This window comes from Lactuca serriola, chromosome 1 (genome assembly GCF_051521515.1).
Source record: "Lactuca serriola cultivar US96UC23 chromosome 1, Lser_US96UC23_V15, whole genome shotgun sequence".
Classification (NCBI taxonomy): domain Eukaryota; kingdom Viridiplantae; phylum Streptophyta; class Magnoliopsida; order Asterales; family Asteraceae; genus Lactuca; species Lactuca serriola.
This window is the reverse complement of record NC_136408.1, coordinates 237,809,697-237,881,785: the sequence shown is the minus strand read 5'-3', so window position 1 is coordinate 237,881,785 and position 72,089 is coordinate 237,809,697. Positions and strand designations below refer to the sequence as shown.

General features: G+C 39.9%; 1 protein-coding gene across 1 annotated transcript; it reads right to left on the bottom strand.

Annotated features, from left to right (window-relative positions):
• Nucleotides 1-47,270: 47,270 nt before the first annotated feature.
• On the bottom strand, nucleotides 47,271-48,526 carry LOC145050018 (antimicrobial ginkbilobin-2-like protein). The gene is made up of 2 exons (XM_078998338.1): nucleotides 47,689-48,526; nucleotides 47,271-47,579 (listed from the first exon to the last, which is right to left on the bottom strand). The coding sequence occupies exons 1-2, from the start codon at nucleotides 48,455-48,457 to the stop codon at nucleotides 47,473-47,475; spliced, it is 876 nt and encodes a 291-aa protein (XP_078854464.1). The 5' UTR covers nucleotides 48,458-48,526; the 3' UTR covers nucleotides 47,271-47,472.
• Between the last annotated feature and the right edge of the window lie 23,563 nt (nucleotides 48,527-72,089).

Here is a 72,089-nt window from a genome sequence, read left to right as displayed (position 1 = left end):
GGATACTAAGTGAATTAGCATGGTTATTCACACCTTGTTTTGTGATCCTCGGCATCCCAGTCACAAAACTTGAAGGGCACAATCGAGATTGAAACATGCCATTGAAAAGTTCAATGAGTCATAAAAGAATCTAGGAATTTCAAATCCAATTAAAAACCTAATAATTCATTTTGTTTTTCATGGTGTAAATTGGTGAATCGTCATTCACCTACCTTTCAAATATATTATTACTTAGATTACGGCATCCCTCTTCTAAGTATAATATATTGTGATTGGGTCCTAGCCTTAATATTACATTTGGGTGTCTTATTAAGGATTCTATATATCTAATCTAAACTTGCTTTCTTCCTTCAGATGTCTTCCAACACTAATGCTTCAGGCTCTAACCCAACTGGTTCTTTCTCTCTCATGAATCTTTGTGGGAGGGTCATCTTTGATGGTTCCAACTTCATGGATTGGATTAGGAACATCAGGATGGTTCTTGTTATGAGGACACATAATATGTCCTCGATAAGGAGTTAAAAGAACTTGATGAGTCTACTGCTACTCCTAAGGAGATCGCTGAATTCAGGACACATGAGAGAGATGCTACTAAGGTGGCATGTATCATGATGGCCACGATGACAGCCGAGCTCCAAAAGTCATATGAAGATTTCTACCCTTTTGAGATGCACCAAGACCTGATGGAAAGGTACCATCAGAGTGCTCGTCAGGAGCGGTATCAAATAATCTCCTCCATAATAACTACCCGCATGAAGGACGGTGAATCCGTCACGGCTCACATGCAAAAGATGCAAAGGTATGTGGACCGTTTGCTGAAGCTGAATGTGAACATCCCTGAGGAGTTGGCAATTGACATCATTTTTCACTCCTTACCTTCTTGTTATGACCATTTTCGTATGACATATCATATGAACAAGGAGGAAGTTACCCTCAGCAAGCTTCAAGGACTCTTGATGATCGCGGAAACCGGTCTTAAGGGCAAGGCGGTTATTACCTCTCCTACTCCTACTCCAACATCTACCCCTGTTTTAGCTATTGGGCAAGGCAAAGGGAAAAAGAGGAAGCACCCTTCGAAGGGTACCAAGGGAAAGTCTCTTGAAGGCTCCTCATCGAAGACCAAGAGCGGTTATGTCACTCCTTCTGCCATTCCCAAGGATGCTGAATGCTTTTATTGTCATGAAAAGGCACACTGAAAGCGAAACTGCCCTAAGTACTTGCAGGATCTAAAGGATGGGAAAGTGAAACCCACCCATGCAGGTATTTACACAATATTGTCTAATTACTCATCATATTCTAACTCTTGGGTGCTTGATACAGGATGTGGTATTCACATATGTTCTGATATGCAGGGCCTAAGAAGAAGTGAGGATGTGGAGCACAGGAAGATAAACTTGATCATGGAAAATAGGAAGGCTTCACCTGTTTCCAAGATTGGAGTTTATACTTTGTTGCTTAATAATGGGTTAAAATTAGATTTGAATAAATGTGTGTACTCGTCTGAAATGGCGAAAATATTATTTCTTTTCATGCTTTGTACAAACAAGGTTTTACCTTTTTGTTTGATAATGAATGTGGTGGTATTAATGCTTTCTATAAAAATGTGTTTTATTTTAAAGCGTTACCTTGTGATGGTGTGTATGAAACTGTGTCGATTGTAGACAACTTAGGAAATAATGTGTTGTATATTGATTCGTCTACTAGCCTAGATAAAGCATCGTTGTGGCATTGTCATCTTGGACATGTAAGCAAGAAACGCATAGGCCAACTCCAAAAGAGTGGAGTCTTGGAATCATTCGACCTTAAATCGGATGATAGTTGTGAATCTTGTCTACTTGGAAAGATGACAAAATTACCCTTCACTGGAACTTGTGAAAGGGGTGAGGGTTTGTTGGACCTGATACATACTGATGTATGTGGGCCATTCAAAACCGCCACAAGGGATGCTAATCGGTATTATGTGACTTTTATTGATGATTTTAGTAGATATGGATATGTCTACTTAATCAAACATAAGTCAGAAACCTTTTAAAGGTTTAAGGAATTCAAACAGGAAGTAGAAAATCAATTGGGCAGGAACATTAAGATGCTTCGATCCGATCGAGGTGGTGAGTATCTTAGTACCGAGTTCCTTGACTATCTTAAGGAGTGTGGGATTGTCTCACAATTGACTCCTCCCAGGACACCACAGCTGAATGGTGTAGCTGAGAGGCGTAATCGAACCTTGTTGGACATGGTTCGCTCTATGATGTGTCGAGTTTCGTTACCAATCTCTTTTTGGGGGTATGCCTTAGAGACTTCCGCCCATATCCTTAATCTAGTCCCTACAAAGAAGGTTACCAAAACACCTCATGAGATGTGGACTGGGAAGGTTCCCAGTTTGAGGCACATCAAGATTTGGGGTTGCGAGGCTTTCGTGAGGCGTGACATTCATGATAAGCTCGAACCCCGAAGTGAAAGGTGTATTTTCATCGGCTACCCACAGAAATCCTTCGGTTACCTCTTCTACAGACCTAGTTAGAATGTGGTCTTTGTAGCAAGAAGAGGGGTCTTTCATGAGAGAGAATTTATAAGCCAAGGAGACAGTGGGAGGCAAATTGATCTTGAAGAAATTCAAGAAGCAATTGGTGAAGGAGCCTCAGACACTAGCAATCAACCTGAGGAGGAAACTCCTGTTGAGCAAGCTGACATCTCTATACCTCCAAGGCGTTCCACACGGGTTAGGAACACACCTTCATTTTATTATGGCTTTCATATTACTACGGAAGGTGATACGTTTATCAGTGATAGTACACTGGTAAATTTGGATGAACCTAGCAGTGTTAAGGAAGCCATGGTAGGCCCGGAGTCTGCTAAATGGAAGGAGGCTATGGACAGCGAGATACAGTCCATGTATGACAATCAAGTTTGGAGCTTGGTTGATAATGTACCAAGCCGTAAAACAGTCGGGTGCAAATGGATCTTCAAGAAGAACACTGACATGGAAGGAAAAGTGCATACTTATAAGGCTCGACTAGTTGCGAAGGGTTTTACTTAGACTCAGGGTATTGATTATGATGAAACCTTCTCGCTGGTAGCAAAGATTAAGTCTATTAGGGTTATGCTAGCCATTGCAGCATTTCATGATTATGAAATATGGCAAATGGATGTCAAAACCGCTTTCATTAACGGAAAGTTGGCTGAGGATGTGTACATGAATCAGCCAGAGGGTTTTGTCAGTGCAGAGTACCCTAATAGAGTATGCAAGCTTGAGAAATCTATTTATGGATTAAAACAAGCATCTCGTAGCTGGAATCTTTGTTTTGATGAGAAGGTAAAAGAGTTTGGCTTCTCGAGAAGTGAAGATGAGTCTTGCGTGTATGTCAGAGCTAGTGGGAGTATAGTTAGCTTCTTGGTACTGTATGTGGATGACATACTACTTATAGGAAATGACATCCCAACCTTGCAGGAGGTTAAGTCCTGGCTTAGGAAGTGCTTTGCTATGAAGGACCTAGGGGAGGCTACCTATATCCTAGGGATAAGGATATTAAGAGAAAGGAGTAAAAGACTAATTGGACTTAGTAAGAGTACTTACTTGGATAAGGTGTTGAATAGGTTCAACATGCAGAATTCCAAGAGAGGAGATTTACCGATCCAAAGCAATGTCAAACTAAGTAAGTCTCAGAGTCTGAGTACAGAGGCAGAGATAGCTAAGATGAGCCAACTACCGTATGCTTCCGCTGTTGGCTCGATCATGTATGCTATGACTTGTACCCGCCCTGATGTGGCATTTGCTTTGAGCATGGTCAGCAGGTATCAGGGGAACCTTGGCAAGGCTCATTGGACCGAGGTAAAGAACATTCTCAAGTATCTGCGGATGACTAAGGATTGGATCCTTACCCTTGGTGGGAGTGATGACTTGAGAGTATTAGGGTATAGTGATGCTGGTTTTCAGACTGATAGGGATAACTTCCGCTCTCAGTCGGGCTGAATCTTTACCTTAAATGGAGGGGCAATTTCTTGGAAGAGTTCCAAGCAGGAGACGGTGGCTGATTCGACTTGTGAATCAGAGTATATAGCAGCGAGTGAAGCAGCAAAGGAGGCGATATGGCTAAAGAACTTCATCGGAGACCTTGGAGTTCTACCAGCTATTAAAGAACCTATGGAGATTTTCTGTGACAACAATAGTGCGGTTGCCTTAGCCAAGGAACGAAGAGATCATGGCAGATCCCGACACATTGACAGAAAATATCACTTCATAAGACACAAGATTGAAGAAGGACTCCTCGTGGCAAGGAGGATATCGTCGGATGAGAATCCTGCAGATCCCCTTACGAAGGGACTGACGAGGGATATGCATTTTCAGCATGCGAGGCGCATTGGGCTGAGGGACGATATTAGTTTTACAGATTAAATAGATTTCCTGAAACTTGTAAAATGTAATCGACGTTTGATGATGAATAAAATTTGTGATTTATTTATGAGTAAAGTGTTACTATCATTGTCAATTATTTACTATTGTTTCAGTTTTGCATGTTTTGACTTCCAGAATAATTAATTTATTCAAACCTCCACAATCGGTCATACGTCGGAAGTAGGTATGAATGAAGATTGTCATGAATTGGGTTTGTAGATGGATAAAGGTGTTTCGACATGGCAATGGTTGCTGCAACATTCATGAGTACTCATAAGTTATGAGTATTGGTATAAACCCACGCTCACTTGTATCACTTCATGGAATTTATCTCGAGTGATCGTGAGACGATAATATCATATAAGTCTTCAAACCTAGAGATATGATTTGTTACCTATGAGTTGGTTGTGCATTGATTGCATGAAACCGCATCAGTAACTTGATGTTGTAAAACGTTCCTTTGTGTACAATTCAACAAGTAGTAGAACAAGCATATGAGTCGAAGTTTATATGTTCCTTCTAGAAATACAAGCGATATCTGGGCCCCTCGATGATTTTGTGTTGACCCATGTACCGGGCCCGGTCAGAACTAAACTGATGTGTTCAGTGAAGTGCTTAGTCAAACAAATCGAAAATCGAGAAACAACTGCCAGACAATAAGCAAGACATAGTTCCATGTGTTTGTCCGGCTGATATCAAGAGAACAGAGGATTATATGATAACTTTTCTTAAAATGGCGCTTCATAGTTCGACAGAGTTTTCGAGAGCTATGATTGCTGGTTGGTTCCTGAAGTTATATAGGCAAATACAGTTATTAGACTTATCCAAGTGGGAGTCTCATCCAAATTATATGATAAGGTGTCTAAGTCCATAACTTATTTGGTATATACTTGACCCGACCGACATGGTCCATTTGGGTTGCATCTCATCCAAACTATTTATGGATAATTTTATGAGAGTTATACACATATGTTTATTAATATATTATAAGTTATAATATATTAATATGAAGTTATGTTATTTAATTAGTATTAGTCTTAAATTAATTATGAATTAATTTAGAGATTAAAAGGAAGACTAATTAGACTATGGGCTATTGGTTTTATATGGTATGGGCTAACACTCATTTGTTAATGGGCTAGGCTTTGATGGAAGTCCATGGATGATCCATGGAGCTTTTAACCCATGGATCCTTGGAAAGGAAAAGTCATGGGTTATTAGGGTTTCACCCTAAGCATGTACACTATATAAGCATGCTTATGGTGCATGAAAAGTGAACTAGTGAACTAGTGTGTGTGTGCTTGTGTGTGGCCGAAAATATACAAGTGTGTATACTCTCTCAAAGTTTTCCAAGAGTTTGTGGTGTTTTGTGATTCCATTTGAGGCATTCACACTATTGGTGCTTGGCCCTCAAACTCCTCAAGAACCAAACTCATCAAAAATGTGTGTAATCTCTTCTAACTTTTTATGTTGAAATGTTCCCCATGCCATGTTAGATAGGTTATAAACCTTGGAAAATTATTATTTTGCATGTATTTAGACAAACATAGATCCAAGGTTTATTAGGGTTGCATGCACACTTAGGAAGTGTTAGATTGCTCAAAACCCAACAATAAGGACATGGCCCCAAAACATACATTTGACTTCCTTGAGCTGGAAAACCACGTAAATTCGCCAACTTTACATTTATGCATGTCTAAATGAAGCTCTTAAGCTTAAAATGGACTTCATAATTGACTTAATGGATGTATGACACCAAAATCCTCATATAGTTTGCACCTTTAAGCTCAAGGGTACCAAAACCAACTCAAATCTAAAAGAACAAACCCCTTAAATGACTTCATTCCATAATCATCCCAAGAAGATGCCAAAACACAACAAAACCCAAAATGAGGAGATCTAACAAACTACAAATCAAGGTATGAACTTGATACGTTAAAGTGACTGCAAGAAATGGAAAGATTATGGATCCAAGACTTCCTTCTCCAACGTTGAAACTTCAAGATCTTCTAACTCCTTCACAATGGACAAAATTGACATCAAACTTCCTTCCAAGGCTCAAAAACTTGACAATGGAGGCTACAACTCGTTTTAGGGTTTTGATAACAATGAAGATTGATAAGGAGGACAGAAAAAGGACTTAAGGCATTTAAATAGGGTGCAACTCCCTAAAAAATAAGGTTTCCTTCCCACACACCTGAACTCATCGTGTTGGCTTATTTAATCCCACTAATCTTCTATCATAAACGTGCCGAGTTCAACTCAAATAAAGTTTATTCTTAACAATTTCTCTTCAACATTTCGGGCATATATATATATATATATATATATATATATATATATATATATATATATATATATAAGGAAACTTGAACATGACCGTCATATCACGACCCTTGAGAGTCGATTCGCAAGCGAAGTTTGACAATAATAAATAGAAAAATAAATCGGGTTATAGTGAATGAAGAATAACTGCCAATGTAAACAAACAATAACACTAATATGAGTTTTCAGTTTTGGTTGTAAACAACTAAAATACCATTTCTAAAATAGTCTTAAAAAATTATGCAAAAGAATTTACCTACAATGTAACTGAACTAATTTTACAATTACTAATAACTAAAACCAACCAATAGCTGATATGATCCTATATCACAAAAAGTTTTACATGCATAAATTCAACTAATGGGGAAAGATGAGTAAGAAATCATAGCTAAAGAATCTATTTGAAATTTAAGACACCTAAAAGTAAAGAACAAATGAGGTAAAGCTTGAAGTAAATGACTGTGCATATGTGAGCGGCCTAAAATAAATAGAATAAATAAGATAGATGTTATAAAAAGAATAAATCTAGATTGCAATAAAACCCTTTGTACTTCAATTTTGTCTACCTAATTATAACAATATTGTCTAATTACAAACCATGTTTGAATGTTATAATTGGGTCATTTTCCAAAGAACAATGTCTTGATAAGAAAAAATTAAAATATAAATCTTTAATAGAAATATTTAGAAGTAAGATGTTGTAATAAAAAAATTAATGTAGCTCTATTTTTTTAAAAACTTTAGCCCTTTAAAACATAGAAGACAACAAGGGTTGTCTGCTACTCTGCTTTGTGGCACTTGTAATCTGTCAAAATATTGGGACACCTAGTTGGAACTTGTTAATGGATGTGGAATGGAATTGTAACAATCTCTTGTAAAATTTTGTTTGATTTGTAAATCTATAGAAGGATTTAGAATGTATATAGGTAAATGACAAAACTACATCCAAGGAACACTCTAAGAGTTACAATCAATGTTCATGCTAATGAACACATTAAAGCTCAAAAGGTTTGGAAATGAAAGTTGAGGCATGCATGTTTCAGTAGTCTACCAAATTATGCTTTGGCAATTTCTCATTTTTGTACAAAAAGATTCCCCTTAATATAGACAAGAATTCCAAATAAGGAATATAAGGAACTACATAAAAAAACAAAGAACAACTTACAAACAAATAATTGAAGGGTTAAATGTAAAAAACAACAATGTACTTTCAATGATTTGCTTATTATCGCATCCTACTTTTCATTTTTTCCTATTATTGTATTTTACTTTGAAACTTCAAAATACATTGTGCTAATAAGAAAAAGTTGAAATTCGAATGCCTTAAATGTTTGATTTTTTAAAGTACAATGCCTTAAGAAAGAAAAGGCATAAAAAATACAATGCTACAATAGAATGAAATGGAAGTAGGATGATATAACAAAAAAAAAATGAAGAACGTAGTTATTCCTTTGTTTACCTTGAATATTTGCACCTCTTCTTTATAGCTCAGGAGTTGCAAAGTTTTCAAAAGCTTTCTTAATTACAATTATAACTTTCTAGCCACAACCAAGTTAACCATCAGGCTTCCATAAGTATTATGATTTGAACTCTAAAGATGAAATTCATCGTTTATATATTTCTAACACCAATCAAGCTTTAACAACTACACTACTATCAAGTTGAAAATCGATAAGATATATAAAAAATAACAAAAATCACCATGAAAGACATAAATAACAACTAATGCTTAACTTACTAACCAAAATAATACTAAAAGTTTAATATTTTACTTACTATTTTCTTCACCTAGTTCATAAAATCTTACATGTTATATATATGATTGAACCTAAAGGATTTGCAGCTCCCAAAAGCATGATGCAAGGCATGACAAAGGCAAACAAAATGAATATTTTCACTTTGTAGTAGTAATTTGGTACTATGATGAGTTTGAATTGAGAATGAGGAGATCCTTTGTCTCAGATATCAGGTGATGAAGAACCCCTGCTTTCATGTAATCTAATTAATTATCAATGCATGAATCAAATTGATAATGATGAACAGGACTCCAACGATTCTGTATCTGAAGCTCATTACATGGCTACCCAACAAAACACCAACACAAGTAAAAACAACCGACAAAAAGCAACAAGAATATAAATTTGACGGTTCATGTTGGCCTTCAAACATATTTTTGAGCATTAAAAAGATGAACACTTGTAATACCAATCCCAAAAACAACACTACCAACAATCAAATGTAGATAAATACTTTTAAATCCATAACAAACTTTTTTGATCATGTTATTTATCCCAAAAATAATTAAATACACATGCCAATGACTTCCATATACTAACTTTGATGCATATAGGGATGTCAAAAACCCCCGTGGGACCCCGATACCGTACGGGACTAATTTTTTAAAAAATTCGGGAGCGGGAGCGGGGGCGGGGGCGATATTAACTCCCGTTTATTTTTGGGACCGGGGGCGGGAGTGAGTATTTCCTTCCCGTACTCCCGCGGGGGCCCCGTTTATATTTATATATAAAAAAAAAAAATATATATATATATATATATATATATATATATATATATATATATATATATATATATATATATATATATATATATATATATGTGTGTGTGTTTATAACTTTAGTGATGTTTTATGTTTGATCAATTCTTGATTTATCAAGGGCTTACATGTTTGTTTATATACAAAAGTTATTAAAAAAACTATTTTTAGCCAAAAACAAAGTAATTTTTTAGCAAAAAAATCCATTTTTAAGCCTATAAACCGGGAGTACCGGGGGAACGGGGGCGGGACCGGGGGCTGTGTAAGCGGGGGATCCGGGGGCGGGACCGGGAGCGGGGGCAACAAGGGATTTCGGGAGCGGGGGCGGGGGCAACCATTTCCGCTCCCGTTTGGTCCCGTTGACATCCCTAGATGCATACCAATACAAAACATAACAATAGTGAAATTAAAAGTGGAGGAACTTATGTAGGCATACAACATACTAGCTATAAATTTTGATGGCAATAAAAACAAGTACAAAATTTAGTTAATCCACCACATAAATTGCCATCCCTGATGCTATCTCAGTATAAATTTTTGACTAAAATGAACCATTATTACCCCTCTTTAAGCAAAAAAGATGTCGACTTGATCTCAAAATCATAGATTTGAAAGTGGTTTGACAACCACTAAACTCTTATTTGTTTTATACATCATATTGAAATCTTAAAAGGTGATGGGTTTTCATCGACAATTAATATCTTTTTAGCTCGGAGAGGATTTATACAACTTGATATCGTGAGTCTATATTTTTAGCTTAAAAGGGACATTTTATGCATTGTTATTAGGAAAAGTATACTTTTAGGAATTATAAATTACACCTTCTAAAATAATTATTGTTAAATAATTTGTATAAAAAATATCATTAATTTTCTTAAAAACAAACCGGTACATATTGATTTACTTAATTAAGAAACGTATTATATTATCTGTTTTGGTATTAATTAGACAATTAGGCCTGAAACAAATCATATCATCTGAACATTGGTCATTAGTTATTGTTATAGTTGCACATCGAAACTCATAATCTTTTTGAAAATGCAATCTCGAACACAACCTTACTACATTTTAAGTTAAAATTATATGTTTCAAAAAACTGCAAAACAAACCCTAAAATGAAAATTTGAATGGAGAGAGCAATTAATGTTCCTCAATTTTTTTCAACTAATAATAAAATAAATAAAGTGAAGAGAAATTACTTACCAGATTCCTGATTGAACCGGCCCTATGTTTTGGCACGAAATTGAAGATATGCTACTCCAATCCTACAAATATGAAGATATATGAGTAAAAGCATAAACTTTACACAACCAAAATGCATATTCTATAAATAAATTTGATTATCTATAACTTGCATACAAATGAGGAAGTATAGAGACCTTCATATGCAAATAATTAGTCATCTACACAGGAATCATAAAGTTAATAGACATGTTAATTTTTCGGAAACATTAATTGAACAAACCATCCCTGTGTTTTAATGATTCAGAAATTTTAAAACTCAACATTGTAAATTGTAATTTCAAAAGAAAAATGAAGATAAAAATGAAGATATAGAACTCATTGAATTATCACCTCTTTATCCATTCTTTTCAACAAAGTGGGTTTAATTAGGGAGAATGTGGAAGAAGGGTACCAATAAGAGAAAAACCAGCTAAAAGCAAATCAAATTATTACATTGGTTGTGCAAACCCACCATCGATATCCGCTGATATATTCTGTTTTCCTACTTACAATTTGAAATTAGAAGAAAAAAATTGTTGGAATAGGTGTCAAAGCCCATAACTATAGTTGGTATGTAATTGACCGGATAGTAGCATGGGCCTTTTGGGTTGCCTTCACCGGAGCAATTTGAGATGGATATTTGAGAAAGAGGCTATTTGTGATTTATTATTATATTATATGAATAATATATTAATTGAGAAATCATATTATTTAATTGGTATTGATCAACAATTAATTTGGAATTAATTTAGTGATCAAAAGAGACTGATTAAATTTACGGGGACTGATAAGTAAATCTGTAATACTTATAGTTTGGGCCAATGATCCATGTTCGTTAGGGATGGACTAAACATATATGAGAGTCCATGAAGGTTTAGTCCAAAGGGCCTACTGTGACAACCCAGAATTTCTATCTTGTAAAGTCATTTAATTCAATAAAAAGTCAGACTTGTTTCTGCTATCTTTTAGCATTGTTAAGGGTCTATTTGAGTGTTCAAAGCCTAGTGAATTCAAAGATTGGGTGTTAGGAAGTATCTACTAGAGTTCATTTTGCAACATTCAAGCCGGAAAACTCCATCATATGGAGTTTATGGCCGTAAACTAGAGCCTACGGCCGTAAGCTCTTGTTTAGCCGTGAACTAGTCTCTTGTTTAGCCGTGAACTTCCAAGTCAAGAACACTCATTTCAATCTCAGGTATAGTCAAGAACACATCCATTTCTCATCAAATTTGTAAGTGATTCTTCTTATATTAGTTGTTATCCTTCTTGATCTAGTAAAACCCCATGATTTCATCCGTGAATTCATCTCTTTTTAGGGTTAGATCTTCAAGAACACCAAGAACACACACTAGTTCTTTGGGCCGAAATCACCTCTTTTAGCTTCCAAAATTGTAAGTATCCTTTCCATATGCTTGATATTCATTAGAAGCTCTTGATTAGCATACAAGAAACAACCATTTTAGCATGAACATCAAGAGTTTACAGCCGTAAACCCTTGCATGGCCATAAACCCTTCTTGATGTATGTTATGGTCGTGTACCCTTTCAATTCTTGGCCGTAAACCCTAGATATTTCATGTGTTAGCCGTAAACTCATTGGTCGTGAACACATCCAGGCCGTAAACACACACTTGTGTGGCCGTGAACACCTTTAGTACAATCATATGTGATTGTAACACTTCTTTCCAAGTGTTTCCTAGTCCCTAAGGTTGTTCCCTAACATGATTAGTTGTGATGTATTGTCACACCCCCAAACCTAAACGGCAGAAATGTTCGGGGGCGGAGCACGTCATATTCAGTATCATAACAATTGAATAGTAGAGAAAGTACACACAACCATAATATAAATATATTTGAAAAGTTTACATGATTGTATGTGTTACATGTTTAAATATCAAATACAATATGATGATCCAGAATATGTTACTAATGCCAGCGCGTTAGCCTTCAAAAGTAGTCACTAACTTGGCATAGCGGTTCCTTGAGAATAAAAGTTATTTCAAAGAAAAAGTGTCAACAATAAAGTTGGTGAGTTCGTAGGTAGTGTTTTGAGAAAATGTATGCCATTTGAAAGTTCGTGTATGTTTTCCATAAAATCCGATGTTTTCTAACAATTGTATGAAATGAGTATGAATGATTTTTTTATAAATTTTATGTATTTAAACCAGGAAAATCCTATATTTTCCTAAAAGTGAAATGCAGTCTCAAACTTCCAAGACCGTAACTTGTAAGCAACTATGACATGCTCAGAAGATGTTGTATAGTCTTATTGTAAAACAAAACTATAAAAAGATCGTGTTTGAATGTGAAAAGAACTGTAACTGTTACTTTTCTCGTGAAAACGTAATACCATAATAATTGTCAATCCTGTGAGTTTTTTATAACCGTACTATCATTATTTTCCTGTAGCGACGTTCTTCAGGCATCGAAATGAGACAACACTTGTCACCACGGGGACTGTAGCTAGCAGTCAAGGCGCGAGATCATTAGTCCTGTATAGATCTATACACACATGTCACGTTCTTCGGACGGGAGATTCGGGTTATAAACAGGACTTGTAGCGGTACCTTAAAAGGTATATTGAAGATAAATGACTGACAGATTCTCAATTAAGTCACGTATTAGAATGAATATGTTTGTATCTGAAAAAATTACCCTTTTCTACAGTTTTGACAAGGCATAATAATGATTCATATGTTCTTGCATGTTTACGAATGTTATAGTAAAAATGGTTACCCTTGATATGATGCAAACATATAAATAAAACTTCAAATATTCATAAATATGCTTCACCCCAAGAGGGTATAGTGGTGTAAGATGTTTGCATGTTAACAAAATCCATGTAGTACCTATAAAGACAACATGAAAGGTATAATAAAAAACTTATGTTTGCACACAGGATTAACCGTGTGATTACTTGTATCCCCCCCCCCCCTCCGGTAAAGAGTTGAAAAGCATTTATAATCAGTTAAAAGCATAGAAATGGGGGTATGAACTCACTTGATAGTTTGAAGAATGTGAGACGAAAATCAAGCAGAACTCCAACTAGAGAAAATTAATTTTCTCGGGATTTTTGGGAATCTCGGGAGCGTAAAACTTCCTTTCGAACTTGAATATGAAAACCAGGACTTCGGGATGGCCCTGAGGGTTTAAGTGTAGAGCTTCGGCACGAGAAAGAGAAGAAATGAGGAAATAATCCTGGAACCCTTGCACCCTTTCTATGGGGGCTGAAACCCCATCGTACGCGGGGTGTACTCACCCCAGTTACGCTGGGCGTAATGAGATGTCATCGCATGCGTAGCTCGGACCTGATGACCGATGGGATAGCCTACTGGCCGATGGGACGAGGCTCCCATCCTCTGGTACATTGGGCGTAACTCGTTACGTGGGGAATAATCTGAATTTCCAAACTTCTAAGTTGCGTAACATTCGCGTACGAGCTCCGTTTTCCGCGTTCTTTATATCCACGCGTAGGTGAGACTGTGCTCTACAACTTTCATTTAGACTCCATCGGCTAGTTTTTTCTTTATTTTTAATTATATATTTTTAATAGGCTGGGACACGAAAAGTACGTTAAAAATCCATAACTTCTTCACCCAACGTCCGTTTTCGTTTGTGTTTTTACCGTTGTATCATTATTGTCGAGACATTCGACTCTCGTTTAGATTTCTTTGGCCAAAAGTCGCTCGATCTCTTTTTCAAGTTTTTAGTTGTCTACCGTTATATCTGAAACTTCGAAAAATCATAACTTCCTCATAAGAAGTTAGATTTGGGCATTCTTTCTACGTATGCTCACAATTTAGGGATATCTACTACTTTCATTTAGATACCTAACACCAAAAAGTATTTTATTGAGATTTCATATTTTAGGCTTAACAACGCTTTACTAGTATTGTTACGGATCTTTGATTGGTTGTAACTTCGTTATAACTCGGATTGTATTGTTCTTTCTATTTTTGGAAACCTTAATACATTATCTACCACTTAGTATACTCAAACTGAGCTTTTTAAACATTTCATTTTTGACGCTATTTTTTATTAATTCACAAATATATTACAATAGTTGACTTCCAGTCGTTACATTGACCTGAGATATCCGGTTGTTACATCATCCCTCTGTTAGAGGGAATTTCGTCCCGAAATTAATTACAAAGCAAAAGTTCACGCATTAGGGAAAAGATGCGGGTACTTTTGTTGCATCTGATCTTCTTGCTCCCAAGTGAATTCGGGTCCCCGCTTAGAATTCCAGCGAACCTTCACTATTGGTATGCGACTCTGCTTAGTTCGTTTGATTTCCATATCCATGATTTCGACGGGTTCTTCCACAAAGTTAAGATGTTTATTCAGCTCGATTTCCTCGAGTGGAATTAGATGAGTTTCGTCGGATAGACACCTCTTCAAGTTAGACACGTGAAACACTGGATGTACTTTGCCAAGTTCGATTGGAAGTTGGAGTCTATAAGCTACTGGACCAATCCTTGCAGTAATGTCAAAGGGTCCAATGTACCTTGGGTTTAGCTTTCCATGTTTCCCAAAGCATATCATGCCCTTCCAGGGTGAGACCTTCAGTAGGATGCAGTCACCAACCTGAAATTCCAAGGGTTTTCATCTTTTGTCAGCATAGCTCTTTTGTCTATCCCGTGGGGCTTTTAGTCGCTCTCGAATTTGAACGATCTTTTCAGTCGTTTCCCTTATGATTTCTAGACCAGTGAGAGTACTATCCGGGACTAGATCTTTCGCCAACTGTGTGTCGCCCTCCTCCGCCCAGCACAGAGGTGATCTGTACTTGCGGCCGTAAAGGGCTTCGAATGGAGCAGTCTTGATGCTAGTGTGATGAATGTTGTCATAAGAGAACTCCAGCAATGGAAAGTGGATGTCCCATGCTTTACCGAAGTCGATTACACATGCTCCCAACATGTCTTCTAGGGTTTGGATCATTCTCTCACTCCGCCCGCCAGTTTGTGGGTGATAGGCTGTACTTATATCCATCTTAGTACCTAAGGCTTTTTGCACCATCTGCCAGAACCTTGAAGTGAATCTACTATCTCAGTCAGAGATGATAGATATTTGTACTCCATGAGGTTGCTCGATCTATCGGATGTAGGTTCTTGTTAGTTTCTCCATCTTATCGGTCTCCTTGACAAGCAAGAAGTGGGCAGATTTGGCTAACCTGTCGACGATCACCCAAATGGTATCGTGACCACCTTGCGTCTTCGGTAGTTTGGTTATGAAGTCCATGGAAATCTACTCGCAGTTCCACTCAGGTATTTCGGGCTGATGGAGTAGACCTGAGCGCTTCTGATGTTCTACTTTGATCTTGGCGCAAGTCAAGCACTTGCCCATATAGGTAGCAATTTCTGCTTTCATGTTTGGACACGTATAGAGTTGCTTGAGATCTAGGTACATCTTATCTGAACCTGGGTGCACGGAGTATGGGGTCTTGTATGCTTTGTCCATAACCATTTCTCTGAACCCACCGAACTTCGGTGTCCAGATTCGGTTCATGAGGTAACGAACTCCATCACTCTTGATCTCAAAATTCTTGTCCATCCCTCTAAGTGCTTCACCTGCCATGTTTTCGGGTTTGAAGGCTTCCAATTGTGCTTCCTTGATTTGGGTTGACAAGTATTAATGGATTGTCATGGTTAATGACTTCACTCTTCGACCAGAGTACTCCTTACGGCTAAGGGCATCTTCCACCACATTCGCTTTTCCCGGATGATAACAAATTTTGCATTCGTAGTCGTTGAGTAGCTCAACCCAACGTCCTTGCCTCATGTTGAGCTTTCTCTGATCAAATATGTGTTGGAGGCTCTTGTGGCCTTTGAACATAGTGCACTTAGTATCGTATAGGTAGTGCCTCCAGAACTTCAGAACGAACACCACTACTCAAAGTTCTAAGTCGTGAGTGGTGTAGTTGACCTCATGTGTTTTTAGTTTTCGTGAGGCGTACTCAATAACCTTTCCTCGCTGCATTAACACACAACCCAGCCCTTGATTGGAAGCATTGCAATATACTATGAAGTCTTCTGTCCCTTTAGGAAGGGACAAGATGGCTGCACTGCACAGGGCTTGCTTCAAGGTCTGAAATGCGGTGTCTTTTTTTTTGTCCCCATTTGTAGGCTACACCCTTCCGAGTTAGGGAGGTAAGAGGTTTCATAATGCTGGAGAACTTTTGTATGAATCTACGGTAATAGCCACCGAGACCTAGGAATTGGCGAATCTCGGTTGGCGTTGTGGGCGCAAACCAATTCTTGATAGCCTTGATCTTAGAAGGGTCCACGTGGATTCCCTCCTCGCTGACCACGTGCCCTAGGAAGTTCACTTTCCTAATCCAGAATTCACATTTTGAGAACTTTGCATAAAGTTTCTCAGCTCGTAATGTTTCTAAGACTTGTCTCAGGTGCTGACCATGTTCTACTCTACTCTTTGAGTAGATGAGTATGTCATCTACGAACACAATCACAAATTTGTCCAGGAAGGAACGACATACTCGATTCATTAAGTTCATGAACACGGCATGGGCGTTGGTTAGTTTGACCGACATCACTACAAACTCATAGTGATCGTATCTTGTTCGGAAATCCGTCTTGGGAATATCACCTTCTAGGACTCGTAGCTGGTGATATCCCAAATCGATCTTGGAAAAATAGTTTGCTCCTTGGAGTTGGTCAAACATATCGTCTATTTGTGGTAGGGGATACCGGTTCTTGATGGTAAGTTTGTTGAGTTCTCGGTAGTCGATGCACATTCTGAACGATCTGTCTTTCTTTTTCACAAACAACACTGGTTCTCCCCAAGGTGAGAAGCTTGGTCGGATGAATCCTTTGTTGAAAAGTTCATTCAGTTGACTGGATAGTTCTTGCATCTCTGATGGGGCTAAGCGATACGGCGCTTTGGCCACAGGGGTGGCTCCAGGAATTAAGTCGATTTTGAATTCGACTTTCCTTGCAGGAGGTATTCCCGGAAGATCCTCAGGAAAGACATGGGGAATGTCACATACGTCGGGCACACTCTTGACGTCTTCTAATTCTCATTTCACATCTACGACATGAGCTAAAAATGCGTGTCATTCCTTGCGCAAGCACTTCTGAGCCTTGATGCAGGATATAATGCGAATAGAGGTGGTAGGCTTATCGCCATAAATAATATGGGTTTCGCCATTTGGCAGATTAAGGCGAACGACCTTTTCGTAACATAAAATGTCCGCACGATGAGAACTTATCCAATCCATGCCTATGATGACGTCGAAACTTTTTATTGAGAGTAGCATGAGGTTGATTGGAAGGAGTGATTTTTTAATGAGAGGGTACACTTTAAGTATATTTTCGTAGCGCAATCTATTTTCCTGTTAGCTATTTCTACTATGACTCACTAAACTCCTCTCTGCTCCACTATCAAATAACATATATGCATATGAGTTATCGAGGAGAAACGTACCCATAACAACAATGGGGTCTGCAACGGCTTCCTCCTGGCCTATTGCGAATACTCGGCCACTTCTGCTAGTATTCACATTGTTTTCTTTCGGGTAGTCCCTTCGGAAGTGTCCCGTTGATCTGCACTCGTAACATGTACGACTTACTCCCACAATTGCGGCTGGCGTTGTTGGTGGGGTTGGTTCCTTGCAGAAGTGTACGATGTGTCTCTTCTGGTTTCCCTTGGTGCAATGTATCTTATGGCAGGGTCCGTGGTGATGAAAGTTGCTCCTATTGCACTTCGGCAGATTGCCGACGTACGGCTTTGTTGGTGCGGGGGTGGCAGGGACAGTAACAGCGTGAGCTGTCACTAACTGTTGCCTCTTGGGGTTCTCTTGTGGGGCTTGCCCCTTTCTCTTGTTCCAGGGTTTCCTTCGGTCCTCTACCTCCTTCGGAGGGTCAGCAGTAACTCGATAGTACCCTATTTAACCTCGTGATCGATTAGTCGTTGAGCTAGGCGCTTCGCGCTATTGAATGTTACTGGGTTGGAAGCCAAAACATGCCCTTGAATCTGGGGTGACAACCCCCAGATGTATCTTTCCACTTTCTTCGGCTCCGGGTTGACCATTCCCGGGCATAGGGCTGACAAATCACTGAACCTGGCCATATAGGCGGCTAGGTTAGAACCAACCATTTTCAAGTTCCATAGTTCCTGCTCTAGTTTTTGAATTTCGCTCCTCGGGCTGTATTCTTCTAACAGTAGGAACTTCAAGTCCTCCCAGCTCATGGCGTTGGCGAGTGGAAGATATATGGATTTCACATGGCTCTTCCACCATGTGAGGGCTCGTTTTGTGAAGGTACAAGCAGCAAACATGACCTCGCTTATTTCTTGGCATGAATAGATTTCAAAGACCGCCTCAGTCTTTGCAAACCATTGCATAAGTGCAATGACTCCCCCAGTGTCGTTAAGCATTTTCGGCTTGGTGTTCGAGAATTCTATGTAGGTGCATTCCCTAATATGTCCATGACCATTTCCATGGTTCTGATGATTGGTACTACTCCCGCTCCCCCCCAGCTCCATTAATGTTTATTTGGGTTAGCACAACTACTACTGCTGCGGTGATGGCATCTTGTACCACAACAGGACGGTAAGTTAGGGGTGATGGTGATGGTGTTGGTGTCCCGTTCCTACGAGCTGACATACGAGGAGGCATCGTGCAGTCAAAGAAATAATGAAACACAATAGGTCTCAAATGATTAAAATTAGTGTGTTAATGAGTTAGCTATTTTCAATATTTCATGAATTAGGTTCGACCTAAACAAGGTTTTAGAGTTTGATTCATAATAAGAGTTACTAGATAAACTTACGAATTCGAGTGGTATGCAAGGAATTAACACACAAAAGAAACACTTCATTATATTAGACATATATTTGGTTACATTTTGGAGTCAGGAAAACTTTGACTTTTGTAAAGGTCTCCGATTACAAAAGTTAGAAAAAAGTAAGACTTTTAGCCGAGATCCTATTCTATAACAAAATTTTGGGAGTCGGGCAAGTACTACTTGCGATCTGGTTTGCGCTTGGAGCTTCACTCTGTGTCTGATTGCTTTGTCCCCATAAGACGCCTATCAAAGGTGGCTTGCTGCTCCCTCATTTCCCTTATCTCAGAGAGGGCTGCGATTAGTTGGTCTTGGAGTGTGTCAGTGTGGAGTTGGGCATTTTCCTGCAACCTGTCCAGGCGGCAGATGTTGGCAGCGTTACCTTGTACCTCCACGTTGATTTCGCGAATCCGGTTTGCTTGAACTCCTGATTGGTAGGACTGGTTAGCTAGCTTGCTCACAATGACTGGGAGTGCTCAGTCGGCTGAACTTCCATAACTAACATTATAGAAGTCTCGACACATGTCGTAGGGAGGAGGCACTCCTTATTGCTGACTCCAGTGGTGAATGTGGCTTCCCCGGACGGGAGTTGGTCCCTGAAAACCTATTCTAACTGCAGTGGGTCGGACGGTTGGTGGGTTGATTACCTCTGGCTCTAAGTTTGTCCCATCCGAGCCTTCCTCTTCCTCCTCTCCCACGGGTTCCTCATCCTCTTCAGGGTCATCCTCTACCCACCCTACTTTGCCTTGATTTGGGTAGTAGGGGTCCCTTGGTAGATGGAATCCAGCCATTGTGTCTGCGCGGGAATAGTGATATGAGAATTGTCTAAAAATTAAAACATGTAAGTTAAACTACCGTATTTACAAAATACTCCAATGGTATTTAGATGATGTTAGGTTTGATTGTAAAGTTTGTAGGTTTGGTAAGTTTTAGACTTGTTGTCCACTATGGCAATCTGCTGGCATATGCTAGTCGGCTCTCGGACAAATATAGTTTATCAGGTTATATCCATCCCAGTCCCGATTACATATTCCAAGGAATACCTGATTGTAAAACTCATCTATAATACTTCTATATTGTTTTCATTATGATACTGACCCTGTTATACAATGTATGCATGCATACTTTATAAAAGTTTTATTTAAAAGTATAAATCTTACTCAGAGTGTTTCTGCCCAGTTGTGTTCATAGTTGTATATCAAAAATGGTTTTGAAATACTTAGTTCACTATAAACAAATCTCTGATACCAATCTGTCACACCCCCAAACCTGAACGGTGGAAACATTCGGGGGTGGAGGATGTCATATTCAGTATCACTACAATTAAATAGTAACGAAAGTACACATCACCATAATATATATATACATATATATATATATATATATATATATATATATATATATATATATTTGAAAAGTTTACATTATTGTATGTGTTACATGTTTAGATATCAAACACAATATGATGATCCAAAATATGTTACTAATGCCAGTGCGTTAGCCCTCAAAACTAGTTGCTAACCTGGCTTAGCGGTTCCCTGAGAATACAAGTTATTTCAAAAAAAAAGTGTCAACAATAAAGTTGGCGAGTCAAGACAGGACATGAGTATCAGTTGATGATGAACTCAACGATTTGTTCTTACAACTCGGCGAGTCAAGATAGGAAACGAGTATCAGTTAATGATGAACTCGATGAGTTGTTCATACAACTCGGCGAGTCAGATGAGGATTCAGTCGATGTTCATTTAGAAGGAAAACTCATTGAGTCATCGCCTAACTCGACGAGTAGAGACGGGTATGAGGTTTGATGGAAGGATAGGAACTCGGTGAGTTGGCGAGTCAACTCAGCGAGTCAGGTCAACCGGAAGTGGACTTTGACTTTGACTTGGTCAAGGGGTAAAATGGTCATTTTACCCTATGGGTAAATGTCAGTTTCTGACTAAGTGTTTTGTGGGAATTATACCCGGAGGATTTCTGGACCAGCAGCGCCAGCAGTTAGAGGATTCCCGCATAGTTCAGCAGCTACGAGGTGAGTTACTTTGCAGTAGGGGTGGGTCTAAGGCCACAATGCCGACCCACCATTGAGGAGTATTTAAAAGATGATTGTCTTTGTGATAATTTATCTTGGTCTGGTATGTGTTGGTTATGATTTATATATGTATGATATGTTGCATGATAGGGATAGTGTCACACCCAAAAACCATGAACGGCGGAAACATTCTAGGGCGGAGGACGTCATGTACAGTATCACAACAATGAAAAGTAGTAAACAAGCAACAACATCATCCATTGCATTAATAATATAATTTTAATACAAGTGTGTTCTGTGAAATTATAATAGACACTAAAGTAAAATCAAAATGAAAGATGAGTCTTGAACAAGCTCCATCTTCTCTAAACCTTGCATCGGTACCTGTCTATCATTGACCTGAGGATACAAGTTATTTTGAAAGAGAGTATCAGCTTTAAAGCTAGTGAGATCATAAGTATTAATGTGTCTTAATTTGTAAAACTTGTAATGAAAGATATGAAAATGTTTGTAGAACAACTACAAATGTTTGAAAAACCCTAGAAATCCCTATGATTCCTACTATTATAAAAGGGAGTCTTCTACCAAGACCTAACTGCTCTGAATGTAGCCTTCTACCAAGACCCGACTGTGCTACTATTATTATTATAAGAAATTGTATCCTTTGGTACTAGGATACTCAAATATAATTACCTCATCGACTATGTGAATGAGTCACATGATAAAGGTGATAATATAAATTACCTAAGTATTACCCTTTGATACTAGGGTAACTAACAGTGTTAACTGAAACATCTGTAGATGTACATTTACCTCTATTGCTAACAGTTGGGTATGGGAATAGTTAGTCCCTTAAAGTATACTTGTAATGGTATCAACCGTTGACATCCGTGGATGTGCTTTTACCTCTGTAGCTAACTGAAATTCTAGGAATGCGTAATCCCGCAACGTATCCTTTGGTACTAGGATATTAAATCCAATCTATCACGTCGATTATGTGATTGTATCACAACGTAAAGATAAGAATGAGGATTATATAACATAATCTATACATATAAAATGTAATAATAAATCATCATATGTTTTCTATGTAAATGTACTCATGTAAATGTAATCGTGTAAATGTACTCATGTAAATGTAATCATGTAAATGTAATCATTTAAATGTACTCATGTAAACATATCTATGTAATAGTATAGTAATGTACTGTAATGTTCTGCATGTGCTAGTTGTAACGTGTGTTCTCTCTCTATCTAGCAAGTATTGACTCATGAATGAACTGACTCATTGTATGATATCGTGTTCTAGTAATAGTTCTAGTATCTTCCTACACTACCCATATGGTAGCTTACTAGTAATGTAACTGGTACATATGAACATGGAAGTATACCCTGGCTACCCAAGGGTACCGAATGAACTGGAAGAACCTTTATGACTATATATATACACATGATATATAACTAATATTTAAACGACCTTCGGACGGGTAGCCGATATCCCACCAGACCACATCTCAAGCGCGAAAAGGAAATAGGGTGGATAGCCTTCCTAAGTCCTTTAAACATTTCTTATATAACTATACATATATAGGCATGCAATTGACCATATAAAAGCATAATATAAGTTTTGTAAAACCTTTTGAACATGATTTCTATCTAAGAAAAGATCGACTTGATATCAATCTATAAAACTGGTTGAAAGCATTGGTTTGATAAAACAGTTTAAGTATAAAGAAACATTTGTTTGAAACACAATTATAAATGAGTTTTAAATGAAACATACAGAGTAAAATGAATAGTTTAATAAGGAGTTTTAAACATATAAAATGTTTATGAAAAACATTTGAAGGAAACTGTTTGGTAAAACGGCTAATGAGTAGTAAATTATTTGAATTCTGCTTATTAATCACATGTGATTGATATAATAACTAGCATGATTCTACTTGTATCAAACCTCCCCCCCATAAAGCATTTAAGTACATTTAAAACATTGATTAAGGGGTATGAACTCACATGTTGCGTGTGGTACGGATGAACTGAAGAGGTAGGACTCCTAGGTGTCAAGTGATGTCTTGAACACACTCTATGATCTTAGTTAACATATAATATCACATATATGTATCCAGTTAGTCTTTAAACAACTAATAAACAAGTCAAGACACCTTAGGACATGCTAAACACATATACAAGTGTTATAAGTCTCACGGGTTGCATCTAAGTGTTGTAGGGCAAGGCTATTGGGTTTTAGGGCTCAAGGGAACCCCTAAAATGAGTTTACTCCATAAAGACCAACACCCCTTGATTTTACGGTCGTAAACTCTTGAGTTTACGGCCAGAAGCTCCTAACCTTATGACCATTTGTGGTTTTGAAGTCTTCTAAGCTATTTTAAGCATTCCTACCTCATGTTTAAGCCTTAGGAAGTGTTGTGTGGCATCAAAACACTCCTAAATGGAGTTTACGGTCTAAGGACCATTTCTCCATGAGTTTACTACCGTAAACTCTTATGGACTAAAGCATTTTGGTGTTTTCAAGTCCTAAACACTTCAAGGTAATAACTTACCTTAGATTCTAGGCATTAGGAGTAAATATGGTACATTTAAACACCTTTTGCTGTGTTTATGGTTTTGGGAGATCCCCAAACCATAAACACATAAAAATGATTGTTTTCTTGGTCTTTTATATGATATACACATCAAGGATGGATCTAGACAAGTCCCTAAGGCATTGTGAAGCATCTAGACACCCTAAAGCACCCTATGGAACTATACTTGGTGTTTACGGTTTTGGGAGCCTGGCTAAACCGTGAACACCTTGTTCTTGGTGTTCTGGGGACTTTTCCTTGGTATAAATATGTATAGAAAGCTTTAAATGACTATAGGATAGAAGTACTTACTTTGTGGAAGCCTGAAATGAAGTTAAAGTCCAAGAACACTAGTGTGTGTTCTTGGTGTTCTTGGTGTTTTGGAAATCTAGTCAAAACACATAAAAGGATGGATGAAAAAATGTACAATCACTAGATTAAGTGTTATACTAACTTGAAAGGGCTAGAAACACTTACTAGATTGAAGATATTGGGCAAAAACTTGGATGATACTTGAGAGAGTTTTTGGAGTTTACTCTTTTGGGTAAAAATGAAAAGTGTTCTACTTTGGGGAGTAAACTCATGCTTAAGGCATGAGTTTATGGTTTTTGAGGGTGTTTACAGCCCAAGCATAAATGTTTGGCCGTGAACTTCAAAGCTACGTGGTATTCGCAGTTTAGAAATTTCAAGACCCGAGACGGCCCATCCGTTCACCCGTTCGTTTAATGATTAATTATTAAAATAATCAAACGAACTTAAATTTCCTTAAAACAAGTAAAAGTGAACTTGACTTATAATATGGAGTGATTGACTTTTAGGGTTTGACCGAATGAAAATCCCGGGTTGTCACATCATCCCCCTGTTAGAGGGAATTTCGTCCCGAAATTAGAATTTAGGTAAGGAATTATGTATGAATGATCGAGTCAAGAGGTGGGAAACTTCCTAATCGATTGTTTCTCGCGCTCATAGGTGAATTTGGGTCCTCGGTTGGTATCCCAACGAACCTTCACTAAAGGGAGGCGGCGCTGCTTCGTCCGCTTGACCTCTCGGGCGAGGGTCACCACGGTTCTTATACGAAGGCGAGGATCTCGTGAATTTCGATCCCGTCTAGTGGACTTACGGGAGTCCTAACGGAGAGGCACGGTTTCAAGATTGAGAAGCGAAGGGTAAAATGTACGTTACTGAGTTCGCGGAGTAGGTCTAGTTTGCGAGATACAAGACCGATTCTGGTAAGAGTATCGGAGGTCCTAACTAACTTGGATTTAGCTTTCCACGCGAAGCGAAGCGTATTAAGCCATTCCCAGAGTGAGTTTTCCTAAAGAATTTGGTCTCTCACTTGGAATTCCAAAGGTTCTTTCTCTTTCTTAACTTCCCAGTCAAGGGACACCCCTTGATGGGTCAAAGTCGTAAGGGTTTCTGTGATTTGCGAGGAGTTCTGGATGAACTATGACAGTAGGTCTGTAAGACCTAGAATTTGGTGAATTTCTGTCGGCGTCTCTGGTGTCGACAAATTCTCAATGGTTTTGATAAATTGACAGAGTACTCAAGAATTTCAACATCACTAATAGTGTGTCTTAGGAAATTTTGACTCTTCAATTCCAAAACTCGTGTTCAGAGAACTTTGCGAAAAGTATCTCTGAGGGTAATGTTTCCATGGGTTCCTTCTTACTACGAGGGTAGATAAGTAAGTCATCACATGGAGAAATGACGAACTGATCCAAGTAAGAAAGACGTACCTTACTCATTTATCTCATGAAAACTATGGGTGTATTGGTCTTATCTGAAGGGTATCACTACGGACTCGAAGTGTCCGCATCGAGTTCATAAGGTAGTCTTCAAGACATCCTTCCTTAACACTAGAACTGGTGTTATTTGGATCTCAAATCCATTTATGAAAGTAATTCTTTCTTTGTGTTTTCTCAACCAATTCATCTATGCGAGGCAGAGACAATGATTTCTAATGAAAAATCTTGACGGAGTCCTCGATAGCCGTGGTACATACGATGCAATCCGTCGACCTCTGGAAGAATAAGACCGGAGTTCTCTAGGGTGAGAAGCCTAGTCTTCCAATTCTATTTCTGTGTAGTTCGCTAAGTTGTCCGGACTGTTATTGTATCTACGTAGGTGTTTAGACTGAAAGGCAATCTGTTTATAGAAGTCGTACTGGGTTCTAAGTTTGTTCACATGATGATGCGATTACTTGTAGTCTTGGGAAGTTCTCTGTCCTGAAGTTCATATTAGAATTCATACATGGTTCAATGATCACAATCTCGGGTATACGAGTCGTATATAATTAAGATTGAAAAGGTAGTCGAATAATTGATGCTTCTTTAAGCTCACATCCCATCGAGGAAGAAGAAGTTAAAGTGGAATCATTAATTCTAAAACTGTAGAACCTTGATTATATATCACCCCTATATATACATTCTTCAACGACAAATCAACCGTATGGATCTTTGGATTGAACTTGACGTACTGTACGAGTGGTACTTCGGGGATATCTTCGGAAAAGAAAAGAACTATGAGGTACTCCACGCATGAGTACTTCGGTGTTCTGAAATGACGGTTTCGCTAAAAAGACGTTTACTGAGAAAGAGATGTACTTATGAAGCTAGTATGGTGCAGATCAAATTGAACCTAGTTGTATGATAATGTCGAATCATAAGGAAAATTAAAGACATTAGATTTGAACATAAGGCGTTACAGACAAACACAATCATGCAACCATCAATAGATTTACAGTACTTTAGACTTACTACAAGACTATTGCTACGAATAAGGTATACTACTAAAGACAAGTATACGCAACACGAGCATCCCTATACCGAAAGGATCCCGCAAAAGATAAGACTCTAGTTGCACTAGTTTTAAACATGTTTTAAAACATACAAAATACTGACGATTGGAAGGGAACCTATACTTTAGTAGGGTCCTTAACTGGCTCATTCCATTTTGAGGTCAAACTCCTCCGGATTCGCCATTGTCCTTCTCTGCTGGACATTCCCTCTTGAAGTGTCCCATGACGCCACATAGCTGACATATCTGAGAGGTTTGGACATTGGTGGTTGAAGTAATGTATTGGATCTGGATCCTGCAGCAGCTGGTAGTATGTCCATTCTTGTTGCACTTAAAACAGTGTAACGGACGACAACTACCTAGATGATGAAAGCTACACTCATAGCATTTCGGTAGGTTTCTGGCATATTGCCTGGCTGGTGTAAGGACAATTGGGACACCAGAAGGAATGGTAGTAGGAGGTACAGATTTCGTAGCTGTGAAGGTCGTTACCGGTGGTTGTTTCTTGTTCGCCCCTCGAAGCGATTTGTCCTTCTTTTTAGCCCAATACTTCCGTTTGTTACTCTTGGTCTTGGAACTCGGGGTATCGTGGTAGCTTGTTGCTCGTTGAGGTACTTCATTTTCACCTGGATTGGAATTGTTGTTAACAACTCCACTAACATTCGCGTTGTTAGCGTTAAGGTGGGTCAGAATAGCTGACACGGCAGCCGAGACTGCAGCTTGAAAGGTAGCCGCATCAATCTGAAGAGTCGGTGCTTGGTTGATGGGTTGATCGTTTCTTTTTGGCGACATGATTCTGTTTCACGGAAAGAAAATGAATTTGTGAGCGAGCATGGTTGAACCTAGAGTCCTAGACGTAGTTCGACTGTTTATGTAAAGAATAAAAGTATGTTCTTGTGAGTTTGACCTACATCCCTATGATGCAGTCCTAATACGGATTAGTAGTATGTTCGCGAACGTTTGACCTACATCCCTATGATGCAGTCCTAGTACCGAGTGGAAGTAAGTTTGTAAAATGGTCTTAAGACGTTTGTCGTTCAAGCCGAGGTATCGTTGGTTGGTGAATAACATGATCCAACCACTAAAAGAGACATGGAAATGTCTCCGGAGTTAAATTACTATAGTCCAATGACTTGACAAAAGCATGTTTCAGATAGAATCCAATGAAAGTATGATAAGAGTACTTGAATAAAGAATGACACAAAAGTTAGACGACTGTCAATATCTTTGATATTGATGACGTAAAAGTCCGGGAGAATGGCCTTGTAAAAGGTCTTACATCATATCCAGAGAAGATAGTCCTTGACAGCATAAAAGACCTAACAAAAAGTACTTACGGTACAGGATAATTTCATATAAAATGCCACATCGGACATAGACAGAAAGACGATTCCTTTTAACAAGGAAAATAAAGTAAAGCATCTACTACTGGTGACGGTCATCCCTCTGGTGAACTCTCAGTTCAGCCAGTTGACGTTCGACATCAAGTAGGTGACTTTCGTACACCCTCTGGCGTACTCAGAGTTCTATGACTTCGGCTCGTGATTCAGCTAGTGCTTGCAGCAGGGCTTCATGATTTCTCTCAGATCTATCGCGAGCATCATCTAAACGAATTGTGCGGAGGGTATGCATTCTCGCATCGGCGACAACTTCATTGATCTGATGTAGGGGTGTCCTGCCTTGAATCTCATTTCGGGCCACTCTATGGACCAAGATTGGCAAGATTCTGTCTGCTGAGCCCCCATTGCTCAGGTCATAAAAGCTTCGGTCGCCATTAAATGGCATGGGTTGATCTTGTCCTTGGCTCCATGTTTCCAAGCATTCCACCCACTGAGGCATCGGGCTGTAACACCGTGAATTACAAAATAATTTTTCGCAAATTATAAAAACATTTCTCATTTAATTTTCATAAAAACATTAAGTTTAAATCTCAATTCACATCATACAAAATCCCAAGATCATAAGTATATCAAAATTCCATGCGTGTGTACAGATCAAGCCGGCGCCTTCCTACGGGAATTTAGGGTTTCATAAAACAGGGAGGACTCGCCGAGTCCATTCCTTGGACTCGTCGAGTCCGGGTGCGAACCCGCGTCCTGAACCGCGATCCTACTCGGCGAGTTTGAGCTCCAACTCGCCGAGTCCCCTCACAAAACTCCAAAAATATAAGCATAAAAGATACCTGGAGATTCGGGCTGTTACAATTCTCCCCCACTAGAACTAGGCTTCGCCCTCGAAGTCTCGCTCTGTAAATAGCTCCGGATGCTGCTCACGCATCTCACGCTCCGGCTCCCAGGTCATCTCTGATCCCCTCCGATGCTGCCACTGAACCAACACCAGGGGTACTTCCTTGTTCCTCAAAACCTTGATTTTCCGATCTCTGATGGCCACTGGTCTCTTGGAATAATTCAGGCTAGCATCCACCTGAATATCCTCTAATGGAACCACTGCCGACTCATCGGCTATACACTTCCTCAACTGCGACACATGAAAAGTGTCGTGAATCTGCCCCAACTCTGCTGGCAAATCCAAACGATAGGTGACCCGGCCTACCCTCGCGATCACACGGAATGGACCAATATACCGGGGCCCCAACTTGCCCCTCTTCCTGAATCGAATCACTCCTTTCCAAGGAGAGACCTTCAGGAGAACAAAGTCACCGACCTGAAATTCAAGCTCGGACCGGCGCCTGTCTGCATAATTCTTCTGTCGGCTCTGAGCGGTCAACAACCTCTGTCTGACCTGCTGAATCTGCTCTGTCGTCTGAAGCACGATCTCTGTACTGCCCATCACCCGCTGACGGACCTCTCCCCAACAAATAGGGGTCCGACACTTCCTCCCATACAACACCTCAAAGGGTGGCATACCAATGCTCGAATGATGGCTGTTGTTGTAGGAAAACTCTGCGAAAGGCAAATATGCATCCCAGCTACCCCCAAAATCCAACACACATGCTCGGAGCATGTCCTCGAGCGTCTGAATCGTCCGCTCACTCTGACCATCTGTCTGGGGATGATATGTGGTACTAAAATGCAGTCTAGTACCCAACTCCTCATGAAATTTCTTCCAGAATCTGGAAGGGAAGCGCACATCACGGTCTGAAACAATCGAGATCGGCACCCCATCCCAAGATACAACTTCCCTCACATACACCTTAGCTAATTTCTCTGCTGAAGAACTCTCACTGATGGAAAGGAAGTGAGCGCTCTTTGTTAACCTGTCCACAATCACCCAAATTGCGTCAACTCCCCTGGCAGTCCTCGGCAATTTGGTGATGAAATACATAGTGATCTGTTCCCACTTCCACTCGGGAACCTCCAATGGCTGGAACTTACCATGCGGCCTCTAGTGCTCAGCCTTAACCCTACGGCAGGTTAAGCACCTCTCAACGAACCACGCGACATCCCTCTTCATACAGGGCCACCAATACTCCTCTCTCAAATCCAAATACATCTTCGTGGCCCCCGGATGGATCGAAAATTTCGACCGATGAGCTTCCTCCATCAAAATGGTACGCGTTCCTACCACAAACGGTACCCATATACGCCCCTGAAAAGTCATAAGCCCCCGACCATCGGTAACGAACTCTGAAACCAAACCAACAACCCGTTCCCTCTTCTGCATCTCAGATTGCACAGCCTCGGCCTGTGCCCCGCGAATGGCGTCCAATACCGGAGTCATCACGGTCAATCTCAAACATACATCCCGCAGTGGAGTGCTCTCCGCCCTGCGGCTCAACGCATCGGCTACCACATTAGCCTTGCCTGGGTGGTATAGGATCTCACAATCATAATCCTTGACCACATCCAACCACCTTCTCTTACGCATATTTAGGTTGGGCTGATCCATCAAATACTTCAAACTCTTATGGTGCGTGTATATCGTACACTGAACCCCATACAAGTAGTGACGCCAGATCTTGAGGGCGAAAACCACTGCCCCTAACTCTAGATCATGGGTGGGATATCTCGTCTCATGAGGCTTCAGCTGCCTCGATGCATACGCTATCACATGCCCCCTCTGCATCAGCACCGCTCCCAATCCCAAAATCGATGCATCACAGAATACCACAAAGTCCTCCATCCCTTCCGGGAGAGCTAACACCGGGGCTTCGCACAACCTCTGGTGAAGTGTCTCAAAGGAGGCCTGCTGCTCGGGGCCCCATGAAAAAGCAACACCCTTCCGAGTCAATCTGGTGAGTGGTACTGCGATCTTGGAGAAATCCTTAATAAACCTCCGATAATATCCTGCTAGCCCTTCTCATGCTGCTCTCTAGATCTCGAATATACCAGAATATCATCGATAAATACAATCACCGACCGATCCAGCATCGGTCTACATACTCGATTCATGAGATCCATAAACACTCTCGGGGCATTGGTGAGCCCGAAAGGCATCACCACAAACTCGTAATGCCCATTTCGCGTCCTAAACGCTGTCTTCTGGACTTCCTCATCCCGCACCCTCACCTGATGATATCCAAACCTCAAATCGATCTTGGAGAACCAAGATGCTCCCTGCAGCTGATCGAACAAATCGTCGATCCTCGGCAACGGGTAACGGTTCTTGACCGTCAGCTTGTTCAACTCTCGGTAATCAATACACATCCGGTGTGAACCATCCTTCTTTTTGACGAACAGGATAGGTGCTCCCCACGGCGAGATGCTCGGCCGAATAAACCCCTTCCCCAGCAGCTCCTGAAGCTGCGAGGATAACTCTTGCATCTCTGGAGGTGCAAGACGATAAGGCACCTTGGCGATAGGCGCAGCCCCCGGAACCAAATCGATACCGAACTCCACTTGCCTCACAAGAGGCACACCCGACAACTCCTCGGTAAACATATCCGGGAACTCACGCACCACCGGAACCTCCTCAGCTGAACTCGGCCTCTCGGAATCCACCCGCGTATCCATCACATACGCCACAAAACCCTTACAGCCCTGCTGTAGACACTGCCTCGCTCTAGCGGCCGAACAAAACGCTGATCCTGAACGTGTACCCTCGCCGTATACCGAAAGAACTCCCCCACTAGGGTCTCGTATGGTCACCAGCTGCCGCTCACAATCAATAAACGCACCGAATCTGCTCAACCAATCCATGCCCACAATGACACAGACATCACCCATAGCAATAGGAACTAGATCAATCGGGAACTCAACATCGAAAATCTCAACTATGCACCCTCGGAGAACCTCCGTGGCATATATCACCCTCTCATCAGCTATGCAAACTCTCAGAGGCCGACTCAACGCCTCACGACTAACACTGATATGCTAACTAAAAGCCAAAGATACAAAAGACCGACTCGCACCCGAGTCAAATAACACTAAGGCAGGTACAGAATTCACAAGAAAAGTACCTATGCATAACATAACATAAGCATAATATCTCATCATCAAAATAAATACATGAAATAATACATACCAGCCACGACATCGGCCGCTGCGCGGACCTCTTTCGCGGTCATCTGAAAAGCTCTCCCTCGTGCCCTCGGCGCCTCGACCTTCACCGGCCGACTCTCTGTAGCTCTAATGGCGGCAGGGGCAGATCACTGAGGTGCTCCCTGAGATGACCCTCGCAACTGCGGACACTCTGCCTTCCGGTGTCCGGTCTGATTGCAGTGGAAGCAGAGTGCAAACCCCTTGGGGCAATCCTTGGCCATATGCCCCTCCTTGCCACATTTGTAGCAAGATCCCGCTCTGCAGACTCCATCGTGACCCTTGCCACACTTCCCACAAGTGCGGCCCTTCTGGCTCCCTGGTTTGGGATCAGCGGGCTTGGCCCGCTTGGCTGCCAGCTGAGACTGTGCCGGTCGCCGATCCCTCCCCTGAGAGTGCGCCTCCTCCCTGGCCTGAGTCTCTAGCTCAATCTCCCTCTTCCGGGCATTTACCTGAAGCTCAGCAAATGTCCGGTACGAGGAGTTCGCCGCGAACTCCCGAATATCCCGCCTCAAAATGCTCAAATAACGGCTCATACGTGCCTGCTCAGTGGACACGTGCTCAGGGCAGAACATCGCCCTCTCATGGAACATCCTGGTAATCGCTGTAGCTGACTCAGTACCCTGCTTGAGGGTCAGAAACTCCTGTGCCAAATGCTCCATCTCCACCTGGGGAACGTACTCATCTCGGAACATGACAGTGAACCTCTCCCAGGTCACTGCCGCAAGCTCAGTAGGCGTATAATGCGCCGTCAAAAACTTCCACCAGTCCTTCGCTCCCAAGCGAAGCTGGTTCAGCGCGAACCGAACCTTCAAATGCTCAGGAGATGAGCAAGTGAAGAAGCACCCTTCTATATTAGATATCCATCTCATAGCTGCCACCAGACCCTGGGTCCCATCAAACTCTAGTGGTTTTGTGTTGCTGAACTCCCGGAACAGCAACGCATCACCACCTTGCGGCATCGCGGCAGCAATCGCTACGGTGGCCGCTGCCACAGCAGCTTCAGAAAGAGAGGCATAACGCTCATCGAAGGTCTCAATCAGCGTGGTCTTTATAGACCCAAACATCTCCAGTATCTCTGCCCTGATGGCCGCAGCCACCTCCTCGTGGATGATCCGGCGGATCTCCTCATCACTGGTATCGCTGCTCTCAGGCATCAAACGTGTCCTCACCATGATCTACCTCTGAAATACAACATACGAAAAATTAGAACCCCTTCGAGCATACTCACACTCGACAACTCATTCCTCCTTGATCCTTGGTATTCCAAAGATTCTTACTTGGGCTGTACACCGCTCCGGTGCTTTCAGTAGTACGGGCCCAATACTACTGTCCACACCGTATCAGAATACTTACAAGTCCTCCTCTTCGGATCCCAAATTCAAAGTACTCTATCATGCGTAGATCACTCTCTAATAGATCTCTCACAAGCCCCTCACTGCTACCTACTCACTCTCAAGCATCTCATAGCAGATCACCTCTTCCTAGGCTAAGGCATCACAAATCAGGCCACTCTACTCCTAATAGGAATACCTAGTCTACTCTAGCATGCAGATACATCATATCAGTATCAATATCACATAACATATGGGTATTTTGGGAAATCACCGTTCGGGCGCAGACTGATCATACACACAACTCAGCTCTGCGTTTCTTTTCAAAATCTTTTACTCTTTTTGAAAATACTTTTCAAATCCTCAGTTTGAGTTCAAATACGCCCGAAGGTGTACTCGAATCCCACAAACCAAGGCTCTGATACCAACTTGTAACACCGTGAATTACAAAATAATTTTTCGCAAATTATAAAAACATTTCTCATTTCATTTTCTTAAAAACATTAAGTTTAAATCTCAGTTCACATCATACAAAATCCCAAGATCATAAGTATATAAAAATTCCATGTGTGTGTACAGATCAAGCCGGCGCCTTCCCACTGTCATCGCTAGTACCTGAAACTACAACACTAACACTGTAAGCACAAAGCTTAGTGAGTTCCCCAAAATACCACATAAACATTTATTAGCCACTCAAGGCTATACTCTATGGGTCCGTGCACCCAAGCTCTGTGAACCCTCAGGTTCTAACTCTGGGAACCTTCCGGTTCCAACTCTATAAACATGCACAACATAAATCACATAGACATCATGCAGTACAAAACATAGCATACACATAACATACACATACTCTGACACATAACTCTGATTACCTACTCAAGGTAAAGTATAGTGAGAAGACTCACCTCGTGTATCTCGATAACTCGCGAATTCTGGAAATCACTCGTGCTCGATCCTCCGAGCTATAATCCCCCTATAACATCATACATCTCTAATTAACACTTTTACCACTAAGGTTGTCTACCCTTATCAAGACAACTCTGTTCAACGGTCAATGGTCAACTTTGACCGGACTCGGCGAGTGCACTAGGGCGACTCGGCGAGTCTATACGTATTCACCAACTCTCTAGGATTCTCTTTTGACACGTCGAGTATTCCCCTGACTCGACAGGTTCCACCTGGCATGAATCGCGGGGCCACCACGACTCAACTTGCCGAGTCTCAAGAACAACTCGGTGAGTCCCAGCTCGACTCAGTCCAACTGTCAACCCTCTCTAACTCTCCCTGACTCACTGAGTTGACCCTTAACTCGGCAAGACTACTCGCTGAGTGGTTAAGGACAATCTTCATGCTACTCGTCGAGTCTGTTCTTCAGACTCGGCGAGTCCATGCCATGCATCAACCCAAACTAGCTTCTGAGGTCAGATCCGCACCATCCACCCATAGATCTGGCCCTCCTAAGCTTATTCATCATGTAAAGTTCATATCTTGGTTACCATACAACACTTACAAGGCTCTTTTTGGAGAAATGACTTCTAGAATGGCAACCCTAGCCTCCAACCCAAAAGGGAGGACATAAAGCATGACATTAGGGACTCTCTGGACCTACTAAGGTCCAGATCTAGGCACCATATCCCCATGGGACCTCTCACACTTCCAATACAAAGCAAATAAGGCATGAAGAAACCCTAGATTTGACCATATCAACAAAATACGGAAAATAAGCTCTGAAAGATACCTCAAGAAGCCTCCTCTGATGAAATGAAAGAAGATCCAAGCTCCCCAACTCTTCTAGCTTGCCTTTCCTCTTCCTTTCTTGCAAAAACGCACAAATTTGGTGAACAATGGCCTCTTTCTCACTCACACGAATCCCTCAGCTGTTTTGGTGCTCTCAAGATAAAGGTAGCCGCAATGAAGGGTCATAAGGTCCTTTAAATAGGGCTTAGGACCGGGAATTTAGGGTTTCATTAAACAGCGAGGACTCGCCGAGTCCATTCCTTGGACTCGTCGAGTCCGACCGCGAACCCGCGTCTTGAACCGCGATCCTACTCGGCGAGTTTGAGCTCCAACTCGCCGAGTCCCCTCACAAAACTCCAAAATTATAAGCATAAAAGATACCTGGAGATCCGGGTTGTTACAATTCTCCCCCACTAGAACTAGGCTTCGCCCTCGAAGTCTCGCTCAGTAAATAGCTCCGGATGCTGCTCACGCATCTCACGCTCCGACTCCCAGGTCATCTCCGATCCCCTACGATGCTGCCACTGAACCAACACCAGGGGTACTTCCTTGTTCCTCAAAACCTTGATTTTCCGATCTCTGATGGCCACTGGTCTCTCGGAATAATTCAGGCTAGCATCCACCTAAATATCCTCTAATGGAACCACTGCCGACTCATTCGCTATACACTTCCTCAGCTGCGACACATGAAAAGTGTCGTGAATCTGCCCCAACTCTGCTGGCAAATCCAAACGATAGGTGACCCGGCCTACCCTCGCGATCACACGGAATGGACCAATATACCGGGGCCCCAACTTGCCATCTTCCTGAATCGAATCACTCCTTTCCAAGGAGAGACCTTCATGAGAACAAAGTCACCGACCTGAAATTCAAGCTCGGACCGACGCCTGTCTGCATAATTCTTCTGTCGGCTCTGAGCGGTCAACAACCTCTGTCTGACCTGCTGAATATGCTCTGTCGTCTGAAGCACAATCTCTGTACTACCCATCACCCGCTGACGGACCTCTCCCCAACAAATAGGGGTCCGACACTTCCTCCCATACAACAGCTCAAAGGGTGGCATACCAATGCTCGAATGATGGTTGTTGTTGTAGGAAAACTCTGCAAAAGGCAAATAATCATCCCAGCTACCCCCAATATCCAACACACATGCTCGGAGCATGTCCTCGAGCGTCTGAATCGTCCGCTCACTCTGACCGTCTGTCTGGGGATAATATGCGGTACTAAAATGCAGTCTAGTACCCAACTCCTCATGAAATTTCTTCCAAAATCTGGAAGTGAAGCGCACATCACGGTCTGAAACTATCGAGATCGGCACCCCATGCCGAGATACAACTTCCCTCACATACACCTCAGCCAATTTCTCTGCTGAAGAACTCTCACTGATGGCAAGGAAGTGAGTGCTCTTTGTCAACCTGTCCACAATCACCCAAATTGCGTCAACTCCCCTGGCAGTCCTCGACAATTTGGTGATGAAATCCATAGTGATCTGTTCCCACTTCCACTCGGGAACCTCCAATGGCTGCCACTTACCATGCGGCCTCTAGTGCTCAGCCTTAACCCTACGGCAAGTTAAGCACCTCTCAACGAACCACACGAGATCCCTTTTCATACAGGGCCACCAATACTCCTCTCTCAAATCCAAATACATCTTCGTGGCCCCCGGATGGATCGAAAATTTCGACCGATGAGCTTCCTCCATCAAAATTGTACGCGTTCCTCCCACAAACGGTACCCAGATACGCCCCTGAAAAGTCATAAGCCCCCGACCATCGGTAACGAACTCTGAAACCAAACCAACAACCCGTTCCCTCTTCTGCATCTCAGGTTGCACAGCCTTGGCCTGTGCCCCGCGAATGACGTCCAATACCGGAGTCATCACGGTAAATCCCAAACATACATCCCGCAGTGGAGTGCTCTCCGCCCTGCGGCTCAACGCATCGGCTACCACATTATCCTTTCCTTGGTGGTATAGGATCTCACAATCATAATCCTTGACCACATCCAACCACCTTCTCTGACACATATTTAGGTTGGGCTGATCCATCAAATACTTCAAACTCTTATGGTCCGTGTATATCGTACACCGAACCCCATACAAGTAGTGACGCCAGATCTTGAGGGCGAACACCACTGCCCCTAACTCTAGATCATGGGTGGGATATCTCGTCTCATGAGGCTTCAGCTGCCTCGATGCATACGCTATCACATGCCCCCTCTGCATCAGCACCGCTCCCAATCCCAAAATCGATGCATCACAGAATACCACAAAGTCCTCCATCCCTTCCGGGAGAGCTAACACCGGGGCTTCGCACAACCTCTGGCGAAGTGTCTCAAAGGAGGCCTGCTGCTCGGGGCCCCATGAAAAAGCAACACCCTTCCGAGTCAATCTGGTGAGTGGTACTGCGATCTTGGAGAAATCCTTAATAAACCTCCGATAATACCCTGTCAGCCCTAGGAAACTCCTGATCTCGGAGGGTGACTTCGGCACCTCCCAACTCATCACCGCCTCAACCTTAGCCAGATCGACCAATATCCCTTCCTGATTAACGAGATGTCCTAAGAACTGGACCTCCCGCAACCAGAAATCACACTTGGAGAATTTGGCATAAAGCCTCTCCGATCTCAGAACCCCGAGAACCCCTCTCTAATGCTCCTCATGCTGCTCTCTAGATCTCGAATATACCAGAATATCATCGATAAATACAATCACCGACCGATCCAGCATCGGTCTACATACTCGGTTCATGAGATCCATAAACACTGTCGGAGCATTGGTGAGCCCGAAAGGCATCACCACAAACTCGTAATGCCCATATCGCGTCCTAAACGCTGTCTTCTGGACGTCCTCATCCCGCACCCTCACCTGATGATATCCAGACCTCAAATCGATCTTGGAGAACCAAGATGCTCCGTGCAGCTGATCGAACAAATCGTTGATCCTCGGCAACGGGTAACGGTTCTTGACCGTCAGCTTGTTCAACTCTCGGTAATCAATACACATCCGGTGTGAACCATCCTTCTTTTTGACGAACAGGATAGGTGCTCCCCACGGCGAGTTGCTCGGCCGAATAAACCCCTTCCCCAGCAGCTCCTGAAGCTGCGAGGATAACTCTTGCATCTCTGGAGGTGCAAGACGATAAGGCACCTTGGCGATAGGCGCGGCCCCCGGAACCAAATCGATACCGAACTTCACTTGCCTTACAGGAGGCACACCCGGCAACTCCTCGGGAAACACATACGGGAACTCACGCACCACCGGAACCTCCTCAGCTGAACTCGGCCTCTCGGAATCCACCCGCGTATCCATCACATATGCCACAAAACCCTTACAGCCCTGCTGTAGACACTGCATCGCTCTAGCGGCCGAACAAAACGCTGATCCTGAACGTGTACCCTCGCCGTATACCGAAAGAACTCCCCCACTAGGGTCTCGTATGGTCACCAGCTGCCGCTCACAATCAATAACCGCACTGAATCTGCTCAACCAATCCATGCCCACAATGACACAGACATCACCCATAGCAATAGGAACTAGATCAATCGGGAGCTCAACATCGAAAATCTCAACTATGCACCCTCGGAGAACCTCCGTGGCATATATCACCCTCTCATCAGCTATGCAAACTCTCAGAGGCCGACTCAACGCCTCACGACTAACACTGATATGCTAACTAAAAGCCAAAGATACAAAAGACCGACTCGCACCCGAGTCAAATAACACCAAGGCAGGTACAGAATTCACAAGAAAAGTACCTATGCATAACATAACATAAGCATAATATCTCATCATCAAAATAAATACATGAAAGAATACATACCAGCCACGACATCGGGCGCTGCGCGGACCTCTTCCGCGGTCAGCTGAAAAGCTCTCCCTCGTGCCCTCGGCGCCTCGGCCTTCACCGGCCGACTCTCTGTAGCTCTGATGGTGGCAGGGGCAGATCACTGAGGTGCTCCCTGAGATGACCCTCGCAACTGCGGACACTCTGCCTTCCGGTGTCCGGTCTGATTGCAGTGGAAGCAGACTGCAAACCCCTTGGGGCAATCCTTAGCCATATGCCCCTCCTTGCAACATTTGTAGCAAGATCCCGCTCTGCAGACTCCATCGTGACCCTTGCCACACTTCCCACAAGTGCGGCCCTTCTAGCTCCCTGGTTTGGGATCAGCGGGCTTGGCTCGCTTGGCTGCCGGCTGAGACTGTGCCGGTCGCCGATCCCTCCCCTGAGAGTGCGCCTCCTCCCTGGCCTGAGTCTCTAGGTCAATCTCCCTCTTCCAGGCATTTCCCTGAAGCTCAGCAAATGTCCGGTACGAGGAGTTCGCCGCAAACTCCCGAATATCCCGCCTCAAAATGCTCAAATAACGGCTCATACGTGCCTGCTCAGTGGACACGTGCTCAGGGCAAAACATCGCCCTCTCATGGAACATCCTGGTAATCACTGTAACTGACTCAGTACCCTGCTTGAGGGTCAGAAACTCCTGTGCCAAATGCTCCCTCTCCACCTGGGGAACGTACTCATCTCGGAACATGACAGTGAACCTCTCCCAGGTCACTGCCGCAAGCTCAGTAGGCGTATAATGTGTGGTCTTTATAGACCCAAACATCTCCGGTATCTCTGCCCTGATGGCCGCAGCCACCACCTCGTGGATGATCCGGCGGATCTCCTCATCACTGGTATCACTGCTCTCAGGCATCAAACGTGTCCTCACCATGATCTACCTCTGAAATACAACATACGAAAAATTAGAACCCCTTCGAGCATACTCACACTCGACAATTCATTCCTCCTTGATCCTTGGTATTCTAAAGATTCTTACTTGGGCTGTACACCGCTCCGATGCTTTTAGTAGTACAGGCCCAATACTACTGTCCACACCGTATCAGAATACTTACAAATCCTCCTATTCGGATCCCAAATTCAAAGTACTCTATCATGCGTAGATCACTCTCTAATAGATCTCTCACAAGCTCCTCGCTGCTACCTACTCACTCTCAAGCATCTCATAGCAGCTCACCTCTTCCTAGGCTAAGGCATCACAAATCAGGCCACTCTACTCCTAATAGGAATACCTAGTCTACTCTAGCATGCAGATACATCATATCAGTATCAATATCACATAACATATGGGTATTTTGGGAAATCACCGTTCGGGCGCGGACTGATCGTAGACACAACTCTGCTCTGCGTTTCTTTTCAAAATCTTTTACTCTTTTTGAAAATACTTTTCAAATCCTCAGTTTGAGTTCAAATACGCCCGAAGGTGTACTCGAATCTCTCAAACCAAGGCTCTGATACCAACTTGTAACACCGTGAATTACAAAATAATTTTTCGCAAATTATAAAAACATTTCTCATTTAATTTTCATAAAAACATTAAGTTTAAATCTCAGTTCACATCATACAAAATCCCAAGATCATAAGTATATCAAAATTCCATGTGTGTGTACAGATCAAGCCGGCACCTTCCCACGGTCATCGCTAGTACCTGAAACAACAACACTAACACTGTAAGCACAAAGCTTAGTGAGTTCCCCAAAATACCACATAAACATATATTAGCCACTCAAGGCTATACTCTATGGGTCCGTGCACCCAAGCTCTGTGAACCCTCAGGTTCTAACTCTGGGAACCTTCCGGTTCCAACTCTATAAACATGCACAGCATAAATGACATAGACATCATGCAGTACAACACATAGCATACACATAACATACACATACTCTGACACATAACTCTGATTACCTAATCAAGGTAAAGTATAGTGAGAAGACTCACCTCGTGTATCTCGATAGCTCGCGAATTCTGGAAATCACTTGTGCTCGATCCTTCGAGCTATAATCCCCCTGTAACATCATACATCTCTAATTAACACTTTTACCACTAAGGTTGACTACCCTTATCAAGTCAACTCTGTTCAACGGTCAACGGTCAACTTTGACCGGACTCGGCGAGTGCACTAGGGCGACTCGATGAGTCTATACGTATTCACCAACTCTCTAGGATTCTCTTTTGACACGTCGAGTATTCCCCTGACTCGACGGGTTCCACCTGGCATGAATCGCGGGGCCACCACGACTCAACTCGCCGAGTCTCAAGAACAACTCGGCGAGTCCCAGCTCGACTCAGTCCAACTGTCAACCCTCTCTAACTCTCCGTGACTCACTGAGTTGACCCTTAACTCGGCAAGACCACTCGCTGAGTGGTTAAGGACAATCTTCATGCTACTCGCCGAGTCTGTTCTTCAGACTCGGCGAGTCCATGCCATGCATCAACCCAAACTAGCTTCTGAGGTCAGATCCGCACCATCCACCCATAGATCTGGCCCTCCTAAGCTTATTCATCATGTAAAGTTCATATCTTGGTTACCATACAACACTTACAAGGCTCTTTTTGGAGAAATGACTTCTAGAATGGCAACCCTAGCCTCCAACCCAAAAGGGAGGACATAAAGCATGACATTAGGGACTCTCTGGACCTACTAAGGTCCAGATCTAGGCACCATATCCCCATGGGACCTCTCATACTTCCAATACAAAGCAAATAAGGCATGAAGAAACCCTAGATTTGACCATATCAACAAAATACGGAAAATAAGCTCTGAAAGATACCTCAAGAAGCCTCCTCTGATGAAATGAAAGAAGATCCAAGCTCCCCAACTCTTCTAGCTTGCCTTTCCTCTTCCTTTCTTGCAAAAACGCACAAATTTGGTGAACAATGGCCTCTTTCTCACTCACACGAATCCCTCAGCTGTTTTGGTGCTCTCAAGATAAAGGTAGCCGCAATGAAGGGTCATAAGGTCATTTAAATAGGGCTTAGGACCGGGAATTTATGGTTTCATTAAACAACGAGGACTCGCCGAGTCCATTCCTTGGACTCGTTGAGTCCGGGCGCGAACCCGCGTCCTGAACCGCGATCCTACTCGGCGAGTTTGAGCTCCAACTCGCCGATTCCCCTCACAAAACTCCAAAAATATAAGCATAAAAAGATACTTGGAGATCTGGGCCGTTACACGGGCCATGAAAAGCCGGATGAGGGTTAGGAATTAGAACGGGAGCTGCTTGGGGTAGGTTCTCAACCTCGGGTTTGGAGTTAGCACCGCCCGAAAGGTCTTCATCATGGTGATCATTCAAAGGGATAGGATGATCATTCTCTGGTTCTTCTCCAAACCAACCAGCAATGACTTAGTTTTGAAGATACTGGTTGCCGTGGGGATGGAGTCCATCCATGTTATCTACGTGAGAATTGGGGTAAGAAAATAATTATTAGACGAACTATCTAGATAATTATTTAGAAAATCGTCATTAGTTACATCGCTATTTGTGAAGTGCATACCAGTTATAGGTAATCGAAACATGATAGGCCTTCGAATAAGTGACCTTAACTCCAAATTCATACAGAATAGGGGTAAAGTAAAATTTTCACAGATTCTAAGTCTATAACATCCTAATTACATATAGCCTTAGTGTATCCACTTAGCAACTATCAACTTAGTAATGAAGATCCCGTTTTAGTTCTCAAGTATAAAGTACTTATAGTAACACCAAATACTCCTATAGTATTTTAAGTTTAATGTTATGTTCTACTGCTCTCATTGTGGTATTGTTGGTAGGATTTTAGACTTGTTGCAACCACGTAAATACATTTAGGCACATGCTAGTCAACACTCGGATAATATAGTTGACCAGGCTATATCTTCCCATTTTTGACTATATGTCACTAAGTCCACCTGTGTTGCCCAACAATCGTAATTCTTTTGTACTATCCTAGTGACACTAATTTTAGTATGAATGCAGCCACGTATACTAAATTAAATATTTTACTAATTAAAGTATAAACTCTTGGTCAGAGTATTTTTTATCCCTATGTATTTATAGTTAGTATATCTTTGATGGGTTGATATACTCTGATACCAATCTGTCACACCCCAAAACCATGAACAGCGGAAACGTTCTGGGGCGGAGGACGTCATGTACAGTATCACAACAATGAAAAGTAGTAAACAAGCAACAACACCATCCATTGCATTAATAATATAATTTTAATGCAAGTGTTCTGTGAAATTATAATAGACACTAAAGTAAAATCAAAATGAAAGATGAGTCTTGAACAAGCCCCATCTTCTCTAAACCTTGCATCGGTACCTGTCTATCGTTGACCTGAGGATACAAGTTATTTTGAAAGAGAGTGTCAGCTTTAAAGCTAGTGAGATCATAAGTATTAATGTGTATTAATTTGTAAAACTTGTAAAGAAAGACATGAAAATGGTTGTAAAACAAGTACAAATGTTTGAAAAACCCTAGAAATCCCTATGATTCCTACTATTATAAAAGGGAGTCTTCTACCAAGACCTAACTACTCTGAATGTAGCCTTCTACCAAGACCTAACTGCTCTGAATGTAGCCTTCTACCAAGACCCGACTGTGCTACTATTATTATTATAAGAAATTGTATCCTTTGGTACTAGGATACTCAAATATAATTTACCTCATCGATTATGTGAATGAGTCACAAGATAAAGGTGATAATATAAATTACCTAAGTATTACCCTTTGGTACTAGGGTAACTAACAGTGTTAACTGAAGACATCTATAGATGTACATTTACCTCTGTTGCTAAAAGTTGGGTATAGGAATAGTTAGTCCCTTAAAGTATACATATAATGGTATCAACCGTTGACATCCGTTGATGTGCTTTTACCTCCGTAGCTAACAGAGATTTTAGGAATGGTTAATCCCGCAACGTATCCTTTGGTACTAGGATATTAAATCCAATCTATCTCGTCGATTATGTGATTGTATCACAAGGTAAAGATAAGAATGAAGATTATATAACATAATCTACACATATAAAATGTAATAATAACTCATCATATGTTATCTATGTAAACGTACTCATGTAAATGTAACCGTGTAAATCTACTCATGTAAATGTAATCATGTAAATGTACTCATCTAAATGTACTCATGTAAACATATCTATGTAATAGTATAGTAATGTACTGTAATGTTCTGCGTGTGCTAGTTGTAACGTGCGTTCTCTCTCTATCTAGCAAGTATTGAATCATGAATGAACTGACTCATTGTATGATATCGTGTTCTAGTAATAGTTGTAGTATCTTCCTAAACTACCCATATGGTAGCTTACTAGTAATGTAACTGGTACATATGAACATGGAAGTATACCCTGGCTACCTAAGGGTACCGAATGAACTGGAAGAACCTTTATGACTATATATATACACATGATATATAAGTAATATTTAAACGACCTTCGTACGGGTAGCTGATATCCCACCAGACCACATCTCAAGCGCGAAAAGGAAATAGGGTGGATAGCCTTCCTAAGTCCTTTAAACATTTCTTATATAACTATACATATATAAGCATGCAATTGACCATATAAAAGCATAATATAAGTTTTGTAAAACCTTTTGATCATGATTTCTATCTAAGAAAAGATCGACTTGATGTCAATCTATAAAACGGGTTGAAAGCAATGGTTTGATAAACAGTTTAAGTATAAAGAAACATTTGTTTGAAACACAATTATAAATGAGTTTGAAATGAAACATACAGAGTAAAATGAATAGTTTAATAAGGAGTTTTAAACATATAAAATGTTTATGAAAAACATTTGAAGGAAACTGTTTGGTAAAACGGCTAATGAGTAGTAAATTATTTGAATTCTGCTTATTAATCACATGTGATTGATATAATAACTAGCATGATTCTACTTGTATCAACCCCCCCCCCCCCCCAATAAAGTATTTAAAAACATTTAAAACATTGATTAAGGGGTATGAACTCACCAGTTGTGAGTAGTACGGATGAACTGAAGAGGTAGGACTGCTAGGTGTCAAGTGAAGTCTTGAACACACTCTATGGTCCTAGTTAACATATAATATCACATATATATATATATATATATATATATATATATATATATATATATATATATATCTAATTAGTCTTTAAACAACTAATAAACAACTCAAGACACCCTAGGACATGCTAAACACTTATACAAGTGTTATAAGTCTCATGGGTTGCATCTAAGTGTTGTAGGGCAAGGCTATTGGGTTTTACGGTTCAAGGGAACCCCTAAAATGAGTTTACTCCCTAAAGACCAACACCCATTGAGTTTACGGTCATAAACTATTTAGTTTACGGCCGTAAGCTCCTAACCTTGTGACCATTTGTTGTTTTGAAGTCCTCTAACCTATTCCAAGCATTCTACTTCATGTTTAAGCAGTAGGAAGTGTTGTGTGGCATCAAAACACTCCTAAATTGAGTTTACGGTCTAAGGACCACTTCTCCAGGAGTTTACTACCGTAAACTCTTATGGACTAAGGTATTTTGGTTTTTTCAAGTCCTAAACACTTCAAGGTAATAGCTTAGGTTAGATTCTAGGCATTAGGAGTAAATATGGGACATTTAAACACCTTTTGGGGTGTTTACGGTTTTGGGAGATCCCTAAACCGTAAACACATAACAATGATTGTTTTCTTGTTCTTTTATATGATATACACATCAAGGATGGATCTAGACAACTCCCTAAGGCATTGTGAAGCATCTAGACATCCTAAAGCACCCTATGCACTATACTTGGTGTTTACGGTTTTGGGAGCCTCCTAAAACTGTGAACACCTTGTTCTTGGTGTTCTTGGGACTTTTCCTTGGTATAAATATGTATAACAAGATTTAAATGACTCTAGGATAAAAGTACTTACTTTGTGGAAGCTTGAAATGAACTTAAAGTCCAAGAACACTAGTGTGTGTTCTTGGTGTTTTGGAAATCTAGTAAAAACACATAAATGGATAGATGAAAAACTTGGATGATACTTGAGAGAGTTTTTGGAGTTTACTCTTTTGGGTAAAAATGAAAAGTGATTTACTTTGGGGAGTAAACTCATGCTTAAGGAATGAGTTTACGGTTTTTGAGGGTGTTTACAGCCCAAACATAAAATTTTGGCCGTGAACTTCTAAGCTACGTGGTATTCGCGGTTTAGAAATTTCAAGACCCGAGACGGCCCATCCGTTCACCCGTTCTTTTAAGGATTAATTATTAAAATAATCAAACGAACTTAAATTTCCTAAAAACAAGTAAAAGTGAACTTGACTTATAATATGGAGTGATTGACTTTTAGGGTGTGACCGAATGAAAATTTCGGGTTGTCACAAATAGTGGTCGTATGGACCAAGGGGTAGGTCAGTACCTGGATATGTATGGTTGTGTGCTTAGATCTTGATTTTGTATGCTAGTGGTAAGGGATTGAATAGTCCCCGATTACCGGTTGAAAGATACCGATGGTATTATATGGTATGTGGTATGATGGGGGAACTCACTAAGCTTTGTGCTTACGGTTTCAGTTTTGGTTTCAGATACCTCTTCATTTAAGGGGAAGGAGCCGACGGCGTAGCATGGCATCACACACATATGATTTTCCACACGGTGTTTCCTGTGATTGTACTCTGATATGACATTTGTTCATGGTTATGGGTTTCAAATATGATACTTGGCTTTGAGATGACGAATTTATACAATATTTTCTAATAAATGTTTTATGAATTAATTAATCAAAAATGAAATTTTTGGGCTTGAATTTGGGACGTTACAATATATATATATATATATATATATATCAGGATCGCGTAAGAACTCAAAAATGGGATTGCTAAGATTTAGTATTAAAAACTTATTAAGTCTTAAAAGGTGAGGGACCACTTGGGTACATATGTGAAAGATAGAGGTGGAAATGTAAGATTAAGTTTTATATTTATAATTATTAATATCAATTTAATGTAAAACCTCATATATTAATTAAAAATTGTTACATATAAAACATACATAGTCATATTTAAGAATGTAGAAATGAATAAATATGAGAGTGACTAAAATGGGTTAAACTCCATTTTTGTGTAAAAGAGTACAACACCATCAAATTTGATCTTATACCATTTCCTTACACCAAAATAATATAATAAATGGTGATGGGATGGAAGGTGATGGATTTGGTGATGGTTGAATATGCTCCAAGCAGTTATCATTTATGCAGTGATTCTTTCTGACTACACAGTTATCATTTCACACTCCAAGATCAAGTAAATTTTCTGTTTTATACAACTGAAATAAAATTTCTAATATTCGTCATAGGAAACATTATTATAGCCGGTTAGTTGATGTGGATATTATTTGACATGGCACTTGTTGATATGGCATAAGTAACTATAACATCCATGTATGAACCGATACTGCATGATTCATGATAGCATCTCGAAAACTTGAATAGCTAACAAGGCTATGAAAATGCTAGTGCCGATGCCGATGCTGCCCCAAATTCCACTTCGTCCATGGCTTTTATGACCTCCTGATCATTAAAGAAACATCCGAGGATTTAAAGCACCTCTACCACAGATGATCGTGTAGCTTTCCTATAGCTGTATTATGAAACAAATAACAAAAAAGAAGTAACTTACCTGAAGTAACAGTAGGTATTCCAGATGGAGAAGTAACAGTAGGTATTGCGGATGGAACGTGACTCTCAGATGGCGTGAGAGCAGTCACTCCTGGAGAATAAGCATCTGAAACATTAGAATACCACATACTACAACTGATCCCAAGAATCTCCCACCCAGTTCTATTCTCAACATAAGATCTATAGTTCTCCAATCGATCCTCCAAGCAGTTTTGACAATTCAACTTGCTCAAATCTCTACTACACTGAGCCAAACCATATCGTTTCCCCTCCTCTCCAAGATTAACATCTGTTGCTTGATACATCAATGGTTGATCAGGAACTGTGCTAGCTAAATCTTGCATCATCAGATACCCTTTTGAGAACACCGATGGATTATCCAACCCGTTGTGGCCAAATGAGGCCGATGAGAAGTTATCCCAAACTCCAAAGAAATTCTCATCGGAAAACTTCAAAGTGCAGAAAGTGGATATAGTAGCCATGCTTCTGCCTTCTGGGCACCCGTCAAATGATTCAGTATTCGATTTCAAACAGTTGGCACAGTTGGAGGAGGATATGTTAGCTTTACATTGAACAACGCCGTAAACTTGATCTGACTTATTCCCGACGCTTGTTTCGTAGAATCCGTTACGAAGAGGTGCGTTTTTGGTAAGCAAATCCAAAAGGGTTCTAAAATTTGTGTTGAAACTGGAGCTTACATTTGAGCATTTACCATGGCAAGAATCTAACGTAATCAAGAAGAGTAAAGTCAATAGCACAACCCTCACCATTTTTTAAAGATTCGATAGCTTTCGTAAGATGGATGGGGTAAATTGTTCTACACAGGGACCCTATTGCAGGCCAACTTTAAGCCCAACATTAAATAAAATATCCACCTGTCCCTTAATTTTTTTTAAGCTGTGTTGTTGGTTTTTCTTCTCAGTGGGCCAGTGTCAATGAACTAGTAATCGTGTGTTGCACTACTATAGGAAAAAGTCAACCAGTTGACCAAATATAAAGATTGATAAACTTTTTTTGGCAAAAGTCAAAAAAATAAAAATAAAATTAAAAATTTTACCTTTTTTTTTTTAATGGAGATGACACTCAAGGGTAAATGCAATTACGTTTTTCCATTAACACGTTTATAAGTTGTTGATATTTTAATAAAAGATGTTAGAATTCAACTTAAGATCATATTTATGTATGCGCATTTTTACCGTATCTAGCACGATAATATATATTCTTTTAACCATTTAGGTAAACACAATTCGAAGGAGGGAATATTGCATTAGATAACGCATTGATTAACTATATACAATTCACTGAAACTACAACTTTTACTTTCTAATTTTTCTTTATAATCGATCATTTGAATATATTAATTTGATTTAGTAGACATCTACGACAATAAATTATGGGTGTTACTAAATAAACATCCATATAAAAGGACATGTGTTTGAAGGTCAACACATACACACTATATCCCTACACATGTGGGTTCATTTACGATACCCATAAATTAGGTATTAGTTGTTAGTTTTCTTCTTTGCAAGTTGTATCAACTCGACAATGTGTATTAATTGGATACTTTATTGTCAAAATTATATGACAATATGTGAATTGATGCAAGTAATATGTTAGGATCAACAATCGATAAACATATAATAAGACAAGATAAAGTTGCAAAAAAAAAAAAAAAAAAAACAAACAAACGGAAGTATCAAGATTTAGTTAATCGGAGTGATCGGCTTATTACTTCACATACGAACTAGTTAGATAGAGTTTTTTACTTGACTAGTCGTAAAATACACAACCGCCATAAACTAGCACTACAAGAAATTTTAGCAATAACAGCGGCGACGTCTACCAACAACAGCGACATATAATTGACGCGTTACATGTCGCCGCTATTGTTTGGCGTCGCCGCTAAAGCTGTCGCTGCTATTGCTGACACCGTGTCGATCCGCGTGAAATAATCCATGTCCGTTCGATCATTATTCAATCCTACGGTTGTAAACTCCTAAAACACGCGCTTTCTTTTCCCTCCAGGGGTGTCGCCGCTAAAACCCCTAGGTCGCCGTTAAAACCTTCATGTCGCCGCTATTGCCCGTCGCCGCTATTGAGTTGTGTCAAATAACCCCCGCAGTCGACCCTTCTTTCCTTCTATCGTTGTATCTGTCAAAACTCCGACTACGCCTTCACCATCTGCACCCACTACGATTCCGACCACCGGGAGCCACTTTACCGGCAACCGGCCTTCTTTACCGTCGACCCACCCTCATTATCGGCGGCCATCTAGTTTATTGAGGGCAATTCCGACCACAACAACATTTCAGTGAAATTGAGCAATCTAAGTTCGAATTTCGTTCCCTAATTTATGTCCTTCTTGTGTTTTGATGTTAGTTTTACCATTCAAACCTGATTGTATCATTGATTTCTATGTTTTCTAAGATTTTTTTGGTTAGTGATTTTTAGTGTCAACCAAGCCTCTTGTTTGGCTGTAAATTGATGATTTTTGAGTGATTATGTATGTTTTATCATATTTTATGCAGCCTATTGTATAATTGATTTGTGTTTATGCTCATTGCGGTGTATTGGTATGAAAATGGAATTACACATGGTTTGTGTGATTTTGTATTTAGATGTATATTTTCTATGAAATTGGTATTGGATGTCTAAAATGGTAGGATTGTATGAAATTAGATGTATTGCTTAATTATTTGAAATTGGAATTTGAATTGGATGTATTGTATGAAATTGGATATATTGTTTAATTGTATGAAATTGGAATATGAAAGTTGTATTGTATGTCTAAAATGAAATGAAAAAAAGGAATTGAATCCATTGTATATATGTATGATTAGGTGATATTTAAGTTTAATAGTTTGATATATATAAGATGAAGTGATAAAGTTCTTAATTGATAAGTTATAGGTTTTGTAGTAATTTTAATTTGTGCATGTAAATGTATTTAGATGAATTTGTATGATTTTGTATTTAGAAGTATATTTTGGTATAATGAATTTGTGCATGGAAAAAATTGAACAAAAAAGTAGGAAGCAATAATGGAAAAAAAAAGTATGATGTTATATTGTGTATGTATTTGTATGAAATTTAGAAACTACAATGTTATAATGGAAACTGTATTATTTTTGTATATGTAATATGTGTAAATTCTATTCATATTGTAATTTTGCAGGCTATATATGGGGTTTAGTTGGGCGGTACTCTTCTACGTGATGGCGGATGTTATGAGCTTAGGACATGGAGGTGATGGAGTCGGGGATTCACCACCTCCCGGAGGCTTTGGTCGTGTTCACAACGAACAGGATGGTAAGTCTTATTATGATATATTTGTTAGATATTTTTATCCATTTATTATGGAAATGCTTTATTTGTAATTGGAAATGCTTCAAAAAATGTTAAAAAATCTAGCATGTAGTGCTACACTTGAAGATTGGTTTCATTCGTTGCCACAACGAAATGAAACTGGAGGAAACGAGGAGAGCGATGATGACGAGTGGATAGTTGTAGGATTTTTTTTATGTTTTATGTAAACGACCCAAATTTTCACGCCCAAAAATTTCATTTTAAATTAAGTGGTTAACAAAACTTTAGTAGTAAAACATCATCCGAACATATCAATTCATAAAACATATCTCGTGTCTGAAAAGGAAAGCATGAAAATAATCATAATGTCAGAGTACAATCCCAGAACATCTCATGATACGGAAAAACCAATGTGTGTGTGTGTGATATGTGGCTATAGCGCCAACTCTCTCCCCTTCGCTGAAGAGGTACCTGAAAACAAAACTGTAAACTGTAAGCACAAAGCTTAGTGAGTTCCCCCATCATACCACATACCATACAATCATATCACATACATACTACCAGGCATTTCTGGGCTGCCCGACCTACCTGGTACGGTCATTCTAGGGTGCCGACCTACCCGTGTCAAGCCATTCTGGGGCGCTGACCTACCCATGTCGAGCTATTATGGGGTGCTGACTACCCTTCGGTCCTAACAACCGAACCTCTGGGACTATTTCACCCCCTACTACTACTATCACACATATCATAGCATAATCTATCGTCAGACATATCTAGGGTGTCCCACCTACCCTTCGGTCCTAACGACCGAATCTCGAGGACCTTTCCCATTCTACTACCTCTATCTCATATACCATATCATGCTAGCAGCTAAACATCTCATAACATATTGTTAGGCATATCTTGGGTGCCTAACCTACCCTTTCGGCCCTAACAACCAAACTCTATCACTAACACATATCATATCACGCTAGCATATAACATATCAGGTAGTAGCAACACAGATGAATATCACAAAGACAAACATCTAACATACGATCCCTACTGGTGGGACGACATTGTGGCCGTAGACCCACCGCTACTGGAAGGTAACTCACCTCATAGCTGTTGATCTGTGCGGGAACAATCTATCTGCTGCTGCTGTTGATCTGCGCGGGAACAGTCTGTATGCTGCTGCTGCTGCTCCGGAAATCCTCCGGCTATAAATCCCACAAAACACACCATCAGAGTCTGATATCTACTCTTCGGGTAAAATGACAATTTTACCCCTGATCAAGTCAAGTCAAAGACAAAGTCAATTTCCAGTTGACTGGACTCGCCGAGTTGGCTTGCCAACTCGCCGAGTCCCTATCCCTCCAATTGTCCTTAAACCCGCTTCTACTCGTCGAGTTGAGCTGTCAACTCGACGAGTTCTTCTCTCATATGAATGACACATGAAAACTCATCCGACTCGCCGAGTAGATGAACAGCTCGTTGATTCCACCTTCATCTGATGAACAAGTTCTGTCCTCAACTCGCCGAGTCGATGAACAACTCGTCGAGTTCTAAGAAGATTGCCTTGGACTCCTCGAGTCCGTTCATGCACTCGCCGAGTCCCATGAACTTCCAGAACAATGGCTTAATCCAAAACGTTGGGTCACTCCCCGGGACCTTCCTGAAACCTTTCCAAACTCAACTGGGTCCTTAAGACCCTCCACTGATACAGGACGAAACCTTGGACTCGCCGAGTCCAAGAACGGACTCGTCGAGTTGGTCACATTCACTCACTGAATCTTCGATTTCCGATGTACAACCCTTGATCAAAAGGTAGATCTATGCTTCTACAATCGATCTAGCACGTAAAGTTACAACCTTTATGTGCTTGCATGGGACTTCGAGCTTAAAATGTCCTAAAACAAGCTCTCATAATGCATGGGGTCTTCTTTGAGTGCAAAAGCTAACCTCCCTAAGGACCTAGATCCAAAACACCAACCTCAAACCATGCTCGCAATCATGGTTCGTGACCAGAATGGATTAGAAAAGCCCTAAAACTCCACAAAATGGGAATATCGGATGCTCGCTGTTGAGTTTCATGAAGATAGCTCGGAGAGGGCTATGGAATCGATATCTAACGAGGATCTCGAAGAGTCTAAGGTTCCACAATTTAAGTTTTTCCATACTTCCCAAGGCGTACTATATCTTTCCAGGGTAAAACCTCCAACAAGTGGGTACATTTTCACATGGCAGAGTAACTAAGGGTCCGATGGTTCTAAGGGAAACTTCTACATGAGTCTACGATTATAGCCGGCGGAACCCAAGAATCGACAGGTTTCGATGGGTGTTCCCGGTGCCGACTAATTATTTATTGCCTATGCTTTTTGTAAGGGTTTACGAGTATGACTGCTTTGCTTATCTACATGACCAAGAAAATGGTTTGACCGAAGGGCGCCACTACTACCTCGTAGTGATCGCATCAAGCCCTGATTGCTGACTTGCACACATCGTGCTCACTGAAGTTTGGCTATAAGGAAATTCCTGGGATTAGGTCGATGCGAGACTGGACTGTGCGTTCGGAAAGAATTTTCAAGAATTCTTTGGAAACAGTATTGGGGAAAGAATCGTAGACTTCTCATTTCTCGATGATTACTCGGGCGAGGGATACACGGGAAAACGTTTTAAGCTTTGATGTACGAAGATCATGAAGGTCGAGTCGGAGGAAGTTTGGAACGAATGGCTTTCTCGAATCCAGGAATGACAACATGAATGAGGCTCGGTCATTACATGCTAAAGATGACATCAAAGCATTTCATGAAAAGTTTGCCAATAGATCGAATGGAAAAGAATATCCCTCGGATTGAGAATACAATCTACGGATACGAGACAAGCGTTCTCGTTCTCACGTGATAGCCATCTCGAAGATATACATATTCGGTTACTCGCAAACGACGGGGTTAGAAGATGTTCAAATGGATGGTTAACGAATTTCTTTCGGTGCTAGAATCGAAAAGAATCACATGCATATAAATTTAACAAGGGGAAATATACCTGTGGCAACGGTGGGATCAGTGGTTGTCTCCTCTTGTCCTATTGCTAGAACTCTTCCGGTGTTGCCAGGTGTTACAGCCTTGGGACAGTTTCGCTTAAGATGTCAAACTTTTCCACAACCATAGCAGGCCCGACCAATGCCTGCTCCGGAAGTTTGACTCGTTGATTGGGTTGGTGTCTTACAGTTTTTCGCCATGTGACCCTTTATGCCACATTTGTTGCAAATTACCTCGATACATGGACCGGAAGGAAGATGATGATAGTTGCACTTGCCACAACTAGGAAGGGTTCCAGCATACCTATTAGCAGGTTTTTGGGTTGAGGATCCATCAACAGAAACAGTTGCAGGGGAAGTGACAGCGTGAACTGCCACCGTTTGATGTCTCTTCGAAGACTCGTACGATGCCTGAATTTTCTCTTTCTTCCCAAGTTTTCTTTTCTCACCACTCCTTACTGTCGGCTCAAGAGTGGTAGCTGCCTCCTCAAGGTCTTCGCCATGATCAATTAGGATCTGTGCTAAGCGTTTGGCGCTGTCGTATGTATTCGGCCTCGCGGCTAAGACGTTTCCTTTCGTTGGCTGGGTCAGCCCCCAGATGAATCTTTCTATCTTCTTACTCTCCGGGGTAACCATTCCTGGGCAGAGTAGTGCCAAGTCGTCGAACCTGGAAGTATAAGCAGTGATGTCGGAACCTTTCATCTTCAGGTTCCAAAGTTCATGTTCTAACTTCTGCATTTCGCCCCGATGGCAGTACTCAGCCAGCAGAAGTTCTTTCATGGCTTCCCAACCCATGGAATTGGCTACATGTAAGGTTAGGGATTTGACTCGGCCATTCCACCAAGTCAAGGATTTTTCGATAAAGGTGCAGGCGGCAAACTTCACCTTGTCTGAATCTGAACAGGCGCAAATTTCAAAGATGGATTCGATCTTCTCGAACCATCGGGTGAGGGAAATGACACCTCCAGTGCCATCAAAGGACGTGGGTTTCGCGTTCATGAAGTCTTTATAGGAACCCTCTTTTCGTTGTCCCTGATGGCTTTCTTGGTTTTGGGTTTGGGTATCACCTCCCGAACCACCGGAACCATCGGAGTTCCGTTGAGACATGGCAGCTACTACCGCGACTGTAACAGCTGCCTGGAATACTACTGGATCAATTTGGGGAGGCGGTGGTGGCGGAGGGTTGTTGGTCTTGGAGTTGGGTCTCTTTCTTGGAGGCATCTTGATCTAATAAGATTAAGGAGGAGAGGATGATAAGTCCTCTAAATTGGATCAAGAGATATGACAGATATATGCTGAATAAGCGATAAAGCATGATAGAGTTATCAAGACAAGAAAATTATCGCTAAGAGGATGATCAAAGAACAATGTATGAACGAGGATTTCTACCAAGGATTGGCTCGACACTAGCTCGATGTTTGTGGTATTAGGGTAAGTTTTAGGCATGCCGCATACCACAGTCACTCCCAAGCACATGTTGGTCGTGTCTTGAATGAATATAGTTGGCCAGGCTATATTGATCCTAGACACGACTACATAACTGCACAGGTTTAACCGCAGCGTACAACACCCATTTACTTATGTTTTGTTCTACTTGTAGTTACGAATCTCGACGGGTCGGTATACTTATATACTTTCGAAAATACTTATATTTTGAAGGATACTTTTAGTTCAGAGCACTTAGGCCCCTTAATGTTTATAGTTTTATACCATGTAAGGTTTGGTATACTTCATTCACTATAAAGAAGGGCTCTGATACCAATCTGTCACACCCCGAAAACCGAAGGCGGAAACATTTCCGGGGTTGACTCCACGTTGAGTATCAAATCCAATGTACATAGTAAGTAAAGTAAATCAACCATTACATTACATATATGAAAGTTTTACATTCGTTTCAAAAGCATAAGTTATACAAGTGATACATATCATATATAAACAACACGAAACGAGTCTTCTACGCACTTCTTCTTCACCAAAAGAGATCGTCGGATACCTGTCTAATGTGAATCTGAGAATACAAGGGGTTTGAAAATCAGCATAAATTTGGTGAGTTCATAAGCGGTTTTGTTTTCTGAAAATGTACGAGTTCCCTTAGTTTTCTGAAAACGTGGTTATCCAAGAAAATCCCATATTTTCTTATGTAAAGTTAGTTTCCAAATCCGAAAAGTAAAGTAAACGATGTACAATGAAAACATGATTGTTCTTGTGAATTGTAGTTCAGTTATTTAACTTGTTATACTTTTCTAGTTACGTACTACTGTTACTCAGGAAGAACCCCATGTTCTCCTGACTATGTGTGTGTGAACTACTACCAATTCTGATTATGTCAGTGTCCTCCCCAGGAAACCCCATGTTTTCCTGACTGTGTGTGTATATCTTTACTGATTCTGTTTATGTTTAGTGTTCTCCCAGGAAAACCCCATGTTTCCCTAAATGTGTGTGTACTGTTACCAATCCTGTGTGTGCTAACTGTTACCGATTCTGAATATGTTCAATGTTATCTCCAGGAAAACCTCATGTTCTCCTGACTGTGTGTATGTGTGTGCCTGTCATCCTTGAACGTACATTAGTTTTATTACGTACATAAAACTAATAAATACTCGTAAAGTGTTAATAATCCTGATTGCGAGTCCTTAACCATACTCAGACTAGATATGACTCGGACCAGGGCCAGTATCCATTTTATGACTTTCGTCACCCTTGAACCTTTCGGTTCAGCTGTAGCTAGCAGCCAGGTGTGGGATTTTCAGTCCCGTATAGATCTATACACTCAAGCCACGCTCTCCTACGTTCGGAGATTCTGGTTACAGGATTAGTCCTCCACTATCTCGTGCCAAGGAAGTGTTACAAGGACGTGTCTCCAATCTTTAAGATTATTCTTTACTTTTCGACTAGGAAAGTAGTATCTACGACTAGCTAAGTTCTAGCGTACCTGTCCTTTACACTCGAGCCTAGGTGTTATTTAATGATGACTGTCCTTTACACTCGATCCTAGGTGTATTATTAACGACATTACAATTGATTTGTGTATTATGATTGTATTTATCTATCACACTCGAGCCTAGGTGTATTGTTAAGGACATACAGATGTTTTATGTTTTCTAATGGTGTCTGTCTTTTACACTCGAACCTTAGTGTTTTATTACAGACATTACAATGGTTTATGTGTTCTATCAGTTTAAGTGTGAACAATCAAACGTAAAGTATACAATATGACAGTGTATAATAAGAATTGAAAATCGTGTTAAAACAAACAACTCTGCAAGTTAAAAATAGTTTGTTAAAAGGTTTTCAATTCTTAACATATAGTTATGAAACCATTTAACTAAAATCGTAAGTTTAAGTACAACATATTCTTGTACTTTTGCTTGTATTCGCCCCTGAAAACATTGAAAAACCATTTAAAAAGGGTAGGGGTATGAATTCACCGGACGCGGAAATGTGTCGGTTTCGGATGCTAAACGTCGAATCGAGGCCTGATAACACGTGAGGTTCCTATGTAAAATGAAATGGCATACAAATATATCTAATTAGATTCATAAACTCTAATTAGATATGATGTTACACTTCAACGAACGAAAACACCTCAAAACGGGTGTTTGGAGTGACCCGGGTGACATCTACAGACGGGAATTGAAGCGAGGGACTTGGGATTTGAGTTTACTCCCCAAGAGTAAACTCCCTAATGAAGTTTGCGGCCATATACCCCTATATACATGAGTTCACGGCCGTGAACTCATGTTTGGGTGGTTTGAGTGCTAAAATGGCTTAAATGGACAAGGGAATGTTGGAATGGATTTTTCTAATGCCATGGATTTAATTGAATCAACATATACATCACATTTGAGAGTTCACGGCTGTAAACTTGGAGTTTAAGGCCGTAAACTCTCCCATGCTCAAACCATATTTAATTTGTGATGCTTAGAACAATCACATGTGATTCTAGTTAATTTTCCAAGGCTTGGGGTGAATTTAGGGCATCAAACAACATATAATTAGGAGTTTACGGCCCTGGAGCATGTTCTATGGCCGTAAACTCTCATATGTGAGGTTTTGTTATATTTAAGGTCCCTAAACTATTTTTGGTTGGTTCTATGATTTATTCTAAGGCTTTTGGTGGTGTTGGATGGCTTTCTAACACCTTGGAAATGAGTTTACACCCATGCTTTAGGAGTTTACGGCCCAAGCACATGCCTTGGCCGTAAACTCATACAAATTCCCCAAAATTCATGTTTGAAGTGTTCTAAGTCCATTACCAAATGTCTAAAAGTCATATCTAGGTCTAGTTTGAGTCATGGAAGGGTTTAAGGGCTTAAAAACCCTTTAAATATGGGTTTACGGCCTAAGCACCTTCTTGGGCCGTAAACTCATATACAAGTCTCTAAATCATGAATAAATCTCGAATTTGAAGGTCCAATATGATGGAAAATGAGTATAGGAAGGTACCTTGAAGATTTGAGACCTTAAACTCTAGATTTGGACCTTTAAATTTAATTTGTGGAGAGAGGTTGGAGTGATAGTTGTAGAATGGAGCAAAAGCTTCAAAATGAAGACTTGGATCACTTTAAATAGTATCCAAGTTCGGGACACGGTAGAATTCTACCCGATACCGGCGTTAGACGAGGCTTTTGGTCGCACCCGGCCAATTTGCCGTAACCCGATATGGTTGATTCTAGAAATGTTCTGATCATTAATATGAGGCGTTAGAATGAGTTCTAAGGGTATTAAGACACTCATTAAGTCATAAAATAAAATATTCAATAATGACTTAATAAAATTCCGAAATCGGAAACAAAATCGGAAACGGCGATTGGATGATCGGAACAAGTCGCGAAAAGGGGTTACATTTAGGGATATGAATTTCGGGTTGTTACAATATATATATATATATATATATATATATATATATATATATATATATATATATATATATATATATATATATATATATATATATATATATATAAGAAAAACACCAATACCGGCGACACCTTTAGTGGCGACAATAGGTTGTTACCGGCGATTGGTCTTTACCGGCGACATGTCTTTAGCGACGACAAACAAGCATTAGCGGCGACAATATGATTAATAGCGACGAAACATTAGCGTCGATGTTTTAGCGAAGACACGTCGCCATTAATACTATTAGCGGAGACAAGCTATTTGAAAGAGGTAAATCACTTAGATTTGTTCTTATGATGCTAATTTTGAATTATATATGATAGATCTAGGGTTGCAAGTCTTGGATTCAAAGCATGTACAATAGAGAAACCTAGATCCAATCATTAGGGTTTGTATGAGCACATAGGGTTGTTCTTATGCATAAAACCCATCAGATCATACTTTGGAAGTAGGTAATGAGGTAAGACTGTCATGAATCCCACTATAGATTGTCTAAAGCTTTTAGACATAGTAAAAGTCTTTTGCAGTGTTCATGAGTGCTCTTAAAATAAGATTTGAGTATTGGATTAAACCCACACTCATGTGAATCACTTCATGGATTTTATCACGGGTGATTATGAGACGATAACATCTTATAGTCTTGAAACAGAGAGATATGACTTGTTTTTTACAAGTCGGCTGCACATTGATAATACGCAAACGCATTAGTAATTTGATGTTATAAAATATCTTGTTGTGTGTGATTTGATGAGTAAATAGTGCAAGCATATGTGTCGACGTTTATCCGTTCCTTTTACACAAAGTGGCATAAAAGCGATATATATGGGCCCCTAGATGATTTAGTGATGACACCCTAATAGCTTGGCCAAGCGTGGACTAAGTTTATGTGTTCAACTGAAGTGTATTGTCAGTAGTCTTAAATCGGAAATCAGTAAACAACATATAGACAGAGAGAATAATTCTAATCCATGTCTCATGTGTATACAATATCTTGAGAATGGAGGAGTATATGATCCCTTATCTAAAGGACACACTACTGATAAGATCAGACTTTGACAGCGGATTTTGAAAGCTACGATTGCTAATCAGATTTTGATGTCGTATGCAATAATAGTTATTAGACTAATCTAAGTGCGAAACCGTTAGATTAGGTGTCTAAGCTCATAACTATTTTTGGTATGTACTTGATTTAATTGTGAGCATGGTCCTTTTAGGTTGCCTTCACTCATGCAACTTGATAGGATGACAAGAGGAGAGAGAGTAGAATTTATTATATGAATAATAAATTAGTACTCTAAATGGTTATACTAATATATTACAGGATTAGTATATTATTTGGAAATCATATTATTAAATTAGTATTGATCAGAAATTAGTTTGGAATTAATTTAGTGGTCAAAAGAGACTGATTAAATAATTGGGGGATTGCTATGGAAATTATTGATAGTTGCATAAATGGGTTGATGGACCCCATAGAGTAGAGTGGACGGAATCCTATTGGGAATCCCTATAGATTTCGTCCATGGGCTCTAAGTAAAGAGTTCATGGGCTGCTTGTTGCCTAAGTTAGGTATTAGGGTTTGCACCTGAAAACCCTCGTAGCCACAACTATATATATGACCCCATACAAGGGGATTTTTGGCCTCAACATTCAAGATATAAACCTTAGCCGACCAATCGGGTATAGGATCGATTAAATATGTTGTAACAATCGACCATTTTGTCTATTCCAAATGCGTAGGGCGTTGAGAGGGAAAAGAAAAAGAATTGGATACGACTAAAGTAGATTAAACAACTGTCAAGTACGATCTATGGTTCGCTAAAGATTGGTCATTTGTTGACAATTGGAAGTATAATATTATATGGACCATATTAAAATCATTATGAATAGATATGATTGTATTAAGAACAAGTTGTCATATGGCAAGTTGTCTTGTAACAATCTCCAAGAAGAACACTTTGTAATCTCATTGGCAAAGTCTTGGTGACTTTATAATCTCATTGGCATATCTTGGTGACTTTGGTGCTATGACTTTACGAAAGGATCATTGCGTAAAATGTTAAAATCTAATACATTCTAATAGTGGCAAGAATTTGGTATTCTTACACTTGTGATAAGGATTGGGAATTGTGAAATGAGCATCATTGGAAATGTTTTCAATTTATCTATTTCACAAAGTAAGGACCATAGGTAAACATAGTGTAAATGCTTAGATCATAGGATAACAATTGTTTCAATTCAAGTATTAAGTTGATTATCTGAAACATTATACAATGAATAATGTGTAATCAATATGGTGATTAAATAAGAGGTGTTTTATTTATACTAAAAGTGTTGAGGCCATATTGGATTTGATTACTCTTGTGTTTCACTTCCCATGTTTTGACTTACCGAATAACTAGGTTATTCAAACATCCACAGTCGATCATACTTTGGAAGTAGGTAATGAAGTAAGACTGTCATGAATCCGATTGTAGATTGTCTAAAGCGTTTAGACATAGCAAAAGTCTGTTGCAGTGTTCTTGAGTACTCCTGAAATAAGATTTGAGTATTAGATTAAACCAACGCTCACGTAAATCACTTCATGGATATATCACGGGTGATTGTGAGACGATAACATCTTATATTCTTGAAACGGGGAGATATTAGTTGTTGTTTAAAAGTTGGTTACATATTGATAATACATAAACATGTTAGTAACTTGATGTTATAAAATGTATTGTTGTGTGTGATTTGATGAGTAAATAGTGCAACCATATGATTCGACTTTTATCCATTCCTTTTACACAAAGTAGGATAAAAGCGATATCTATGGGCCCTTTGATGATTTAGTGATGACACCCTAAGCGCTTGGCCATGCCTGGACTAAGTTGATGTGTTCAATTGAAGTCTATTGTCAGTCATTTTAAATCGAAAATTAGGAAACAACACAAAGACATAGACAATGTTTATAATCCATGTCTCATGTCTATACGATATCTTGAGAATGGAGGAATATATGATCCCGTATCTAAAGTACGCGTTTATGATAAGATCAGAGTTTGACAACGGCTTTTGAAAACTACAATTGCTAATAAGATTCTGAAGTCGTACGCAATAATAGTTATTAGACTTATCCAAGTGGGATATGGTTGGATTAGGTGTCTTATCCGGTTAACAACTGTCAAGTACGATCTAAGGTTCGCCAAAGATTGGTCACTTGTGGGCAGTTGGAAGTATAATATTAGATGGACCATATTGACATCATTATAAATAGATATGATTCTATTAAGAATGGGTTGTCATATGGAAAATATGGAAATGTTTCCTAGAGCTAAAAATAGCCTCTCCCCTCTGTCTCCCACTTGGATAAGTCTAATAACTATAAATACAAGTACGACATTAAAATACGATTAGAAATTGTATCTCTCAAAACCCGCTGTCGAGCTCTAACACATCCTTTAGATAAGGGATCGTATAGTCCTCCGTTCTCAAGATATCGTGTGGACAATTACATGGAACATAGTTATACATATTTTCCAGCAATTTGTTTCTCGATCTCTGCTTTGTCTGACATAGAACTTATTTGAACACATCAATTCAGTCCTGACCAGGCCCGACACATAAGTCAAACCAAAATCATTGAGTGGCCCAAGATATCGCTTTTACCCTCGTAGGATAAAAGGAACAGATTAAAATGTGAGTGTGGGTTTAATACGATACTGAAATCATATTTCATAAGTAGTCATGAACGTTGCAACAAACCTTTGCTATTTCTAAACACTTAGAAAATCTAGAAGCCAATTCATGACAATCTTCTTTCATACTGACTTCGAATGTATGATCGACTGTGGATAGTTTAAATAATCTTATTATTTAGGAAGTCAAAACATGCAAAGTGAAACAATAATAAATGATTAACAAAAGACAATAACTTTATTTATAAATAATGCTCATTTATTTAATCATCAAATGTTAATTACAATCTATCTATTACAAGTTTCTAAAAGCTATCTAATCACTAAGACTAATATCGTCCTTCAGCCAATGCTCCTAACGTGTTGTAAGTGCTTAACCCTACTCAATCCCTTCGTAAGGGGATCTATTGGGTTCTGCTCTGATGATAGCCTCCTCACTACGAGGAGTCCCTTTTCTAACTGATGTCTAATGAAATGATATTTTCTATCGATATGTTTGGATCTCCCATGATCCCTCAGTTCCTTGGTTAAGGAAACCACACCTTCATTATCGCAGAAAATCTCCATAGGATCCTTTATGGCCAGTACAACTCCAAGGTCTCCAATGAACTTCTGTATCCATATTGCATCCTTTGACGTTTCGATCGCTGCTATGTACTCTGATTCGCACGTTGAATCAACTATGGTCTCTTGCTTGGAAAGTTTCCAAGTCACTGCTCCTCTGTTCACGGTAATGACCCAGCCCGACTGAGAGTGGAAATTATCTCGGTCGGTCTAAAAACCGGCATCACTATACCCTCACACTCTCAAGTCATCACTCCCACCGAGGATAAGGAACCATTCTTTAGTCCTTCATAGGTACTTGAGAATATTCTTCACTATTGTCCAACGTGCTCGACCAGGGTTTCCTTGAAATCTGTTCACCATGATCAAAGCAAAGGCCACATCAGGGCGACTACACATCATAACATACACGATTGAGCCAATTGTGGAAGCATAAGGTACTCGGCTCATCTCTGCTAACTCGGCTTCGATGCTTGGGCTTTGATTCTTACTCAACTTGGTATTGCTTTGGATTGGCAACTCCCCTTTCTTGGAATTTTCGATGCTAAAATGTTTTAACACTTTATCCAAGTAACTACTTTACCTGAGTCCTATTAATATTTTACTCCTATTTCTCAATATTCTTATCCCAAGTATATAAGCATCTTCTCCAAGGTCTTTCATAGCAAAACACTTCCGAAGCCAGGACTTAAGCTCCTGAAGGGTTGAGACGTCATTTCTCGTAAGCAGTATGTCATCCACATACAAAACGAGAAAGCTAACTATACTCCCACTGGCTTTGACATATACATAGGACTCATCCTTGCTTCTTGAGAAACCAAACTGCTTGAATTTCTCATCGAAATAAGGATTCCATCTGCGAGACGCTTGTTTCAAACCATAAATGGATTTCTCAAGTTTACACACTCTATTAGAGTGCTCTGCATCGACAAAACCCTCTGGCTGACTCATGTAGACTATTCAGTTTTAGTATACTACAACATCCTATGGTGCACATAAAACCCTAAATATCTTGGATCTATGTTTTCTTTATTATACATGCAAATATGAAGTTTCCAAGATATTACCCTATACTAGCATACAAATATCATATACTTGGGTAATATAATAGATAGAATAAATACCTTTTTTGATGTAACTTTTCTTCATGAAGCTTGAGTGCCTAGTTCCGCAAGTGTGACACCTCAAATGGTTCACACAACACCTTGAACACTTGGAATAACCTTATGAATAAGGATACGTTGGTTCTCTCTAGTGAAATCGGCCTTGCCCTTTTGTGTAGAAACACTAGTGCCACTTTCACCAACCAAGGACATCTTTATATAGTGTGGAGATTAGGGTTAAAACCTAATACCCATGACCTTTCATTTCATATGATCCATGGGTTAAACACTCCATGGACTATCCATGAAAGCTTAGCCCAACCTAAATGAACTTGGCCCATCACACACATATATTAGTTCCTTTTGATCACTTAATTAATTATAAATTAATTCTTGATCAATACTAATTAAATAATATGATTATATATTAATATATTAGAACTTATAATATATTAATATAAATCACTAGTATCCTTTTTCCTCATCTTGTCTATCCAATTGTCCCGATGCCATAATGGAGCATGCCTGGTCGGGTCAAGTCTTACTAATTCTAGTTATGGACTTAGACATTAATCTGACAGTCTCCCAGTTAGATGTGTCTAAAACTATTATTGAGTATGACTTCAATCCCCGACTAGCAATCGTAGCTCTCAAAAGCTTCTGTCAAACTCTGACCTTTGTTAATGACTTGTCCATTATATAAGGGATCATATATTCCTCCATTCTAGATATAATATGGACTGAGACATGGATTATAATCATTCTATTTGTCCATTTGTTGTTTCCCGATTTCCTTTTTATGATGACTAACTGATTGAACTAATCAAATCAGTCCTAGCTTGGCCAAGCACTCACATATGTCATTATTAAATCATCAAGGGGCCCACGTATATCGCTTTTATACCGAAGGTAAAAGGAATGGATAAACTTCGACTCATATGGCTTGTTCTACTACTTGTTGAATCATTCACAAAGGCACGTTTTATAACATCGAGTTACCAATGCGTTTTCGTGCAATCAGCGTACGACCAACTCATAGTAACAACTCATATCTCTAGGTTTGAAGAATATAACTTACTATCGTCTCATGATCACTCGTGATAAAATCCATGAAGTGATTCAAATGAGCGCGGCTTGAATCCATTACTCAGAACTTATGAGCACTCATGAGTCTTGTAGCACAACTTTGTCCACCAACTTGGACCTCTACAAGCCAACCCATGACAGTCTTGATTCATATCTACTTCCACCAGATGACCGACTGTGGATGGTTTTGAATAACTTAGTCATTCCGGAAGAATAACCTAGTTATTATGTAAGTCAAAACATGCAAAGTGAAACACAAGAATAAATGAATCTAATATGGTATCAAAACCTATGAATATAAATAAAACACTTTCTATTTATCACCATACTGATTACTCATTATTCATTGTTTCGGTTTTATCAGCTTTATACTTGAATTAAAACACTAGGTGTCCCATGCTCCAAGCATGTACACTGTGTTTTCTAAACAATAGCTTTCCCATACACCAAGTATGCACTCTATGTTTGTCTATGATCCTTACTTTTGTGAAATAAACCAATTGACCAAACTTTCAGTGATTCTAATTTAACACTCCCATATCGAAATCGGTTAGATTTTAAACATCAATGCACTACCCTCTTGCAATGAATGTGTACAAAGTAACAAAGACTTGTCAACAACCATTACAGGGTATTCCAATGAAGGCCTACTCCATGGACACAAAGTCTTATGTTCAAAGTATGCATTGCTTTGAACATGCTTCTTACACTAAGTTTTTTCTAATCTTACACAGATTGCTTCCATCTATGGAGACAACTCTATATTCCCATTTTGACTACCACTTCTGAACAAGAGTTGCCTCTTTTCAGACTATGTCAATATGGTCCTTGCAATATTAACAATACACTTCCAACTGTCCTTGAGCAACCAATCTTTGGTAAACCTTAGACTGTCCTTGACAATTGCTTAATCACTTTACTCATATCCAACTATAGACATTGTTCCCCTTAATTCCCCAAGGCATTTGGGAAATTCAGAAAGGATAAATAGTATAGCACATGTAATCATATAAAGAACAATTTTTTTTTCAGAAATGCCATTGTAAGGATACTTAAAATAAATAAAATAAAAAATTTCCTTTTATTTTAAAAAATTTGCGGAAAAGCTTATCCTTACAATCCAGATGAAAACCTTATTGTTATATATTCCTAAGCACTGCGTCATAACTCCTAAGTAACATCTTCAAAATTCTGATGCGATCGAAGTCCTTCTTCGCGATCAGAAGCAACATATATTGGCTTTAAGATTTCTCTCTTTTCTTTGATTCTTATAACATCACCATGTGACTCAGTCACGTTTGGTAATAAGAATCTCCAAATAGGAGCTTAACAGAGTTAGACAATGGACTTTCATTTGGCAATTTTAACAAATGCACCCTTTGGTAATGGTACATGGGACTATCACAGAATTAGCTTTTCTCTTTACCATTTGGTCAACCGAGTTGACTATGGCCGATCCCTTCCATTGGGAAGGGAATTCTTTTTCTGGATTTCCAATGTCATCATTGTCAGTGTCCATAAAGTTTTGGGAAGTCAATCTTCTGATCAAATTTACATTACTAGACTACCAAGTCATTGTTGATTCAGTAGAACCAAGCAAATAGATAAGATCATTAAGGGTCTTGTCATAGTCTGTTTCATAGGAGTCCCAAAGGAACTTACTATGTGACTTAGAAAGTGATTGAACCACCAACTTTCTCAAGACATTGACACCCAACTCTCCCGGCTTGTCAATATGTGATTTCATCTCCGATATGTGATCACACCTAGACCTTGCCTTGCAAATAGGGCTTGGGTGACCTTCAACTTGTGGGTTAGGGAGAATAATTGGAGGAGGTGCAGGAAGTGATGTTCCACAAGATTTGGGAAAATCATAGATGTCTGAACTAGACATCTTTTGGGAGATACTGAAGTTTAGTTGACTTAAAGTCCTTAATATAACACCCAATAAGAAATATTAACGCTAGGACCCAACAACCTATTTATATCTGGAAGAGGGATGTTGTAATCCAAGTTATAAAATAGTTGAAGGTAGGTAAATGACGATTTACCAATTTCCACCATGAAAACGAAATATAATTAAGTTTTAATTGGATTTGAAACTCCTAGATCCTTTGAGATACATTGAACTTTCAATTGCATGTTTGAATCTCGAGTGTGCCCTCTCAAGTTTGTGACTGAGATGCCGAGGATCACTAACAAGGTGTGAATAACTATGCAAATTGACTTGGTACCCTTAATTTTATCACCTAATCAATGTGCAGGTTAACCACACACGCTCCACCGATCTATGATAAAACTTAAGTCACACTTTGCCACACATTGCCAGTCCCATGTTAGTGTGCCGGTTAACCACACAGGCTCCACTAACGACTTAACAAAGGTGCAAAGTTTAATTTCATGGGTTAGCACCATTTCACATTTTTCCTAAGTAACTAAGATTGGGAATTTATAAGTGTTAAGTTACTTAGTATTTATCATTATACTTTTAATGAAGAGAGAATTATAGTCCGTGTCCTACTCGTTCGGCTAACGACCCTCCACCGGTCAAGGAAGCGGTGGGTGAGAGTGGACACTCATTAAACTGCCATTTTATAAGCAGTAACCTTATACCCCCTTATAGATCGGCTTCGTGAATGAGGCCTACTAATGGTAAGACGAATTTACTCTTATAAATATATATAAATATTATTAACTTATAATATTATAAAGTATAAGGGATGAATTTTAACTTTTAAAATTCTAAGGGCTTAACCTGGAATTAAAGTATTCATTAGAGAAAACTTTTCAAATTCCAAACTTGAGGGCAAGTTTTGAAACTATTCAAAAACTCTTGGATTTTCATAACTTATGAGTTTTAAGTAAAGCTTTAAAACTTTTAATGAAGACTCTTGGATATCCAAAACTTGAGGACAAATTATGGAGCCATAAAAAATATTTATAAGAAAAAACTCTTCATTTTTTTGGTAACCTAAGGCATATTTATGAGTTTTAAGATTCATAAATGTGACTTTTCATATAACTTGAGGACAAATTACAAGAAAACACATTTTATGAACAACTTTTAGATTAATTAGGATTGAAAACAACCAAAACACAATTTTTTTTCCTCCATTAATCTAAACTAACTCATGGAGTTAAATGCTTGTTTTATGATCAAACTTTTCATGTTCCATAACTTAAGAATAAGTTATGGAATTCTTTAAAACATTAACACCAAATTTTGTAACTCCATAAAAACTTTGAATCAATTTTTTTTTTAAATATTTTCATCTCCATAACTTATGGAGGTTTCAAAACACATAAGATCACAAATTAAATAAAAAACTTTTTGAGCTCAAAAATTTTATGACAAAATTTGTAACTCTTTAAAACATTTAGATCAAACCTTTAAAACTAATAAAATAATCATATCATTTTGTCTTTTACTAAATTTGACCTAATTCAACTCATATAGCAAATGATTCAAATTTTACAAATAATTAGTTTTTTCACAAAAAAAGTAATTATATTAAAATTTGACAAACTTCATGTTTTTTTCTTTTTTTTTTCAACTTTGAAAATCAAACATTTGCATGAATTTAACAAGAAACAACCCATGGCTCTGATACCACTGTTGGGTTTTAGTATACTACAACATCCTATGGTGCACATACAACCCTAGATACCTTGGATCTATGTTTTCTCTATTATAGATGCAAATATGAAGTTTCCAAGATATTACCCTATACTACCATACAAATATCATATGCTTGGGTAATATAATAGATAGAATACATACCTTTTTTGATGTAACTTTTCTTCATGAAGCTTGAGTGCCTAGTGCCCCAAGTGTGACACCTCAAATGGTTCACACAACACCATGAACACTTGGAATAACCTTGAGAATAAGGATACTTTGGTTCTCTCTAGTGAAATCGGTCTTCCCCTTTTGTGTACACACACTAGTACCACTTTCACCAACCAAGGACATCTTTATAATGTGTGGAGATTAGGGTTAAAACCTAATACCCATGACCTTTCATTTCATATGATCCATGGGTTAAACACTCCATGGAATATACATGAAAGCTTAGCCCAACCTAAATGAACATGGCCCATCACACACATATATCATAGAGGCCATATTTAATTAGTTCTTTTTGATCACTTAATTACTTATAAATTAATTGTTGATCGATACTAATTAAATAATATGATTATATATTAATATATTAGAAATAATAATATATTAATATAAATCACTAGTATCCTTTTTCCTCATCTTGTCTATCCAATTATCCCGATGCCATGCAACCCAAATCGACCATGCCTGGTCGGGTCAAGTCATACCAATTATAGTTACGGACTTAGACATTAATCCAATAGTAAACATCATCAGCCAAGTTCCCATTTTGGAAGGTGGTTTTAACATCCATTTTCCATATTGCATACTCATGAAATCCAGCTATGGCTAGCTGTCACACCCCCTAACTAGAACGGCGGAAATGTTCGGGGGCGGTGGACGTCATATTCAGTGTGACAACCCGTAATTTATTCCGTCACTATAACCCGTTTCCGTCAGTAAAACTCGTTTGTATTCAAGTTTTCCGTTAGCATTTTAATTAGGTTAATTGAATTATGACCTCGTAAGTGTCCAAACCCATTTGAAACACATGAAAACACCCCAACTTTTATTTGGAAAAATTTTACTTTCGACTACGTCGGGTTACAACAACTAAATCAGGTACGACCATAAGCCTCGTTTAACGTTAGTATCAGGTAGATTTCCACCGAGCCTCATACTCAAACCCTATATAAGGGTGAGTGGACTTCATTTGAAGCTTTTTCACTCTCTCTCTCTCTACTCTCTCCCTACAATCCAAATCTTGATCCAAAATCACCCATTTCAAGCTCCAAATCGGTAAGTAATCCATCCTAGCTTATAGTTTAGATTGTTTAGCTTACAAATCCGTGTCTAAATCATCCAAAAGGACCAAAGACTTATGTTTACGGCCCTAGAACAGCCCCAAACTGTAAACACACTTAAATGGGTTTTGGAGCCCCAAAACCCTTTCAAACCACTTCTAGAGCTTGGTTATGACTTAGGGCTTACATGAATGGACTTAGAACAAGAAAATCTTAACATATGGGGAGTAAACATGAGTTTACGGCCCAAGAGCAAGCTTGGACCATGAACACTCCTTCTAAGGCCGTAAACACCTTTTAAGGTGTTAAAATGCCCCTTAAACACCTCCTATGCCTTGGAATAATGTCTAGAATCAACCACCTTTGTGTTAGGGACCTTAAACATGAGAGAAACAACCTCCTTAGGAGATTACGGCTGTAAACCCCCCAAGGAATGGTTCCTGGGCCGTAAACTCCTATAAAGTGGTCAAATGGTGCCCTAACTTCCTTCCATGACTTGTACTTTGGACTAGAACCACTTGTGCTTAACCTAGGATCACCAAAACACAAAAGGATAGTGCATGTGAGATTTTACAGCCATAAACTCCTATTTACAGTCGTAAACTCCTTAAAATGGTCCCTTTGATAGTTTAATCCCTTCCAATGCCTTAGATCTGAGCCTAGCCTAACTCCACAAGTGTTCTAAGACCATTAAGCATCCAAGAACACTCCACGCATGAGCTTACGGCCGTAAACTCATGGGGATATGTTCTATGGGCCGTAATCTCCCTTAGGAGTTTACTATTGAAGAGCAAACTCCATATCTAGGCCTTACACCTCCTTAGATGCAACCCAGACCACTCCTAACACTTGAATTGAAGTGTCTTCGTGCCTCAGAGTGTATATTCTTATTTAATTAGTAGTTCAAGGTCTAATTAGATACAATAATGTATCTCTTCATATTACATTAGAACCTCGCGTGTGTTCAAGCCCTGAACTGACACTTAGCATCCTAGCCGACACATTTCTCGTCTGGTGAGTTCATACCCCTACACCTTTTTCCGTGTTTTTCAATGTTTTCAGGAGGGAATACAAGCAAAAGTACAAGGAAATCTTGTACTCAACTTATTATTTTATTTGAAATGTTTCATATTTCGTATGCTTTTAACAATGGAAACCGTATTAACTGTCACACCCCAAAACCGAGAACGGCGGAATACATTCTGGGGTGGAGGACGTCATGTACAACATCATTACAATTGCATAATAGTAAAAACAAGAAACAACAACCATTTCATTAATATAGTGATCATAATTACAACTGTGTTGTGTAAAGTTTAATAGACACAAAAAGTATAACAAAATAAAAGATGGGTCTTGTATGTGCTCCATCTTTTCCAAAAGCTGCACCAGTACGTGTCTATCTTTGACCTGAGGATACAAGTTATTTTGAAAACGAGTATCAGCATAAATCTGGTGATGAGTAGTAGAAATCCCTAGAAAATCATATATTTTCCAGAAGTGTACATTTGTAAATCAAATCCTTTGAGTGTGTAATGTATTATCTTTGAAACTTTCAGTTATGAAAGTATAATAGTAGATCTCATGTGTGTAACATAACTGAAGAAATGTTATGTCTACTAATAGTAGTAGTGGTGTAACTTTAGTTAGTATTAGATCTTTAGTTACTTCGGGATATTAGCTTAGACTTTAAGTCTTAGTGTATTTATTTGGATATAAGTGTAACCCCTCATGTGACCAATTTTTTTATAGTAGAGTGTCCGATGACCATCCTAGTCATGCATAGTGAAGTGATGTTGTGCCATCCCTGGGCCTAGTAGGCTCAGACTGTTGT

Coding starts and splice junctions, on each gene's coding strand:
- LOC145050018 (XM_078998338.1), bottom strand. CDS start 48,457: ATGGTGAGGGTTGTGCTATTGACTTTACTCTTCTTGATTACGTTAGAT. Junction 47,580..47,688: donor AATACCTACTGTTACTTCAG/GTAAGTTACTTC, acceptor TTTAATGATCAG/GAGGTCATAAAAGCCATGGA.